The sequence below is a fragment of the Onychostoma macrolepis genome, chromosome 22 (genome assembly GCF_012432095.1).
Source record: "Onychostoma macrolepis isolate SWU-2019 chromosome 22, ASM1243209v1, whole genome shotgun sequence".
Lineage (NCBI taxonomy): Eukaryota > Metazoa > Chordata > Actinopteri > Cypriniformes > Cyprinidae > Onychostoma > Onychostoma macrolepis.
The window spans coordinates 27,169,786-27,230,733 of NC_081176.1; the positions used below are offsets into that span (position 1 = coordinate 27,169,786).

Sequence of the window (60,948 nt, forward strand, 5' to 3'; positions counted from 1 at the left end):
CTCAGTACACGGAAGATAAGAGTGCGCGGCCGATCGGAACCTCTCCCTCCGTCATACACGCGGTGCGCCCGGTCAATCTCAATGTCACGGCCCCTCAAGGAAGGAATCCACTTGGGAAGATGAACTCTGAGGAAACCAGCCGCGTCGGATCCCTCAGCCCCTCTGGCAGCCCCACCAGTCGTCGTTGTTCCTCCTGCACCTGTCCTCCATATCCGTCATCTTCTCGGTGAGTCGCTCCAGCTGATTTCTTCGTCCGTGACTGCCCTCCTATCCTCACGTGCATCTGCTTGCACAGAGTCAACGCGTCACGTGTCTGCTTCGCCGCTGTAGTTATGGCCTCAAACTCCTCTCTTAGCTTTTAACAGACTTGTTGGTCGCTTGTATGTCCTCACGCAGTTCGCGCAATGCTGGAATCAGTACAGAGTCCATCGCATCTCTTACTGCCGAATTCACAACCGAATTCAAAGTGTTTTGCTGTTGTTTAAATGCTAGTTCAATACGGCTAGCGATAGCATCGTCGAGGTCTTCTCTGGAGATGGCGGAATCTCTGAATTTTTTCTTCATTGGCGATTGCTCAATCTCTCTTTTCCGATCCCCTTTGTCTGCCTTAGCACTCATGATGGGTCCAATGCAGAGTGGTTCAAATTTTACTGACAGGATCTTACAATATGTGGCAAAGTGAGCAGAGCGAAAGACTAAGCTTGCATCGCCGTCGAAGGGTCACGTGATCCCCGCTCCTGAGGTATTTGGCAAAGGTGAGGAAGCTCCTGTGGTACTGGTAGCAGTAAAAGTACTGGGCTCAACAATCTCCTAGGAGAACCAGACAATACATACGAAATTAAAATCCGTAAATGGTTAAATGACATATGACCCCATTTACGGATTAATGGTTAATGGGGTCATATGCACATGACATATGACCCCATTAACCATTAATCCGTAAATGGTTAATGGGGTCATATGTCATGTGCAGTAATTTTCTTCTGAAAAAAAGAAAAAAGAAAAAAAAAATTACAATGATCAATACAGATTGCTGGATTACATGATAGGCATTGTATTTACAATTACCATGAGCATTGTTGTTGGTTCATCCTCAGTGAGTGATGAAACCACCACAGGAGGGTCCACAGAAGGCCTGGCACCCAACACCTTGTGCATATCTTCAAAGTACTGCCACGTAGCAGCTGTTACCTCTCCAGCATCGGTTCCTGAACCAGTTTTAGGTGTTCTTAGGTCCTGAAAGAATACACAAGCACAATACTCGTAATAATATAATACCCAGATGAGTGTGTGTGTATAACATGAATAATGTAAAACATGTATTAAATTGACTGCCTAGAACACTACATTGCTTACCTTATATTTTTTCTTTAAATTCTCCCACTTATTTGATACTTTTCCTTCCAACCCCAATTTTTTTATTAGTGTCCTGTAGCATATGTATAGTATGTATATGTATAATAATGAACAGAAACAAGGCACAAGCACAGTAACGTTTGACAGATGACTCACTCCCAAAGTTGTTTTGCTCTGTATTTGGACTTCAGAAAACCTACCTGGTCTCATGGCATTTACGTACCTGGGTGCACTTTTTAGCGTGACATGAAGTACGTACCAATAAGCACATATCACTGCAGTTTCCAAAATAAATGAACACTTTCACACAAATTTACAGAGTTGCGATTAATAAAGCGTAATTTTCGCACAATTACTTGAAGAATATCATGCTATGACTTCAAAACAATATTAATATGCTGGGAGATTTGAAAACTGATGCTTTTGAACGTTAGCATCGCACACATCCAGCTTCATATCTATGGGTTTTCATAGATAACAAGTTTGTTCGGTAGCTCACGGAGTACAGAGACGGACTTAGGAAACGAGAAGCACCGGTTTGAATCCCGTGTAACTACGGTTTGACAAAGCAGTTAAAATCTGCGTAAAAGGAAGTTCAAATGGCACAGTTGCATCAGCTAATATGTTTTTATATCAGTTTTGCATTTGTTAACACTATCGGGTAGGATTAGGGCTGGATTTGGTGTAGGGCATATTTCCAACACGAGCGACAGTCATTTGAATTCTGAACCGCCACAATATGTATCTGAAGCAACGTAATAAAAAAACAGCAATACGTACCAATATCTACGTAATAAAAATGTGCCAGGGTTCACAGTGGACACTCAGTGGACATTTCTATTTGAAACTGCGGCGAAACATGCAGCAAGGTACGTAAAACGGTGTCGTACATATTTTTATGAGACCAGGTTGCAGAAAATGTTGTTCATTTTCAGCTTAAAAACGTATGAGCCTTCAGGTTTCCTCAGGCGTCCCTGTTTGATACAGAACATACGACTGGTGGATCATGTTGCAATAAGCATGAAAATGTAAATACTGTTCGTTTACACAGTGCTCATATTTATGGATGTAACCACAAGAAAACAACATTAACGTTATACCAGACTTGCGGTAAAAAGCTAATTCCCTGTCACTACACTTTTATTTCTGACAGGGTATTATGTGAAGTCATCGGGTAACGTTTTTTTTAAACGTTTATTTGAAGAACATGACGGTAAAATATGAACACAGCATTGAATGTAATAAAACAGATGATTGTTTGTCGTTAAATTCCTTATTAATGCCAAAAAATACTTACATTTGTGGATCTCCTTGGTCGCTTGGGCAGCCATGTTGCCGCTGGAGCTGGTGTATACTGGGAAATTTCTCATACCCCTTCGTTTGAAGTGTGGTCCTGAAAAAAACCTTTGTTTGAAGGGCAATCTGGCCCTTCCCCTTACCCCTACCCCTCCAACCAAAAGAGAATCGAGACACCCCTACCCCTTCACGTGAATGTGCGAAATGGAGGGGTTGGGGAAAAGGGGTAGAAATGGGATTGGGCCTTAGTCACAGTGCTGTAAGAGAAATAGGTCAATTTAACTCAAAGGGAATAATTTATGATTTTCTAGGGAATTTGGACAGAATCACTGTTTTATGGCTGATCACTGAGTCGGCAAGTGATTCATAACATCAACTCTGCAGTGGATATTAAAATCCAAAATATAGTTAAAACACTATTTATTAGCACAGTAACAAGATCGGCAGTTTAAGACAGTAACTTGTAAGTACAAAACACAAGATACTTCTATTTTCAATATAAATAAGGCTTTATTGGATAAATCTAAGACATATGAACTAATCTAACACAAACACACACACATTCATACAAGTTGCAGGAAGAGAGAAAGTGAGGACAGAATGAGTTTGAGAGAGTGAAGATGTGAAATTCCAAGTTTAGACCTGCACCTCCCATTGCATAGACCTGAACAACCAACAATCACTTAATTAACCCTCGCATTGAGTTCCTCAATGAGGTTAAAATTTATATTTAATGCACCAGTTCAGATAGAATCTGAAGGTTGTACTTTCATTGCCTTTATGTTAAGGGATTCCCTTTGTTGTTGTCATTGCAGAAAGGGGTTTCCCAAGGTTGTTGATTGGTTGGAAGTCCAGTTGTCTTTCGAAGTGACGTCTTGGGAAGCCAATGGTTGGGCGTTGCCTGAAGATGTGAAGTTGTGGGCTGGTTGAAGTTCAAAGGAACTCTCAAAGGAAAGAAAATAAACTGAAGTATGAGCGTGTGAAACATGGTTGGAGCCTGCATGTGGAACCGAGAGAATGGAGTCCAGCGGTCTGAATTCATCACCATCATTACCTGTTCATTGGTACACCCGAAAGGCTCTACTGGAGATAAATACAAGGATGCCTTGAAGGATGACTACAAGTTACCTAAAAAACCTGGAGGTGGAAGTAATTATACCACAGGAGGTGGTTAGACCGAAGCGTAAGAAACGTGGGAGGAGGGGTGGTATACGGACTCGTCTTCGTTGGAGATTTAACCGGCCATGGATGTGGTGTCGTGCACACTCAGTCAAATGTAAGATCTGTGACCACAATGTAGAAATCTTTGGCATGACTTTAAGATCTTTTTACTTGCCAAGAGAATTTGGATGTGTTCTACTATTTGTAGTATATGTCCCACCCAGCGGTAAACCATCACAAGCGGCCAGTCTGATAGCAGACAAGGTACATGAACTGCAACTCTGCTACCCTGAAGCCCCTGTCATAGTGCTTGGAGATTTTAATCGGTGTAACCTGGAGCAAGTGCTGCCAGGATTTGAACAATATGTTAAGCAAGAAAAGACAACATTTTGGACAAGTGCTTTGTAAATGTCAAGAATGCCTATATGTCTAAATGCAGACCACCGGTACTGAATTCTGATCACAATGTGATGTACATGATTCCAGTAAAATTGGAAAATTGGAAAAGAAAGTAATCCGAGTATGGTCAAATAAAAGTAGAGATAACTTAAGAGCTTGTTTTGATTGTACAAACTGGGAAATTTTTCATGATGATGATGATGATCAATGACTACATTAACTTCTGTGTGCAACTGGTAATACCTACAAAGGATATTAAAGTCTATCCAAATAATAAATCTTATGTTACCAAGGATATTACGTAAATTATAAATAGAAGGAATGTAGCATTTAGAAATAAAGATCCCAAAGAACTGAAAGTGACTGAAAAAGAATTAAAAAGTACAACGAGGAAAGCAAAAGAAGCTCATAGTCAGAGCTTAGAAGAAGCCTTCAGGACCAAAAACAATAAGAAAGTCTGGGACACCATGAAAAAGATGACCGGTTTATCCTCACACAACAAATGTATTGTAACAGACAACAAAGTCAGTTTTGCTAATTAACTAAACAATTTTTTTTACAAGATTTGAACCCACAAGCAACAATGAACTAGTTAACATCGTACTGTCTTCTTCCCAAAAGATAGTTATCAATGTTGAGGAAGTTAAGAAGACATTTTGGTCTATTAATATCAGAAAAGCTGTTGGTCCGGATGGGTGCGATCCTAGCCTTATTAAGAGCTTTGCTTGTGAACTAGCTCCAGTGTGGCAACCAATCTTTCAGGCTTCCATTGATTTACATATGGTTCCGATAATATGGAAAACTTCAATCATAAAACCGATACCAAAAACATTCTGCCCAAAGGAATACAAAGACTATACACCCATATCTCTCACATCAGTAATTAGCAAATGTTTAGAAAGAATACTACTTAAACATTTGGTTAATAATGTCAAAGGGAAACTTGATCAGTGTCAGTCTGCATATAAACAGGGTAGCAGTACCGAGGATGCAGTGGCCGCCATGGTGCACATCATTACTAAACATCTAGATAAATGTAACTCTTATGTTAGAGTATTATTTCTTGACTTTTCATCTGCGTTTGATACAATTCAAGTTAACACCCTTGTGTCTAAACTAATGCAGTTAGACGTGAATCCATACTTAATTAAATGGTACATCTCTTTTCTTACCAATAGAACCCAAAGAGTTCAAGTGAACAATGTCTGGTCAACAGAAGTAAAAACAAATGTTGGTGTACCTCAGGGTTGTGTAAGCTCTGCTATGTTATTTACTCTGTATACAGATGATTGTCGATCAAACAAGACCGACGAATATATTCTAAAGTACTCCGATGATACTGTGTTAATATCATTTTTGAACAACCAAGAGTGTTCAGAACAGCATCAACTGGGCATAAACAGATTGGTTGAGTGGTGTGACTATAATGACCTCAGTATTAATATAAAAAAAACTGAGGAAATAGTATTTGGGCCTGCTCCTGACATTCATACAACACCTGTTGTTATACATGAAGAGAACATCAAACAAGTTGAAGCATACAGGCATCTAGGAGTATGGATAGATAACAAACTATCATGGAGAGATCATATAGATAGTATCTGTAAAAAAATCTATATAAAAAAAAAAAAAAAAAAAATCTACTTTCTCCGTAGATTGAGGTCATTTGGAACAAGAAAGCAGATTCTTTTATTATTTTTTTATGTCTGTAATCACAAGTGTCTTGCAGTACTGTAATTCAGTCTGGTATATGAGTTTATCTGTTAGTCTAAAAACAAAGCTAATGAACTTACTAAAAATGTGTTTCAAAATAGTGGGTCAGCCACTTCAAAAAGCATATGAACTACAGGAATTTGGCTTACCATAATAATCTTGTAAGATTAGCTAATGATATTGTCTCTGAACCTAATCATGTGTTGTATGATGAATTTGTACTGTTGCCATCCAATCGACTGTACAAGGTCCCAAGATACAGTCAAATTAAGTTAAAGAATTCATTTGTACATCAAGCTGTATTAGCGTTGAATAACTCATATAAAAAGTAAATCTGTTCCAATTTCCAATTTTTTATTTATTTTTTAGTTATGTGTGAGAAAGCCTTGTTAGTCTGGTTTGTTTATGTGATAAAGTATTGTAATTCTGAGAGAACGTCTGTCTGTAACGCAAGACAAATTTCAGACTCCGTCTGACAATAAAGTGTATCGTATCGTATCTTAAAAGTAAAAGAATAAAAGGATGTAACGAGACTAGATGGTTTTTCTTCTCATTGTGGCTAAGTAGCAGCGGGCGTGCAGGCCGAAGCATGCTGGAACGGCACTCAAAGAACGCAAAAAGTTGTCACAGGCCGGGGTGGCCTCCTCCTGTGTCTCACACCACCCCTATTGAACGTACCACCTCGAGGAGTTACCCAAAGACACCACGAGACCAGACAGGGTAATCAGTATTAAACGTTGTATTTTATTGAATTAAAATAGGCTAAATCTTAAACTAAAAAGCATAGGCTGATCCAATGCTCTTCTTCGTCAGGCTGCGTAGGAAGGCTGCTTTATCAGGAGATAAAGCAGCCCTCAAAACAGCAAGAGCCAATCTGTCCCGCAGCATCAAAAATGCAAAACGGTCATATGCTCAAAAAATCAACAATCACTTCACAGACAGCAGTGACACACGGAGCCTGTGGCAAGCTATTCAGACCATCACAGACTACAAGCCCCCGCCACAGGCCTGTGATGACGACACATCCCTCCCAGATACACTCAACCACTTTTACTCACGGTTTGAAATGCAGAATGACACACCTGCACAAAAACTGCCCACACCTCCCAACGACCAGGCGCTCTGTCTGTCTCCAGCCGACGTAAGGAAGTCCCTATCTAGGATCAACCCACGCAAGGCTGCGGGTCCCGACAACATACCTGGCCGTGTACTGTGCTGCTGCTGTAGACTGTGCTGCACAGCTGACAGATGTCCTAACAGATATCTTCAACACCTCGCTGAGCCAGGCAGTCGTCCCCACATGTCTCAAATCCACAACAATCATACCGGTACCAAAGAAATCACCTGTGTCCTGTCTAAATGACTACCGTCCCATAGCACTGACTCCAATCATAATGAAGTGCTTTGAGAGGTTAGTCATGCACAACATCAAAACCAGCCTCCCCAACACACTCGATCCGCTCCAGTTTGCATACCGTCCGAACCACTCTACGGACGATGCAATTTCCTCCACTCTCCACCTGGCTCTTACCCACCTAGAAAATAAAGACTCCTACGTTAGAATGCTGTTCATTGACTTCAGCTCAGCATTCAACACAATAATCCCACAACAGCTCATAAATAAACTCAACCTGCTGGGCCTTAACAATTCCCTCTGCAATTGGATCCTGGACTTTCTAACCGGAAGACCTCAGTCAGTCCGTGTCGGCCACAACACCTCGAGCACTACCACACTGAACACAGGTGCCCCACAAGGCTGTGTGCTCAGCCCGCTGCTCTTCACGCTGCTGACCCACGACTGCACTGCCAAGTCCAGCTCCAACCACATCATCAAGTTCGCTGATGACACAACAGTGGTAGGCCTCATCAGCAACAACGATGAAACGCACTACAGAGAGGAAGTGGCACAGCTGGCTGAATGGTGTGGCACTAACAACCTGTCCCTCAATGTGAGTAAGACAAAGGAGGTTGTGATGGACTTCAGGAGAAACTCCGGTGATCACCCCCCACTGACCATCGACAGCTCGCCTGTGGAGAGAGTCAGCAGCACTAAATTCCTGGGGGTGCACATCACAGAGGATCTCACCTGGTCCACCAACACCATGTCACTCTCCAAGAAGGCACAACAGCGCCTACACTTCCTCCGCCGGCTGAAAAGAGCAAGTCTCCCTCCACCCATCCTCACCACTTTCTACAGGGGCACCATTGAGAGTGTGCTGACCAGCTGCATCACTGTCTGGTACGGAACTGTACTGCAGCAGACCGCAAGACCCTACAACGGACAGTGAACACCGCTGCAAGGATCATCGGTGCCCCTCTCCCTCCATCCTGGATATTTTCCTCACGCGATGCTCCAGCAAAGCCAATAGTATCGTGAAGGACTCCACACACCCTCCCACAGTCTCTTCCAGCTCCTACCATCAGGAAGACGGTACCGAGCATCAGAGCCCACTCTGCCAGACTGCTCAACAGCTTTTTCCCCCAGGCTGTGAGAGCCCTGAACTCAAATCACCCCGCTCCTCTCTGAACCCCCATACAAACCCCCTACCTCCTGTAACATGTAACGTGCAATTCGAAGTGTGCTACACACAGGTGAGTGGGCCTGTACAAACCACCTGTAGTAGCACACTCTCCTCCTCTATGCGCACTAGTCACTTTTCACACACACTGCTGTGTGTACACAAATCCCACAAAAAGAACTCCGTAATATATGTATGTTTACATGCTCATGCACTACAAATCATCCTGCACTGTTCCCCAGCCAGCTGCTTGAACTCAATGTTTCTCCTTGCACATGTACATTACTTATCTGAAGCATTCGTATAGTTTGTATAGTTTGTATTGGTACTTTTTTACAGATAGTATATTTATATTTATAGTCAAAATCTATCAGTAGGATAGTTGTGTATAGGTTTATATTGTCTTACTCCATTGTTGTATGCCTGTATTTATGTAGCACCGTGGTCCTGTGAGGCACGACATTTCATTCCACTGTATGCCCCCGCATGTAGCGGAATGACAATAAAGCTCAACTTGACTTGACTTGAAGTTCCCACAGCGGTTCCTCTTCAGACAGCCTGAGGCAAGTAACGGAGCAAACATTAGTAAGGAATGCACCCAGCGGTTCCTCTTCGGCAGCCAGAGGTAGTAATGGAGCAGACACTGGAAAGGGGTTCGCACAGCGATTCCTCTTCAGACAGCCAGAGGCAGGTAACGGAGCAGACACTGGTAAGAAATACACACAGCGGTTCCTCTTCGGCAGCCAGAGGGAAGTATTGGAGCAGACACTGGAAAGGGATTCTCGCAGCTATTCCTCTTCGGACAGCCTGAGGTAAGTAATAGAGCAGATACTGGTAAGAAATGCACACAGCGATTCCTCTTCGGCAGCCAGAGGCAAGGGATTCTCACAGCGATTCCCAAGTAATGAAGCAGCTCAATAACCTGGTAGCAAATCTTGCCAGGAAATCAAACAACAGTGCATAAGTGTACAACAAATCCTCTTCAAGTCAGATAATAATCAGGTACTCACGCCAGGGATCTCCTTCAGTGTGAACAGCTCAAGAGACAGATAATGTTTCCTCTTCGAGTCAGGAAGTCAAACAGCAATACAGGAATATTCAACAAATCCTCTTCAAATCAGACAGGATGGAGCTGCACTCCTGTACAGCATACACTCAACACACAGCAGTTAGTTAGTTTCAATTCGGCACTCGAGACCAACGAGTATGCCAACTGGGGACACGGGCAGACACAAAAGTATAATATCCACACCTGTTCACTTCACACTAAGCACTGCAACTCACAACAACTCACAGTGAATAAGGTCTCCACTCGCGGTCCCAGCCGACTCCCTCCTCTCAATTGACGAAACTGTACATCCAAAACTGTGTGAGAAGTGTACTATGAACACACAACTGGCATTAGAGGCTTCAAACCAGCTTTCAATAACCTCCAGGACAGTTTCACCAAACTGTTGTGTACAGCGCGTACTGAAGGCATTAAGTTTCCTAATAAGAATTACAGATGACAATCAGCTGCTTGACGAAGTAACATAGATCCACTACCTCTCTTCCTCTGCTAGTATTATCTCCCTTTATGGATCCAGATACATCAAACCGCTGATTTAAGGCTCCTTCTTCCTAATGTGCAGTCTCTCTCCGCTCTGTGTGATCTCAGTGTTTCTCCCAGAGTGGCTCCCTCCCTCTCTCCATGCAAACATGTCCTTTTATAATCCCCCTCGCGAATACCTGTCTCTCTCGCGGCTCAATCTCCGCTCGTTACACAGCTGACGCTCATTTCTCATTTTCTAAGCCCGGCCGGACTGTTTACATGGCAGGACCCGGAACCGGCCTGGTGTTACATCGAAATCGCTCCCACAGGGAAACAACATTAGGCAAAAATAGTTCCGCTTCACGTCATCCCGTGACATCCTCCCCCACCAATCAGTTCTAGTCCCTAGAACGAGGCTCCGAAACCCAATCTCCATACCTCTCAGGGGGCTGTCCTCGGTTGTCCCGTTGGGAACGTTTCGGTGGAGAGGCGGGGTCTACCCCTCTTGGCTCGATGTTCGGGCCCTGCGGAACCACTGCCCAACCTACTAGGGGTGGCCTAGGTGCCACGGGGACTGCTGGAGCCTCCACCGTAGGCTTTGGATAGTTTGGTCAGGGGCGGATTAAATTTCGATGTATGACCCGCTCCGGGCCTGGCTTTCCCTCGGGGCGGATGGTGTAAACCGGCTGGTCGGGACGTTGCTGGCATTGTACCACATAAGGTAGGGCCTCCCACTGATCACTCAGTTTGCCCTTTCCTTGGCGCTGATTGTCCCGTACCAAAACTCTCTCCCCGGGCAATAGCGGGGCCTCTCGTGCCGTCCGGTCATACAACCGCTTATTCTTAACAGCGGCTATGTTTATTCGATCAGTAACCCGCTCATACACCGAGTGGAGTCGCTGATGATGCCTGCCTATCCAATCAGTCAGACTCGAACCCTCTCCAGCCACAGTCGTTCCAAGTAGTAAATCTATGGGCAGACGTACGTGTCTCCCAAACATCAGGTACGTCGGCGCATACCCAGTGGTGCTATGCACACTATTGTTGTAGGCCTGTACTAGGGCGGGAAGACTATCCCCCCAATTAGTCTGACGATCCATGTCCAGCGTCCCCAAAAGGCCCAGCAAAATCTGGTTAAACCGCTCACACCCCCCATTTCCCTGGGTGGTGGTATGGTGTGGTGTGAATCTTCTTACACCCATAGAGCTGACACAATTCCTGGACAAACCTTGGATTCGAAGTTTGGCCCTTGATCTGAATGAAGAGTCTCTGGACACCCAAACGGCTGGAATACTGTCTTCCACAGAGCATTTGCAGTGGTGACGGCGGTCTGGTCCAGGGTCGGAATGGCCCAAGCATCTTTTGTGAACAGGTCAGTTATCACTAGAATATTCTGGAAACGATCCGTCGGTCGACCCAACGTCAAGTAGTCCATGGCCACGATGTGCAAAGGGGCCTTGGCTCGTATGGGGACCAGTGGTGCTCGCACCTCCTTTCTCGTCTTAAAGAGTGTGCAGCGTGGACATTTCCGGATGAACGAATTCACAGACGTCTCCATCCCTGGCCAATGGAAATGTCTCCCCAACAAAGACACCGTCCTCTCTTGCCCTTGATGTCCTAACTGGGTGTGGTAGGCCTGTAAAAGGGCCTGAATCTGACCCTCAGGTACCACCACCTGGCACACAGTTTCGCCCAGCACTGGGTCTCGGATGGACCGACAGACCACCCCATCTCTCAGATAGAGCCTCTCCCACTGCCCGAGGAGTTTCCTCACTGCCCACGTCTGGGCCCAGCGTTCCGCCACCTCCGGCCGTAACCCCTGTGCCAACCAGGACCGTATTGCCATCAACCCAGCGTCTCCCTCTTGCCGTTCCATCCACCGCTGCGGGTCCCAGCCCCAACTAGTGGGGGCTTCCTCCTGCTGGAGCCCAGGTGCTTCCACAATTCCTACTATAAGCCCCTCTTCGGGCCCATCAGTCGACCCCAATGGAGGGCCCCAGCCCTCAGCCTCAGGGAGTCTGGACAGCACGTCGGCATTAGTGTGTTCCCAGCCCGGTCGATACTGGAGTTGGTAATCATAGTTAGACAGTTGCGCTACCCACCATTGTTCGACTGCCCCCAATTTAGCTGTCCGTAAGTGGACCAGAGGGTTGTTATCCGTTATCACGAGTACCTTGGCTCCCCACAGGTAATCCTTAAATTTCTCGCTCATAGCCCACTTCATGGCCAGCAATTCAAGTTTAAATGAGCTGTAATTGGAATCGTTTCGTTCGTCCTGCTGCCGCTGGGCCAGTACTGCTCCCAGGCCAAGATTACTAGCATCGGTGTACAGGACGAAAGGCTGGGTAAAGTCTGCGTATGCCAGGATTGGGGCCTGTAACAGCTCTTGCTTGAGCCTCTGGAAGGCCACGTCGCATGCAGAGTCCCAAGCGACGGGGGGAGACCCACGACCACAGGGACGGCCTGAACCCACGAGGAGCTGATTTAGTGGTTTGGCGATCTACGAGAAGTTTTTAATGAACCGCCGATAATACCCCACGAAGCCCAGGAAGGATCTCACTTGCCGCACTGTTTTAGGTGCACCCCAGCCTTGGACAACCGACACTTTTTCGGGATCTACAGAGACTCCAGAGGCACTTACGCAGTGGCCCAGAAATTTCACTTCTTTGCGGAACAGCTGACATTTGTCTGGCTGCAGCTTCAGTCCGTACTTCTCCATTGCCCGAAACACTTGCGTTACAAAGGCCGAACGGCATCCGGTCACACTCAAAGAGCCCGAAGGGGGTAGTGAACGCGGTCTTCTCTTGATCTCCCTCCTCTACCTGCACCTGCCAATACCCACTGGCCAGATCCAAGGTAGAATACCAGGTGGCTTGAGTCAGGCTGGTGAGAGAGTCCTCAATCCAGACGCCAATCTCAGTGGAAAGGCGTCCTTCTTGGTTACTTGGTTCAATCTATGGTAGTCCACACAGAACCTCCAAGCTCCGGTCTTCTTTCGCACCAGGACAATCGGGGCTGCCCAAGGGCTACTGCTCTCACGAATGATCCCCTTCTCCAGCATTCCCTGCAACAGAGTACGAACCTCGGAATAAAGAGTCGGCGGCACCGGACGATATCACTCCCTGCTTGGTGCAGCATCACCAGTAGGAATCTGGTGTTTAACAACGTCGGTACGGCCATAATCCTCGTCGTGTGCAGAGAATACGTGCTGCCACTTCGCCAGGAACGCCTGGAGCTGTTGTGTCTAACTCTCTTCCAGCCCTTCCCCTCGCAAGGATTCCCCCAGAAGATGAGTCAGCATCCCTTCTCCTGAAAAGTCCAAGGGCTGGTCCACCCGCGTCAGGGCCACCTCAACCACCGTAGAGCTCACTTGGCAGAAGCTAACTCCCCCACCTTCTCTCACTTGCTGGAGGCTCACCGAGGTAACTCGGGCCAGTCGTTGGTGGCGGTACAGGTTGACAGAATAGGTGTTTACATTCCGTACTCTCACAGCGACTCGGCCCCAACAAGCAGCAGCTAGACCTCGAGCCACCTCCACAATCTGACAGTCCAAATGGGGCTCGACGAGTACCCACTCTTCTGGCCCATACATCTGAGCGGGCAACCGAGCCCAGATAACAGCCTCAATCCGGGCCGGAATAGAAAGGTGCATATCGACAAGCAACCCGGCCGGTACCTTCACAGTCTCCTTGGGAACTGGCCGTGTGAACCCGGCGACAATCCGCAACGATGCGTTCCCATTCCCGTTTCTCAGCTGGCGGGGCAGTTCGAATAGGCCTAGCTTGGAACAATTCTTCCCAACAATCTGTAATGACATTCATGCCCAGAAGGGCTCGATGCGCCCCCAGACAACCACAACTCCCTTCTGTGGTACGGTGATCCCATGAATCTCCAAGTCCGTGACCAGGTATCCGATATAAGGAATGTCCAGAGCGTTTGCCCCTCGCAAGGTAAGCCAGGGGGCCTCCGCCTCCTGTAAACATTGAGCACTGAACAGTTCTTTAGACAGGCTTTCGGAGAATAGAGTGACTTGGGACCCGGTATCCACTAGGCACCGGACCTTGACGCCGTTCACCTGAATCTCCACAAGGGGGCAATGCCCGACTAAACGGTCTCCAGGGGCGGTGGGCAAAGAAGGGTCAATTAACCCTCTGGGGTCTGAGGTCATTTTGGGGCCCTTGAGATGTTTTGACATGCCCTGATATTTGTGCTCATTTCAGCTACTTAAAACATACTATTGACCAACATGTAATTTTTTTTGTATTCAGCACAAACTGTGCTACAATAATATGTGACCAAGATGGATTTACATGTTTGCATTTTTTAGAAAAAAAAAATATTATGCGTGGTTTGTAAGTTTTGGGAAAAAAAAATGTAGCTGAAATAAGGCCATAAAACCCACACTAAATAGTCCTGAACAAGACTTTTGAGTAATCAGTCTTGTAGGCTAGAATATTTACTTCAAAATTATGTGAAAATCATTCTGATTACTCATTCACAGAAATCAATATATTGATTTAAAATTTTCAAGACATGTTTTGTGATCGAGGGTCTATATACGAGGGAGTGGCAATGGCCATGAATATTAAGGGAGTCTAACCTGAGAGACAAAGGACCCTCCCCTAATGGCCCATCAGTGTGACTGTGACTCTGAGGCAGGTAAGAGAGAATGTGAGGAGATTGAAAAAAAGGTTTTTTTAAATAATTTGTATTTTATTTACAACACAGTATAATCAAAACATACATAATGAAGGTCAAAGACACATTATTGTGCACACTGATCTAACCAAAGAGATGTGAACAGACTTTGAGTCATTCCTGCAACAGATTCTGTTCAACAAGTGAAACAAGTAAATCATACCTGATATTTACGTGTGTTATTTAAGTGTTTCTACTTCTTTCCATGGATTCAAGAAGAAAAAAAAAAACATAATCAGAAGAAAAGGAGCTTGTTTTATCATAGAATATCAGTGTAGTTGAACATCTGATGTTGGTGCAGCGCTCTCAGAGGAAAACAGTTTGAAGAGACATCAGGATTCATCTGTGGTGCAGGTATCGGATTCAATAAAATACAAACAAAAAAATATTTGTGAGCATGTTAATATCAGGAACATCTGTATATATATCAAATATTATATATATCACTATCATAAAAAAAGAGAAAGAAATCTTATATCTGAGAAACTAATTATTGTTTAGCACGTTATTAAAATCTATTTCTGAACAGAGTAGGCTATTAACAATAAACATGTACTAAACATACTTAGACTCGTAGCATTCATCATGGTACAGTGTAAACTCATATTACTTTTATATAGAGCATGAAAAAAAATCATCGCGCTGTATGAAATTTAAATACAGTGAATTGCCCCTCATATTCAAAATGTTTTACACGATTTCAAACATTGTAGTCAGGAATTATAGTTTGGGAAAAACCCAACTATGATTTTGTAGTCATATAGTCTAGTATGTATGATTCTGTAGCCACAGACTCAAACATGCTTTGTACAATAAAAGGATGTACTTTGTACTATAAAAAAAATGATATTTTATATCTGAGAAACTAATTATTATTGTTTAGCACGCTATTAAAATCTATTTGTGAACAGAGTATTAATAATAAACATGGTCTAAACATTCTTAGACGCGTAGCATTAATCATGTTGTCGTTTGGGGAAAAACCCAGCTAACTGTTAGTAAATCTGTTCAAGTTTATGTCACAATAAAATGTTAACTAATGTAAAAAAGAAACATTACTTACTCATCTCCTCTGCTGGATGAAATCGTGTTCTTCTTTGAGGGAAATCCTGCTTTTACTCGGCGCATCTTCCAGAAACGAACAGTAGCCGCGATGCATCTCCTCACTCTTTGTTTGTGTTGGGCGTTTGCACGCGTACACGCCCCACGCGGCTATTTACATATGAACGGCGCGAGCCGCCTCGGGGGCGGGATCACATTAGAGATAGAGTCAGACGGGACAGACTGAACATCGTGTTGGTTTCATACAGATTACTTCATCACAGAATGTTTGTTTTTGATGATATGCTTAATTCCAAAGTAGACACTTCAAGCTGTCTATAGATATAACTCCCATGTCTCTGTGTTGAGTATTTGCTGAGTTACAGTTCATTTTAGTGACGCGTTTCTAAAAACAGTTCGCGGAGACGGAGAAGACCGAGAGCACACCCTGTTTGTTTTCTTTATTCTTCAGAAGCACAAAGTTTAGTTGTTATTATGAGTGTATACAAATAAAAGTAGACCCCTTACAGATTCGAATGGTGTATTGCTCTTATCTGTACGATCAAAAATGGCAGAGTAATTCAAGCTCATTTCGGCCTTATCAGGAAAATCTGCCTCAAAACACGTATACGCGTTTGTCGACCCCAGAGGGTTAAGGGGGTCCCGACCACTTGACCCACAGTGGCCGGTAACTCTAAAAACCCCCCTGTGAACCGCGGCGAGAGCCGCACTGGCGACTATAGTGCCCAGGCTCTCCACAGCCATTACAAATCGGGCGACCCTGCTCGTCCCACTGGAATCTAGGGCCGGCAGGCCGGAATGCACGTCTTCCTGGGTTTCGGCTGCCGTCCGAATAAGAACGTTCTCGAGGCAAGGGCAACGGATTTGGCCGCTCCCGGCAAAACTCCTCCAGGAGGGTCTTGGACAGCTCGGTCATTTGTTCCCGGACATCTTTCATGAGTTCGGCACGTAAGGTCTGCTTCCAATCGGACGGCCCAGAGGAAGTAGAATCGCTCGTCCCACTGGCGGCCATACAAACGGAGGGATCCGCCGTCTCCGCATGGTCCAACTCTAGAGCCAAGGCCTCCCTTCGCAAATCCTCGAACGTCAGCTCGGGATCTCGGCGAAGTTGTATATGCAAGCTCTGACGAACAGGGCCCTCCCGGAGCCCCAGGAGAAATTGATCCCGCAACAAGATCTCTTCACCTCCCAGACCATGATCGCACCTCCCCTTCAGCCTAATAAACTGCTCCCGTAATCGTAGAGCGAAGGCCCGTAGAGTTTGCCGGGGTCCCTGTTTGCAGTTAAAGAACTGAGTCCGGAGGACAGCTACTAGAGTGGCATCACCATACTGCTTGCTCAAAAAAAAAAAAAAAAGACAGCTCGTGCCGTAGCTCGAGTCCGGTGCGGCCTGTACCTCTCTCCTGGCCTCTCCTTCAAGTGAATTCAGAACGAGCTGTAACGTCTGTGGGGCGCTTGATACTGAAGGGCCCCTGAAGTCCCGCCAGATACTCAACCTGGGCCTTCCATTCCGATAAGCTCAATTCCGACCCTGGTCCTCCATACCTTTGGGCCCAAGGGGCTCCCATAAAAATGGGCATAACTTGAGGCCGGGCCACCGGCAAATCTTCGTCTGCCATCAGGGGTCTCTGGTCGCTCAACTCGAGGTGGAAAATCCTGCTGACTACGCCAATTTGTCACAGGTCGGGGTGGCCTCCTCCCGTGTCTCACACCACCCCTATTGAACGTACCACCTCGAGGAGTTACCCAAAGACACCACGAGACCAGACAGGGTAATCAGTATTAAACATTGTATTTTATTGAATTAAAATAGGTTAAATCTTAAACTAAAAAGCATAGGCTGATCCAACTCTCTTCTTCGTCAGGCTGCGTAGGAAGTTCCCACAGCGGTTCCTCTTCCAACAGCCGGAGGTAGGTAATGGAGCACACACTGGTAAGGGGGTTCGCACAGCGATTCCTCTTCAGACAGCCTGAGGCAAGTAACGGAGCAAACACTGGTAAGAAATACACACAGCGGTTCCTCTTCCAACAGCCGGAGGTAGGTAATGGAGCAGACACGGGTAAGGGGCTCACACAGCGATTCCTCTTCGGCAGCCAGAAGCAAATATTAGAGCAGACACTGGGAAGGGATTCTCACAGCGATTCCTTAGTAATGAAGCAGCTCAATAACCTGGTAGCAAATCTTGCCAGGAAATCAAACAACAGTGCATAAGTGTACAACAAATCCTCTTCAAGTCAGATAATAATCAGGTACACACGCCAGGGATCTCCTTCAGTGGGAACAGCTCAATGGACAGATAATGCTTACTCTTCGAGTCAGGGAGTCAAACAGCAATACAGGAATATTCAACAAATCCTCTTCAAATCAGACAGGATGGAGCTGCACTCCTGTACAGCATACACTCAACACACAGCAGTTAGTTAATTCGGCACTCGAGACCAACGAGTATGCCAACTGGGGACACGGGCAGACACAAAAGTATAATATCCACACCTGTGCATGCATCAATCACTTCAAATGGTCACACGTGTTCACTTCACACTAAGCACTGCAACTCACAACAACTCAGTGAATAAGGTCTCCATTCGCGGTCCCAGCCGACTCCCTCCTCTCAATTGACGAAACTGTACATCCAAAATGAACTATGAACACACAACTGGCATTAAAGGCTTCAAACCAGCTTTCAATAACCTCTAGGACAGTTTCACCAAACTGTTGTGTACAGCGCGTACTGAAGGCATTAAGTTTCCTAATAAGAATTACAGATGACAATCAGCTGCTTGACGAAGTAACATAGATCCACTACCTCTCTTCCTCTGTTAGTATTATCTCCCTTTATGGATCCAGATACATCAAACCGCTGATTTAAGGCTCCTTCTTCCTAATGTGCAGTCTCTCTCCGCTCTGTGTGATCTCAGTGTTTCTCCCAGAGTGGCTCCCTCCCTCTCTCCGTGCAAACATGTCCTTTTATAATCCCCCTCGCGAATACCTGTCTCTCTCGCGGCTCAATCTCCGCTCGTTACACAGCTGACGCTCATTTCTCATTTTCTAAGCCCGGCCGGACTGTTTACATGGCAGGACCCGGAACCTGGGTTACATCGAAATCGCTCCCACAGGGAAACAACATTAGGCAAAAATAGTTCCGCTTCACGTCACCCCGTGACAAAGTGATGACAAAAAGCATTGCTAAAAGCACAAAGCAAAAAGTGATGATTAAAAGCATAATTTGATGGTGTCCTGAATATTTAAACCGGGCTGTTGGACACATCCCAAATGGTGTCTTGACCAATTAGACATTGTCTTAGCTATGTTTCTCCTCCCAATACATAAATCAACATGTTATCTTATCACAAGGTCCGAATTTTCCTGCTCTTGCAGAGTATAATTTGGACATGATTTATATAACAAGAATATAATACATTTTACAAAGTATTGATTGATAGAAACATTTATAGCATGAATTTTCAAACTCATACATGAATTTTCAAACTCATACATAACCAACATGAATATAATCCTATAAACTATTCAATAGTTATTCAAAATACATACACAATGAGTAATTAGAACATGATAGTCAAATGTGTGGGTTACATACATGATATGGAGTTAAGCAATGGACTGATATTCATTTATATGTCCTTTTGAGATCATTTTGCTGCATCTACATCTGTAAAAGACAGTTTCTGTACCATTCTGTGAACGTGACGACATGTTCTGTGAAGACCAAAGGTCAAAAGAGTTTAGAAGGAATCTCAGTCTGGTCTTTGTCTTTTAGGTGGGGGGAAACCAATCCGAGGTCTTTAGCTCATGATTTCTATCACAGATTTACATGTGATAATGGTCTTTGACCATTATTCTTGGTTACTTGCCCCACATTTGACAAACTCCTTCCTGAGTTGGAGTAATCAATAAGTGTTCTTTTGTTTTAATGCTGCGAGCATGCTCAAAACTGTTAGTTGGTGGACTTGCTTCAGACTTGTGGCACCAGGGTAGCGTGTACAGATTTATGATGTTGTCTTGTTATCCTGGGCCTCTTTGTGGAATTTGGCTCTTTGGGTTGTTCAACACCAATCTGATCGAATCTTAAATTGTCTGATTCACTCTGATACCCCACAGTGCTCATGCATTACAGTGATGTATTTGTACTGTAACATTTTTACAAAGTAATACCTTTTTTTTTTTTTGACAGCTGCTTTAAAAAAGTGAATTAAAACCAGCAGTAGTGCTGTGGTATCTGGCTACAAGGATCCAATAAATCATGTTCACAACTTTTCATTTTTGGTTTTCATCTTCATGGATGTTGGGTTCATCATTGTGAAGTAGGGTCTCCTGAGACAAATGAAAAAAACAAAAAAACAAAAAAACAAAACAAAACAGCATATGCTGGTTAGGTGTTTTGAAGCATGGCAGCATGGCAGCAGGACCAGCTTAACCAGCTCAGGACCAGCTAAGGACCAACTAAGGTTCAAGGTCCAGAATACGAACATCAACAAAATAGTCCATGTGACATCAGTGGTTCATGACAATACTTTGTGCGCAAAAAAAAAAAAAAAATTATTCAAAAATTCTTCTCCCCCGAGTAACCACCTACCACCATTATCGAGAATACCACGTTGCATGCATGTGATGCTGCTGACGTAGAACACTCATGCTCTGCACCTTGTTTACATGCAGAGGAAAGCAAACGCATGCATTGTGGTACTCCCGATAATGACGGTAAATGGTTACTCGGGAGAGAAGAATTTTTGAATGAATTTTTTTTTTTTTGCACAAAAAGTAATTGTGTATGTAAAGTATTGACTTTAGCTGGAAAAATTACTCTTTGTCATTGTCCTCTTGCATTATTGACAAACTATTTCCCTGTTGACACTGTAAAAGCTGCTTTGACACAATCAGTATTTTATAAAGCGCTATATAAATAAAGGTGACTTGACTTGACTATTCTCGTAGCTTCATAAAATTACAGTTGAACCACTGATGTCACATGGACTGTTTTGACAATGTTCTTGTTAACTTTCTGGACCTTGAATGTGGTAGGACCCTTGCTGTCTATGGAGGGTCAGAAAGCTCTCTGATTTCATCAAAAATATCCTAATTTGTGATCCGAAGATGAACGCAGGCCTTACTGGTTGGGAAGTAAAGTTGGGAGTAATTAATGACAGAATTTAAATTTTTGGGTAAACTATCCCTTTAGCACTGTAGATTGGGACAGCTTGTACAGTGAGAAGTGTTGATTTGACTATGAGGGGTTTTCTGTGGTATTGAATTGCATTGTCATGTTGTATCAGAAGGGAGGCCCACTGTCTTTAACTTTGAAAACTGTTCTAGATTTTACAAACTCCTGGATATAGAGCTGAAGAATCAGGTGTTTGGACATCAGACTCATGTGTCTTATACTCTTAATATTTAGTACATCACTGTCATGTAAATGTACCTTAAGCTGGGGTAAAAGTTATCCATTTGTTGAATTTACAGTTGAGTAGCATAGCAAGTACAAGTATGCTTTGATATTAGGGGTAGGGGTGGGTCAGAACAGGTATAATCAGAGCATGTTCTTAGTCACAGTGCTCATGTATTACAGTGATGTCTTTTTAGTATATCATTTTTACAAAGTAATACCTTTTTTTTTTTAACAGCTGCTTTAAAAACAAGTGAATTAAAATCAGCAATAATGCTGTGGAATCTGGCTACAAGGATCCAGTAAATCATGTTCACAACTTAATTTCTTTACCATTTTTGACGGAGTGAGATTTACATACACGGTTTCAACAACCAGAACCATTTACAATTGCCCAGTTGCATCTGGAATGCTTCTCAAACCACCTCCTGAAGTACTTTGAGTGATCAGATTTAGATATGTTTTCTGATGAGAACTTGGATACTTATGTTTAGAAAAGCTCTGAGAATCAAGCTGTGTTTATGTCCACACTGGAATCAGTGTACTACGGAGGTCATGTGATCATATGTAATGGATTATTTAACTTTTTGACGTCTCACTTACATTGTATGTGCTGTACTGGATTTCCTCATAGAAATATCCATCACTCTGATGTAGAGTATCCTGAGCCAACTGAAAAAAAAATAAAACAAACAAACAAACAATTGCTGGTTAGGTGTTTTGAAGCATGGCAGCTAGTTTGAGCTGGTCCTTAGCTGGTCATGTGCTAGTCCTAAAATGGCTGAGCAACTAGCTCCGGTCACACTTTATATTAGGTGGCCTTAACTACTATGTACTTACATTAAAAAAAAAAAGAAAAAAAAAAAGTACAATGTACTTATTGTGTTCATATTGTATTGCAAAACACGTCTGCTGCTATTGAGGTTGGATACGGGTAAGGTTAGGGACAGATTTGAATGAATGAAGCATTTATATTTGAATGAAGCATTTATACGATTTGGTGATAAGGGCTAGCTTAAACCAGCACAGGACCAACTAAGGTTCAAGGTCTAGAATAAGAACATCTACAAAATAGTCTATGTGACATCAATGGTTCAACCATAATTTTATGAAGCTATGAAAATATTTTCTGTGCGCAACCCCAAATAACAACTTTATTCAACAATTCTTCTTTCCCAAGTAACCACCTACCGCCATTATCGAGAGTACCACGATGCATGCGTGTGATGCTGCTGACGTAGTACACTCATGCGCTGCACCTTGTTTACATGCAGAGGAAAGCAAACGCATGCATTGTGGTGCTCCCGATAATGACGATAGATGGTTACTCGGGGGAGAAGAATTGTTTAATAAAGTTGTAAGAATCCACCCGCCGGCCCAAAAAGCAGAGTCTAGCGGCCTGGTCGAAGGTTTAAATCGTGTTCGGACTTTTACTTGTGCCTCTGAATTTATCTGGATTTAGTTTCAATTTTAGTCTAGCTCCGTGCTTGATCTGACTCCAATTTCAAGTGATCATTAAATTTAGACAATATTTATAATTAAAAATTAATCACAGGCATCGATTGTATTAATTTAGATATTTGATTATTCTGAAAATCCCATACTTTCAATTCTTCATTCATTAGGGATCAGGTATCGCTTAGCAATTCACTCGGCCAAAAGTGAACGCATGGACACAAACTCGTCAGTTCTAAACTTACTCAGAGGGTGCAGAGTGGTTATAATACCTTTAAGTGAGCTGCGCCTGCATACTCATAACAAAAAGTGCATTTTTTCCTATGAAATGACTTTGACATCTCACTTACATTGTATGTGCTTTTCTTTTTTTCATTTTCATAGATGCTGGGTCCATCAGTGTGACGTAGGGTCTCCTGAGCCATCTGAAAAAAAGACAAACAAACAAACAACAACAACAACAAAAAAACGCATATGCTGGTTAGGTGTTTTGAAGCATGGCAGCTGGTTTGAGCTGGTTTAAGCTGGTCCCCTAGCTGGTCATGTGCTAGTCCTAAGCTGGCTGAGCAACTAGCTCCTGCTCAGGACCAGCTTAAACCAGCTCAGGACCAGCTAAGTTTCAAGGTCCAGAATAAGAACATCGACAAAATAGTCCAGGTGACATCAGTGATTCAACCGTAATTTTATGAAGCTATGACAATACTTTCTGTGCGCCAATATTTTCTTTACTTCTACTCCTGATAATAGCAGTAGATGGTTTGGGAGAGAAGAATTGTTGAATAAAATTGCTAATTTTTTTTTATTTTTTTTATTTTCTTAGCTTCATAAAATTACAGTTGAACCACTGATGTCACATGGACTTTTTTGACAATGTTCTTGCTAACTTTCTGGACCTTGAATGTGGTAGGACCCTTACTGTCTCTCTGATTTCATCAAAAATATCTTAATTTGTGATCCGAAGATGATTACTGGTTTGGAATAATATGATGGTGAGAAATTATTTACAGCATTTTAATTTTTGGGTAAACTATCCCTTTAGCACTGTAGATTGGGACAGCTTGTACAGTGAGCAATGCTGATTTGACTATGAGGGGTTTTCTGTGGTATTGAATTGTATTGTCATGTTGTATGAGGCCCACTGTCTTTAACTTTAAAAACAGTTCTAGATTTTACAACTCCTGGATCTAGAACTGAAGAATCAGGTGTTTGGACATCAGACTCATGTGTCTATATCTCTATACGGCTCATAGCGACAGTAGAAAACATCTCTGCATACAGGAAAACACTGTAAATAAGTGTTCATCTCACCGCATGCTCCCTCCTAAGAGATGATCTTCTTCTGTGCCTTTTATAAAGACTGTCAGAAAGAAGATGAATATACAGCACATTTAAGGAATTTCATTTTATATATATATATATATATATATATATATATATATATATATATATATACACACAGTTACATTTAGTTATTTAGCAGACACTTTTATCCAAAGTGACTTACAAATGAGTACAATGGAAGCAATCAAAACCAACAAAAGAGCAACAATATGCAAGCGCTATGACAAATATCGGTTAGCCTAACGCAGTACACGTAGCAGGTTTTTTTGGAATAAAAAAAAGCAAGCTAGTGTTAGAGGGTCAGATATATGCAATGAAGACTAATAGATACAAAGAAGACAGACAGATAAAACAGAATTAGAATAGAGAGTGCTAGAGTTAGAGGGTCAAATAAAGATGGAAGAAATGTGTTTTTAGCCGTTTCTTGAAGATGGCTAAGGACTCAGCTGCTTGGATTGAGTTGGGCAGGTGATTCTTAGACAGTTAACAGTTAACGAAAAAGTCAGTGAAAGTGATTTTGTGCCTCTTTGGGATGGCACAATAATGCGTCGTTCACTTGCAGAACGCAAGCTTCTGGAGAGCACATAGTACTGAATTTAGGTAAAGGGGTGCAGAGCCAGTGGTGGTTTTGTAGGAAAACATTAATGCCTTGAATTTTATGCGAGCAGGTATTGATAGCCAGTGCAAATTGATGAACAGAGGTGTAAAGTCCAGGTTCAGAAAGTTAAAGTCCTCCTCAATATTATATTTCAATCACCTGGAATTGCTAATTACATTTACATTTAGGCCCCGTTTACACTGTCTTTTAAATGTGACCCAATTCTGATTTTTTTGCTCATATATGACACAGGATCAGATCTTTTCGATGACAGTGCAAACAGGAAAAAAAATGCATGCATTCGGATATTTCAAGATTGGTTTCAGGCCTCATTCATATGTGGAAATAAATCAGATATAAATCAGATATGTGCCAATGCGACTGTCATGTAAACAGGCAGATTGGATTTTCTGAGGCATTGCGCACGTCATTAAAACTGTGACAATTTGGTACTTCTCCATGGTTTAATGACGTCATATGTGACCCATGCTGGCAAAATGAGTGTAAATGCACACAGGTTATTTTGAGCTTAATTTGATCATTAAGCCCTTGTCTAGCAATCCCTATGCTCCAAATAGTAATTATACATCTAAAAGTATCTTTAATTGTATATTTTCTGAGAGGATGACCTTTTCTCTGCTTGCTTCTCGCGCTGACTGTCATCCGAAGTGCGCACATAACGGCGCCTCTGACGGCGCGCGATCCCGATAAATAAGCTACACATTACAGTATTTCAGTATTCACGCAAACATAATCTGTTATGTCTTAAAGGGATAGTTCACCCAAAAATGAAAATTTGATGTTTATCTGCTTATCCCCAGGGCATCCAAGATGTAGGTGACTTTGTTTCTTCAGTAGAACACAAACAAAGATTTTTAATCCAAACCGTTGCAGTCTGTCAGTCCTATAATCCAAGTCAATGGGCACACAATCTTTGAGAGTGAAAAAAACATGCACAGACAAATCCAAATTAAACCCTGTGGCTCGTGACGATACATTGATGTCCAAAGACACGAAGCGATCGGTTTATGCGATAAAAACAGTATTTTAATCATTTTTTCCTCTAATACACCACTATGTCCAACTGTCCTGAGCGCATGCATGGCATCAGGTGCGTGACATCTGTATGTGCTCTGGCGTAGTTTACGCAAGCGCCGGAAGCAATCTGTTGTGCGTATATGTCACTCATTGTTTACACAGTGCACAGAGATTGTGGAAGTGTTCCCTGCCACTGTGAAGATCTAAAGATATTTAGAAGTACAGGGTCCGAAATTGTTAGGAGTACGGACGAGGACTTTTAAGGGGCTTAAGAGTTTCTTTAGCAGTGGAGAAAATGGACTAAACATGAAGGGAGAAGAAATGTGTTGCAAATAATAAGACGTTAAAAAGACGTTACATATTAGATCGTGCAGGAATCATGTTTGTGACCGATCTTATTTGAGACAAGCTAATATCTCCAACACTGCGCAGAAATGCCATAGCGCCAGAAATGGACGTAATTACTACGTTAACATATTTGGCAACTGGAAAAATGTAACTCTGCAGCAGCGGTGATTTGGGTCTGTTACAGCACTTTCAGAACCTCATTGTGTCGCTGTTCATTTCCTATAAAATACGTTAAGTATAACAGCATGGTTAATAAAAAACTAAAGAATATACATATATAATGTGTGTGTGTGTGAGAGTGAGAGAGAGAGAGAGAGAGAGAGAGAGAGAGTATGGTAAAACAGGAAAAATTACGCTTGTAATTTCAAAGTGAAGGCTTACAATAAACCCTACTCTTAAAAGCGCTCTTTTATTTCCTTCTTGGACAACCAACCAATCACAGTCTTCAAAAGACTGTGTCATAGATAGCAACGGGGTCAGCCCCGCCTCCTCACTAAGATAAAGGTTTTTGCGTTTTCCTCGCTCAGAGGTACTCTCAGATTGGTCCTGAATCACTTTTAAGCTAAGACTCCTAGTTAGAAATTTTTAAGCTAAATTAGGAGCTCTCTAAAAGGATTCTTAGAATCTTAAAGAATACGGGCCCAGGTCATCACAATGGAAGACGATTTTGATGTATCATCAGACAACGTGGAATTTTTTGCCCAACCGTATTTATTTGGCTGGTATGGTTTCTGTTGGTTGTCCCAAGAATGTACTGCTTGTCATTACAAATTCAACACTATTTAGAGCTATACTAACTTGAATACACACTGTGTATTATTATTATTATTAACATTTTATTTCACCCTTATGAAAATTAACCATGGTTTTACAATGGTTTAACTACAAATCCAACCGGAAAAAAAGGTGTTTTCGTAGTAAAACCATGGTTAACAAAATTCAACAATGGTTGTGCTTCCAAAACCATAGTTTAAACATGGTGCCTGTAGTAAAACAGTGGTTATACAAATGGAGGTCAAGCACTAAAAAACATTGTTTTACTACATCAAAACTTCATTTTATTAGTTCATTTTCATAAGATCTTGTTCACATACCTCAGTTCGATGTGAAAAAACCATAGGCACAGCTGATGATTTCAGCTGTACGTGATCCCCTCCTGGGTATGTAAAATCATCAGGGGAAAAATGATCGCTGCAGACCCTCCACAATTTTAATAAGTTTATGGGTGTATTGATATCCAGCCGAAGAGCAAGCAAGCAGAGCAGACTCAGAAGTTGGGAATATGTGAAAAGTGAATGCTCCCGGATGAGTTTGCACAAGCAAACCTAATCTTTTAGGTTTAAGTCGGTTTGAAAAATCAGGATAAAATGCAAGTAATTACCATTTTGATTAGCCGTCATACCCAAAATCTCTGTGCACTGTGTAAACAATAAGTGACATACAGTATGCGCGCGACAGATTGCTTCCGGTGCTTGCGTAAACTACGCCAGAGCACATACAGACGTCACGCACCGGATGCCGTGCATACGCTCAGGACAGTTGGACATAGTGGTGTATTAGAGGTAAAAAATTATAAAAATACTGTTCAATTTCTCACACAAACCGATCGTTTCGTGTCTTAGGACATCAATGTATCGTCACGAGCCACAGGGTTTAATTTGGATTTGTCTGTGCATGTTTTTTTTACTCTCAAAGATTGTGTGCCCATTGACTTGCATTATAGGATTGACAGACTGCAACAGTTTGAGTTAAAAATCTTTGTTTGTGTTCTACTGAAGAAACAAAGTCACCTACATCTTGGATGCCCTGGGGGTAAGCAGATAAACATAAAATTTTCATTTTTGGGTGATGCCTTTAAGTGAACGCTTGGGGAACTGATAGAGAAAAACATCTGGGCCCGTATTCTTAAAGATTCTAAGAATCCTCTCAGAGAGCTCCTAATTTAGCTCAAAAATTTCTAGCTAGGAGTCAGTGTTGTTGTGAATAGGGTCTTTAAAACAGCTATATTAATTTATACTGTTATCAGCACATGTTGAAGTAGATTCTTGTCTCTGAGATAATATGCGCTGTTAATGCTCCGTCAGTTTTTTTACTTTCACTTTCTGTATGACTGAAGTTAAGACGTTCACCGGCATAACTATTGCGCAAAGTTTGCACGTTGCTTGTGTGATAGCCATTGGCTCGCCTTCTACTGTATAAACTACATGAATACATGAAAGAGGAATCAATTCGGTATGCCGCACTGTCTGAAACACGTCTAGTGGCAGCCTGTAATTACTTAAGTGTTTTGTCATCAAAATGTAACACGTTCAGGGTCCTTCAAGAGTCTTTCTACCGTTAAACTTCTCCGTTTTTAATTTTCAATTATTAATAAATGTAATACCATCAGGGCCGTTTCTAGCCAATCTGACGCCCTAGGCGAAATATATATATATATTCTTTTCAGACACCAGTTTCTTGTTACATTCAAATTGGTTGTCATAGTAACGATACAAATTTGTGGAGATTGAGTTCCGCAAATCTGAATGCATTATTTGTAAATTGACTTAAGGTAAACATTGTGCACATTTTATTATCTGTTATATCATTGTGTTGCCACTAGATACCTGTATAGCCCTATGTAACAATCCCTAGTATTTAAGACATTGCACATAATTTACACATAAATCACACATAAATACATTTTATTACATTTGGATTTGGATACATGTTTAGATACTATCAATAGCTACTTTTTGTCTTTGTCTGTTTTTTTGTTCAATTGTTTTGTTGTTGTTGCTTGAAACATTGATTTAAAGTGTCAGTTATTGCATTATTATTTCAGTCAAACCTATAAAACCCTTTGTTGCCCCAAACTACATATAAAAGCCTGATCAGTGGCATAAAAGTAATCAATGCAGCTACTTAATCCTTTGCTACTCATTAACACATGAACTTCCCCTTTAAATAACGTGACGCTCTGCCCTCTATGTGTATGACACTTCTCCCATTAAGTGCTGTGTTAGAAGCGAATTAATTGATCAGCATTCTGACACCTCCATAAGGATGTATTAAACTCGACAAAGCAGTTTAATAAAGGATGTATTGATCTCATGAATTAGCGAATTTTACTATACCAATATTTTTTAATTGGCTGTTAAAATTTATATGGGAATATTACATGATCCTTTAACAATGGTGCAAAAATGCACACCTTTTGGACAAATCTCGCAACACAATTTATCAACTGCCACAAATACTGCCTAAACAAAATACTGATTTTGTGCACTTCATTTACTGTACCAATATTTTAAATTGGCCTTTGAACTTAGCTTTATTGCATGGCAAAAAAAGCGTTACCTTGCCAAAGCACTGACAGAGCCCATTGATCTAATGGCGTTGATGAGCGCTCCAAGTGCAAGCATGCAACGATCAGGCAGCAATTGACAGCGCTCTGATCCAATGGCATGCAGGTATCGTCAGATTGACAGTACTCTATCCCAATGATGTTAGGGATCCAGTGGGGGCGGCAGTCATATTTCAGGGTGACCGTGCCACTCTTTATCACAACACTGCTAAAATCTAGTACCAGTACGTGCGCTCATTGGCGCCCCTTCAGCTGGCGGTGCCCTAGGTGACCGCCTAGCTCGCCTATGCCTAGAAACGGTACTGAATACCATTGTTGGACAGTAGTTAAGATAGGATAACGCACTTAGGAAATGCTGTTCTGTAATAGCTTTTGTCCTAAATGTGGTCCTAACTGAAATTACCATGGTTACCAAACAGATAAGATGAGATTTTAAAATTTCTGTAATATGACCCCTGGACCACAAAACCAGTCTTAGGCCGTGTTCACACTTGGCGTCTTTTTTGACTAGAAAAAGTTGACGAGAGCGCATTTTTAATGAAAAAAAAAGCTGGCAGCGTCTGTTACAAATAGCAGCCGAGAGCGTCTTTTGTTTCCATAGCAACAGCGGCAACTGTAGCAAGCGCTGTGTGCTGCAGAAACGTCTGCTTTTGAAGTTAACGGGGAGGGTGTCGGTTCACAACGACGTTTGTGGGAGCGCGACATTATACGAAGAAGGAAACTGTATGCTGCTTCCAACAATTTAGTCCAGGAGCTCTGGTTGGATAATGCACGGTTTCATACTATAGGGGATGGGGGCGTGACGTCACTGCTCTAGCGCCGCGGTGGCTGATGGGAAAAATCGCCATTTTGTGAGGCCACTTGTTGCGACGCGCCGAGGAAGTTATATGAACCTGTTTTAAATAGGATACAGAAATTGAATAAAGTGTAAATCAACAAAACATTATTTAGTCAAGAGCAGTGAGGGATTTCTTCTGTCTTTTGTTGTTTGATTAACATTAATGACAGACGGCACAGCTTTATTAGGCTGCTGTCACAAGACCTGTTTCACGGATCCAATACTTATACATATGCGTTTTCTTTCGCAACTTAAGACAAAACTGACAATGCTTATGAGGATACTCGCCAGGACGACCATTTTGACATTATTTTGTGTGTATTTGGCCACTTAAGCGCAACAAGCTGTGTTTGTTTGTTCGCAGCGCGTGCTTTGGATGTGACTGCAGAGCACAGAAAAGCGCCTCTGGAGCGCACGAGTACCGAAAGACTTAAAAAGACGTGCAAATAATACATTTATGTGACGATGCAACAATGACCGATTAGGCAATTGACAATTCTGTCAGCTGTACCGAAACGCGAGCTAAAGTCTTGTATTGCCGATGTGAAGAGAAGGTCAAAGAGAGAGGACGCGGTGCAGCTGAATCACTCACGCTGTTTTCAAATGACTGGTTGTGTGAATTTATTTACTCATCTAACCTACATGCTATATTGAATAAATGTTTTGCAGGAATTTCCCTCATTTTAAAGTCGAAAGCTGCGGGAATATATGCGCAATCCCACACCGAAATTCAGGACCTGATTAAGCATAATTCTACTGTACATAGAATTGTGAAACATGACACTTCCAAAACTTTCTGGGTTTATTTATTTTTCCAAAAGTTTACAGGCCTGGAAATTGCTGTTTTAAAATTCCGTGACTTTTCCAGGTTTTTCATGACCGTATATGAACCCTGAATGTGACGATCGGGTGCGGTTATCTAAATCAAAATCAGGCAAAAATATAGGTGCGGGTGGTTGGCCATCTTTTCCAGGTACCGTTTTCTTGCGTCCGTTAGATGTTTGTCTCTGTATAGTACATTTTGTTCTTTTAATCGACTTTTCAACATTGTTTTTCATGTGGTTGTTTTAAGTCTCGCCCGATGTGGCCTCACAATATGGCGGCGCCCTCTTGTTTACATCCCAGAATGCACTGCGCAGTGACGTCGGTTGCCAAGCTCTATTCCTTGTGCTCCGAGACTAGTACGATCTGTCTACTACTGGCTATCTTCTCCTTTTTTCTTGTTGTTTTTGTTGTTATGAAAACGACTCACCACTCGCTTGTCATTGGTCAGCTGTCAAAAAGGTGCTTGACGTAGGGTGTTTTTTTCAGAAAAGTTAAACTTTTTTCAACTTGAAAAGACGCTCTGAGCTGCAGAAAAAGACGCCGGCGGTGGCGTTTTAAAAAGCGCTCAGGACTTTTTTGAAAACACGGTTTACTCCATAGGATTATAATGTAAAACAGACGCTGGCAGCTTCAAAAAAAGACGCCAAGTGTGAACACGGTCCGTGTATCATCTGGTCATTCAATTATTCCACTTTCTCTGGCAAACGAAAAATGGGCAAAACAGGTCAATATTTAGTTTTTCGGTTTTTCTGTACGAACCAAAAAATGTCAGCTGATGTCTTTTTTCCGTTTTTCCAGCTCGAAACCAAAAATCCAATAAACAGGAAAACCTAAACGACATAATATGGCTATTTTACGTTTTCATTTATTTTTCCAGTTTTCACGGTGTCTTACCGCTTTGCGCATGCGCAATGAATGCTTGCTACTCAACCGCGTGGTTACAGGTAGTCTAAGTTGGACTCGGAGGCAACATATTGCGACGAAATGGATCTGAATTTATCATTATCATTTGTGCTTTTTACTTCGGCTAAAAGAGTCACATTGAGGGAGGAGGACATGATGGTGGAAAATATTTCTAAAATATTCCAGGTATGTCGGCGAAAACACACACACAATAGCTGACGATTTTGAGATGATATCCTTTATACAAAAAAATGTGTGTGTGTATATATATATATATATATATATATATATATATATATTCTTGTTTATAATATTCAGATTGTGTTAAAACTGATTTAGAGATGTTTTGATGCGGTCATGTGGTTGCAGTTACTGGTGCTGTTGAACTATATCGTATTGTACTATTATTATTTTGTCTACCCCATTTAAATCAGTTCGGTTCAGCTCAATGACAGAAACACTCTTCTGTGCAATACAGTTCGATAACGCCACAAACTGCATCCTCCAAAACTATCATACACTTCTCTAAAACACAAAAAACTTACTATTATAATTTATTGAAGGACTGCTGTGTTTGTTTTTATTAGTTTTAGCTTAGTGAACCTAAAATCTGGCATCTGATTGTAGTGATTGCCTATATCTATCTAAAGAATAAAGGGTACAATGAATTGCATGATGGTTGTGCATCCTTAAGAAAACCTCTCTTGTTTTTTAGGTAAGCAGCCAGAGCCTGTATCTCACAGATGATGCAAATGTGGCAGTGTTTCCTAGAGCAGATGGCCACTTTAGCTCATTAGACCTCAGAGACAAGGCCCACTATGAGGTCCATGGGTCTGTTCCCAGCACAAGCGGCAATGCTGCTGCCTCTGGACCACCTCCATCCGCAAGCAGCCAGTTTCGTTTCTCCAGGCCTTGTACCTCTGCGAGTCCCTCACTGCCACCCAGAGCCCAATCTCTGAAATACTTCACAAAGTAAGCTAATTTTCTTTTTAAATTACTGTCCCTGGCAATAACATTTTTTCTTACATGTACACAATGTTCATCATTGTGCAAAACTCTAAATGAAGCTGTTATGAATCCCAGGACGGTCAGCCTGGGGGGAGTTTCAAAGTGGGAAACTTGTCACCAGCAGAATGGTGGTGATAAAATTCACAGAGCAAGAGGCCACTGTACCAGTTATGACTGCAAAAGTGAAAGATGCCCTTGGAACCAATGACCCAGTCATTTTGACAGACCACAATGCAGTTGAAATACTAGACTCTGAAGGAACAAGAGGTGCTTCAGTTGAAAACTTTTATTTACCTTTATTTACGTTATTTACTTTTATTTACCATGTAACCAAGTAAAGTTGTCAAACTTTTGTTGCTAAATTATTATGCATTCACATGTCGGACTCACAAATGAGCTCTTATTCAATCATTATATATTTTGTGTACTCGTTTAGGGTCCTTTTACTGGAAACAAAACTCACGAAAAATCATGGCTGTACTGGAGGCTGATTTCCAAGCTATGAGACAGAAGAGGCGGAGAATCTCGTAAGTCAGTTTGTCAGTGACTTGTTATGCTTCCTCAGTTTCCCTCCTGACATCAGTGCTGTAAAAGGCAAAGAATGGCCTTAAATGAGCAAAGCTGATCTGATTGAACATATGGAAAAAGTCATGTTTATAAGTGTTTTCTTTGCTATTACTATACCAAATGCAGTCCTAGTTACCTATGTATGCTTAAAAATATAATATTTATATTAAAAAAAAAGAATATATAAATTCAATATTTCTGTTTCATAGACGCAGAGATGATGAAGGGGGACTGGACAGTGTATTGGAGAAAGTCGAGGATGTTGTCCTGGCTGCTCAGGGTTTATCTGAGGTGACCACTGCCATCCAGGAACTGTCTGACCTGGTCCATCAAAACAGGAAGACAACATTGGTACTGACTGAAGAACAGTCCAGGAATGTGAAGGATTTCTTCACTTGTCTAGTTTGCAGAGGTCAGTCTCGTCTTTGTATGGAATTTAAAAATTCAGCCTTCATACACAGCACTATATAAAACATTATTAACATATAACATTGACATTTATGTTTGTGCTTGGAGAATCTGGAAACACAGAAAAAAATTCACTCCCACAGAGCTGGCTGTTGTCTTGTATTGCAGTTTTAAACCTGAAATATATATTTTCTCCACTGTCAGGATTCATGGAAGATCCGGTATTCGCAGCATGCTGTGAAAGCTTAGTTGGATGCAGATCCTGCACTACTTTGTGGCTTCAGAATTCTTCACTGTGTTTGAAGTGTCGAACAGATGATTTTTCCACCAACATTCACAGGGTTACTGGCTTTACTGAACTAGTGAATGTTGTTAGAGGATTGGCACACGAGTAAACGCTGCATGTGTTCTTGTCACTTAATCCATCTTTACACATGCTATGTTTGCTGTTGCATATTAGTGTCAACTCAGGAATTTTATAAGCATTAGAAAATAAGGCTAGATGTTTTATATTGCTTTGTTCTTATCTCACAGAAATTTCATAAGAGTAAAAATGTGGCAGTATGTTGTGTTATTGCTGCTTTGTTCTGAAATCACAGGGATATTATAATAGTGATAACATTTGGTGATGATTGTTTTACATTGCTTTGTTGTTCTGAGCTCACTCCACACTGACGTTAAGATTGTGTTATTGTTATCTTATGTTAAGATTTTCAAAGGTGGACGTAACTTGTTTACAACATTTTGTCTGTTTCATCTTTAAGCTCTCACTGTTCTTAAATATATTTTCCCCCCAAAAAAATCCTGTTTATACTGTGTAATTAATGCAATGACAATATCAAAGTGGATTTTTATTTTTTTTTAATGAATTGTTTTCATAGTAACAAGATACATTTAATACTTATACTTGTTCCCTGTTACAGAGTATGGAGTAGTGACTGCATAACATTGGAGTCCATATTTACAGTATGTATATTTAAACAGAACATAAGTGCTAAAATTTGCATTCCATCATAGCGAGGCTATCCCTCAATTTATGACAAGGTTCCACATGACCCAGGGTATATGAAATTAGGAAAATCTCTTTGTTACATTAATCAGGTAGATCAAAGCCTCTTTGAATGGGACATAGTTATAATTGGCAACACTGTCAAAAAGAACTGCAAAGTCAGGGTAATTATGTGAAAAGTGCTGTTCTGCTCTCACTTTGTCTATCTCGGACAGAAAGGGGTCACTTCCAAAAGAAGATATTCTGGTGAGAGATGATCCCATGTCACTGTCATACATGTCAGCTGCTACCGTGGCATCTGGTAGAGGATCTGCTGTAATTTTTCTTGGTGTTCCTGTCCCAGCCAGCTGATTTGGTATCCCTCTCCCTGTATCAATACAAACAAGTCTTTATGTTTAATGGTAGCTTCCAGAACCTATATAGTATATGTTTGTAGAATAGCCTGAAAGCATTATTAACAAATCCATCTGGGTCCATCTCACTATGAACATCCGATTCTGTGAGCATCTCTGACTCAAGCTGGGAGCATAGAATAACATACCTGGGATCCTGTGAGCATTCCATGAATGCACAAATCTATTCATTCCAATCTGGCACACCTGGACAGTCAGATTGGATGTGCAGAACCTCGTCAGGCTGTCCTCCATGTCAATTGCTTCCTGATCTTGTAGCTGTACCGGGGCCTGTTTTAGTGGGTAATTTATCCGGTTGTTGATTTCTGGCCACATCCTTTCCACAGTGTGATTCTGTAGTAATAATAATAAAAGGTTGGAACAGGGAAACTTACACATTTGGAAACTAGAGAAACAAACAATTAAAGAGAGTAATGGTGTGTGTGATGGAAGAAATACTCAGACCCATTCAGTAAAAGCACCAACATCGTGATGTTGAAATAAACCATCATAATTCATAAAACTGTACAGTAAGTATTTTCTGATAAATGTACTGGAAATTCAAAAATGTCACGTTGGCCAGTTTTCAAGAGCAGTTACATTTTCTGTTAGTTTGTCATTACTCATACTGTGGTGGAGTATCAAGTAGCAGAACATATAAGTACAGGAACCTCAAACTTTTACTTAAAAGCAATAATTTGCCTAATATATTACTTTTCATGACTGGTGTATGCATAAATTGATGGCTTGTAGACTAATAACCTTACCCTTGTTGACTGAGTTTGTAGGTACGGCGCTCTCTGCTGGTTGTGTCTATATTCTGACAGCCTCTCTTGCATGAACAGACAGAGGTAAAACTCTTTGCCATGATCCACACGAAGCTGATCCCACATTCCATAATGTGTTACTGCAGGTCTACATAAACATATGTGATATAATTTTTTCTATGACAATTAAAATATTTTATTTTAAACTTAATATGCAATACTGACCTGTAAACAGCATCATAGATGACCAGATTGTTTTTTGTAGACATAATTGCATTTGCAACAATTTTCTTGCTGTATCCATCCACAGCAATTATGAGTCACTCCAAACATGACCAATTTTTAATTTTGGTCCATGTGTAGCTTGTGTCCCATGTATTCTGCATTATATGGGTTTGGGTTAAAGTTACGGGTACCCTATACAAGGTAAGCAAGAAAATGTATGAATAACTTTGGTCCACATAGGAACATGTGCGGGCATACAAATTGTTACACTTATAAAATCTTGTAAAAGCATGAAACTTAACTACTTTATAACATACTTTACGCCGTTCTTCATGGTAAGGGGCATGGGCTGCTCTCAGAACACGTCCGATTCGGCATTCCCCTGCACGGACCCCAACTGTCATCATTTTACGGCCATAAGCTGTGCACACGCACACGCGCGCACACACACACACACACACACACAAGCTACAGCAAATAGTATAGCAGTTTTTTTCTATTACTTATTCATTATTCATACCTGATGTATTGCTCGAGAGACTGCAATTTCAAGGTCTGAATCAGAGGAGTGTCCTTTTCTCCGCAGATTATGACTGGCAAATTGTCTCCGGATACTGATCTCAGAGTTTCCCCGCTGGACACCCATTTCTCGCAGCCTTTCAGACATCTCTCGATATGTCACTCCATTCATAAACATATCATAAATTGCTGGCATGTATGACTCGAGTGAGGCCATTGTGGGTCTTTCGGTAGCGTACCAGAGATGATGACAGGCTTATTGCGCGGCTATTCATTACGCATGCGCAAAAGGCACCGCGAAAACTGGAAAAATAAATGAAAACGTAAAATAGCCGTATTATTTCGTTTAGGTTTTCCTGTTTATTGAATTTTTGGTTTCGAGCTGGAAAAACGGAAAAAAGATATCAGCTGACATTTTTTGGTTCGTACAGAAAAACCGAAAAACGAAATATCGACCTGTTTTGCCCATTTTATCGTTTGCCAGAGAAAGTGGAATAATTGAATGATCAGATGATACACGGTCCGTGTACGGTCCGTGTACCTTCGGATAATTCGTTTTTTGATTTAATATTGAAATCTGAAAATGAAAAAACGCCACCTTTTTCGTTTTCATTTGTTCAAACAAAACGAAAAATCAAGAATTCGCTTCATTTTTAGTTTTACTTTCAGGGACAGAAAAGGGATAAACTACTTGAATATTCGATCTCTACAAGTGGGCGGAGTGAAACGCCCCTCTCCGCTGATTGGTCTACCAAACATTACAACATAATAATAGTCATAAAAACATAATAAAAGTCCTCCGCTACTATGTATTCTTAAAGTGTTTATTTCTACTACATTTGATCTCTTTCTCTTCAACAAACAGCCAGATTAAGGAATGGCTTGACACAAACAATACCGAGGCAGAGCCTAGACAGAGATTTCTTTTGTGTAGGCTTAAATTCTGCAACCTACCCCTGAAATCTCATAAATATTAATTTAATTCGTACCTGCACACACAACTACCTACTAGCCTACATCTTTGGCACGGCCGCCTGATTTATTATAGCTAACCACCCTGCTGAAAAAAACAATAGAACCCTGCCCAAAACACAATAGAAAATGTAATGGATTTAATGGTTATGATGGGAATTGTATTGGTGTTAATGGAAACTATAGTGGTGTCTACTGGTATGTGATAGATTCTATTGGTGGGATGTTAAATCCTATTGAAAATGCCCAAAACACACTACAAAAGGAATTTTGTAATGGTTTTACTGGAAAAAGCTAATGGTTCATAATGGTATTTTAATGTAAACCACTGGAATTTCTGTGATGGTTTCTAATGGGCTTCTATTGTTTTTTTTTTTTTTTAGTAGGGCACCTATTAAAATCTGTGTGGCAAAACTGCGCAACGTATGGGAAGCCAAACAACCCAAAAGTGGGAGAAATAGTGCGATATTAAAGAGTTTGCGCCGCGCTGTCCTGTCATAGGCTCAATGGACCGAGCGGCAAGACCGACTCTACAGCGCAGGGAGGACGTGTTTGCTAGCGCCACCGAACTGACAGCGTAGCGCGAACATAAGAAGTTCGTATTTTTCCCTGCACGTTAACATAATGAAGATCAGTATTAAGTTAATAACCCTAAAATAAATGCAGTGCAAAATTCAAAATACATCATATTGAATTTACATACAATTTACAATTTTGAAAAGAGTTTGTTTTTAAATCAATTAATTAAATTTTATTTATTTATTTATTTAATATGTAGCGTAGAGAAAAGCCTGACAAACGTAGCCATTATATAAAATTGCACTGTTAAAGTTAAAGAACATTACCTTGGATGTTCCCTGGTCTTTAGAGACCAAAAAAATAAAATAAAATAAAAAAATTCCCTGGACCACAAAAAGCAAGGGTATGTTTGCAGCAATAGCCAACATTGTATGGGTCAAAATTGTCAATTTTTTCTTTTATTCCAAAAATCATTAGGATATTACTGTAAGTAAAGATCATCCATGAAGATATTTTGTAAATCCCCAAATAAATCAAAACTTAATTTTTGATTAGTAATATATGCTAAGAACTTCATTTGGACAAAAGCGATTTTCTCAATATTTAGATTTTTTTTTTTTTTTTTTGCACCATCAGATTCCAGATTTTCAAATTCAAATTTTTGGTTGTTTGGCTTCCCATACAACGACTGCAGCGCGGGAGATTGTATTAGCGCAGACCACTATAAATGTATTTATTCGTGTTAAAACCATGGCTAATTTTCGTAAGGGAACATGGAAACTCAGAGAGAATATTAGATGCGTTGATGGTGGTGAAATTATTACCGACATTAAAACACGTTATTAACATCAACAGCCGGAGTGCTGATGTCTTTTCAGGGCATAGCTGTCCGTCAATTATGATAATTTGCATTTAGCCGCAAACATGAGGCGTGAGCACCGAGTTCACCTTCAAATCATGACGTCAAATTCACATTTCACTAAAACAGCACCATGGAGGAACAAATAGTCCCATGCCAGTGGGATAACAATATGATTTGCTATAAAGTGCTCTGTGAATAAAACTCAAAATAGAAAAATAGCTAATAGATGTGATGTGAAGGTAAATTACACAAAGTCATATCTTGTCATATCTGTCATATTATTTAGGTTCCTCCATTGTCCAAAACGTAGCGTATTGTCTAAAACAAAAGTTATGACTCGTCGCGGCTTTGCCACACAAATTTTGATAGGTGGCTATATAATAAAACAGGCGGTGTGCCAGAGGACTGAAAGGTTCTGCCTCGCACGGTTTGTGTCAAGCCATTGGTTAATCTGGCTGTTTGATGAAGAGAAAGAGACCAAATGTAGCAGAAATAAACATGTTAAGAATCTGTAGAAGCAGAGGACTATTATTATTATTTTTAAGGACTATTATTATGTTGTAATGTTTGGTTGACCAATCAGCGGAGAGGGGCGTTTCACTCCGCCCACTTGTAGAGATCGAATATTCAAGTAGTTTATCCCTTTTCTGTCCCTGAACGTAAAAACGAAAACTGAAGCCGAATTCTTGATTTTTCGTTTTGTTTGAACAAATGAAAAACGAAAAATGTGGCGTTTTTTTTCATTTTTCAGATTTCAATATTAAATCAAAAAACGAATTATCCGAAGGTACACGGACCGTGTACGTTGCGTTCATTCGTTTTTTGATTAAATATTGAAAATAGAAACATGAGAACACGGCACCATTTTCATTTTTCGTTTTGTCAAAAAAATGAAAAAACAAGAAATCGCCTTGATTTTCCATTTTTACATTCAGGGGTTGAAAATGGATAAACAGCTCGAATGTTCGATTTTCACGTGTGGGAGGGAATGAAACGCCCCATTTCACTGATTGGTCAAGCAAAAATGAAGCGGTGCCGTCATCATGTTGTCTTCAGTACTGTGTAACAGAAGACGAGTCCTCCGCTGTTAAAGTGTTTATTGCAACTCCTGCATGTCATCTCTCTCTCATCAAACAACCAGACTAAGAAATGAACGGGGTTTACTTCTGTGTAGGCATAAACTCTATATGGCAATTATTAGGTGCTTATTGCAGAAATATGTATGTAGCTCGGATCTGCAGCTACATTACCCTTTTAGTCTATTTCTTTGGCGCACCGCACATTTTATTTAGCTGTCCAGTTATCAAAATCTGTGTGGCAAGGCTGCGTGACGCACTGGACAACACTGGACGAATGCATTTACTTTATAGTGAAGCGCAGAGCAGTATTGATTTTAGTATATCCAGCAGTCATAACTTTTATTTTAGACAGTACAGTTTCATTAATAATAAGTATAAATTGATTTAATTTTAGACACAAAACAGTCTGTTTTATTTGACTTAAAACACAGGCGTTTCGTTCTTGAATGAATCCGAGTCTTTGAATGAATCGTTTGAGTGAGTGGTTCAATGACCCATTTGCTTTGCTCCTGAATCGGTTGAATTAATGACTCTATGACTCATTCATCAACACAATGACTTGCCGCCACCTACTGGCGATCTAACCTTCATAATTCAAGTAGCCTATCCAGTTGTTTCATTTTGTCACTCATTTCATATTTCTGTAGGCTACTCAAAATGTTTTTGTTTAAAACAATCTCATTCCATAATGAAATTGTTGTGTTAATGCATTTACTACTGTCTGAGCAGCACTAATTCTGTAAATACATTAACTTAAGATGCAGCTTCTGTGCCACAGTGCAAAGATGGCTTTGCCTGGTACTGATTTAATTGGTAACACCTATAATGTCATATTTTTCAAATATTGACTAAATTCAGGAATTTAATATTAAAGGTGACAGACATATTTTATAAAGTTAGAAAAATGCCCTTTTCTATAAAAATAGCATGCATTATATACATGTGTAACATGCCATTAGATAATGACAGTATCATATAAACTTCTCAATGAAAAAAAAACTCACGCTAAAATCAATACTGGTCTGCACTTCACTATAATGTAAATGTTCACTATAATGTAAATGTCACGCAGCTTTGCCACACAGATTTTGATAACTGGACAGCTAAATAAAATGGGCTGTGAGCCAAAGAAATAGACTAAAAGGGTAACGTGGCGGCAGATCTGAGATACATACATATTTCTGCAATAAGCACCTAATATTTGCCATAGAGAATCTATGCCTACACAGGAGTAAAGCCCTTGTCTAGGCGCTGCCCCATGGTTTGTGTCAAGCCACTTGTTAGTCTGGTTGTTTGATGAGAGGGAGATGAACGCAGGAGTTGCAATAAATGCTTTTATTCTGTTGCACAAAACTGAAGACAACATGATGACGGCACCGCTTCATTTTTGCTTGACCAATCAGTGAAATGGGGCGTTTCATTCCCTCCCACACGTGAAAATCGAACATTCGAGCTGTTTATCCATTTTCAACCCCTGAATGTAAAAATGGAAAATCAAGGCGATTTCTTGTTTTTTCATTTTTTTGACAAAACGAAAAATGAAAATGGTGCCGTGTTCTCATGTTTCTATTTTCAATATTTAATCAAAAAACGAATGAACGCAACGTACACGGACCATACACGGACCGAACACGGCCTTAAGTGTCAATTTTTCGAAATTGAGATTTATACATCATATGAAAGCTGAATAAATAAGCTTTCAATTGATGTATGGTTTGTTAGGATCGGACAATATTTGGCCGAGATACAACTATTTGAAAATCTGTAATCTGAGGGTGCAAAAAAATCAAAACATTGAGAAAATCACCTTTTTTTATATTTGTCCAAATGAAGTTCTTAGCAATGCATATTACTAATCAAAAATGAAGTTTTGATATATTTACGGTAAGAAATGTACAAAATATCTTCATGGAACATGATCTTTACTTAATATCCTAATGATTTTTGGCATAAAAGAAAAATTTATCATTTTGACCCATACGATGTATTTTTGGCTATTGCTACAAATATACCCCAGCGACTTAAGACTGGTTTTGTGGTCCAGGGTCACATATGTATTTTGAGAGAATTTCATGGTACTACTTAATATTTATGCAATAATTACTCAGTCTACCCTACCCACCCTAACAAAATTATAGCTGAAATGGGGTACTTTATTCACTAAAATAAGTTTAATCTTACCATATCCAAAAACTCGCTCACTCTGCTGTTATTTATGCACTCGAATTTTATTGAATAGTACGTGGAGACACGTTTTTAATTAAAATATTTATATTAATCAAGGATTTATTTACTTTATTTCACCTTATTTCGAAATGTACAGAAATATGTGCTTTAAATGTCCTTTAGTTATGATTACTTCATTTATTCACTATACTATGTATTACTGTCTCATTTCAGTTTTAGTTTGGTTCTAGTTTTGTATTTATCCCAGTTTATATAAAAAGGTTCATGTAGCGTGGATTAAAATTCATATACAGAGTAAATACTTTTCACTGAACATGTTAAAAATAAGTTTGAGAAAGTTGTCGGTATCGTGGTGACGCTGAAAGCTAGCGACCGTGGGTGTAGTTTGTTTATAGCATAAGTTTAGCTTTTAAGTTCTGGCGCTTTTATTTAGGCTTCAAAATTCCTCAAAGTTATATTATTTTGTGAAGATTATCTTGATGGACAAAACGTGCAAGTTTGGTTTACAGAGATCAAAGCTTGGTCTAGCTCAGGACTGTTTTGTTTATCATAACCCTATATGGTATTTTAAGACATTATGTTATAAATAAAATAGTTTATCCAAAGCGTCTTATCACATATCTTTATTTTGTTTCTTATCAGTATGATTCACAAAAGGAGATGTTAGGCAGAATGATGTGTCATTCAGTTACTTTTTCATGTAGCTAATCAAATGGTGAGAGAGTGTCATCTCATTTTGTGTGCCAAATACTATTTGTATAATGAATTGGTAACACTTTACAATAAGGTATCATTTGTTAACATTAGTTAATGTAGTGATTAACATGAATGAACAATACATTTATTACATTTATGTATTAATCTTTGTTAATGTTGGTTGATAAAAATACAGTTGTTCATTGTTTGTTCATGTTAGTTCACAGTGCATTTACCAATGTTAACAAACACAACTTGTGGTTTTTATAAATGCATTAGTAAATGCTGAAATTAACATTAACTAAGATTAATAAATGCTGTAGAAGTATTGTTCATTCTTAGTTCATGTTGACTGATGTTAACTAATGAACCTTATTGTAAAGTGTTACCAATTATTTGTATAATAATTGTAATTATAATATGCTTTTCTAAAGCTGGTGACCCTTATTTATGTTAGAATATGTATAACTTAATATTTTAAATAATTGCAAAAGCTGAATAAATCAAAGTCGATTATAATCGTTCTAATGATCATTCGATTAATCGATTATCAAACTAATCGTTTGTTGCAGCCCTACTTACCAAAACCCAGAAACGTGTTCTATTGGTCACATGACAGCCAACAGGATCACTCACTTTTGTCTCGTGTGGAGGTAGGCTTTAACCTTTATACATTTTTACATCTATGTATCGTTTCTCACATCTAAACCTCAGATGGAAACAGCAGCATTGCAGTTTGTCTGCTTTGTCTCTGGGTCTGCACATGAGTGCCAAAGACTGTTGTACTGCAAAGAAATCATTAATTAAATGTATATCATGTCTTATTTAATTCATCATTATGCTAAATTTAAAAGGTTTTTATTCTAAAGAGACATATTTTTAGTCCAAAAGTGGAAAACAAGGAAAGACCCAAATGATGTTCAGTTCAAAACATTCAAGTGAACAATTCAGGCTTTCACATTTCTTTGTTTTCTGTTGTTATTCATGCCTCACATCTTTATTGAATATATCCCATGTTTATCAGTCTTGATCTGGCTTTCAAATGATAAATGAAATTACATTTAAATTGTTTTTTAAGTGAGTAATTTGTTTCTGAAGATGCTGTTTTCATAGACTTTTCATACGTGCAATCATTAGATCAACACTGGCGGATCCTGTGATTTTTGTCTGTTCCAGTAAATCTCCTTTATATCAAGAAGATCACAGTTTATATTCACATCAGCTCCTAAAGCTACTGGTATGTTTGTTAGACTCTCTGTGGCTTGAGACCACATCAACAGATCTATGAGAGAGACAAAACACATTTATTAAGATCAAGATTTATTAAGATACTTTATTTAGAAAATCATAAGACACCCCATTTATTTACTCTACTATAACCAAGAATTGTGAAAAGGGTCTCATACAACAGCTATGCTGCCCTCTGCAGACCGTTCATAATAGTCAAGAAGACTGGTTTCTAAGGCCTGTTTACTTTTATATAGGCCATTCATTATGCTGACCATTTATTCATTTTTAACATAACATAATATTAAATACAATTATATTATAATTATTATATTTTTCATTCATTCATAAAATAATGTTTTTAAACTAAAAAAACAAAAAAAACATTTAGAATTTAATCTGTCATTAGTGGCTAACAGAACTCTAGATTAATGATTAAACTTAAAGTGCCATGAAACAATTTCAGCACACCACATCAAGACATTTGAAGAATGTTAATAAATTAGGTAAGGAAAGCTGTGAGTTTAAGTGGTAGAGAGCAAACAATTATGTAATGTATACAGTATATAACACTCATATATGTAATTTATAGATAAAAAATCCTCAATTTCACACTTCAACTTGTTTCAAACTGTGGTCTATGAATCAAAGACCTACATGTGAGTCATTTTCATTTTCCATTAGATGTATTCATCCAAACTCTCAATAGCTTGCTCTTTTGAGTATTGGCTCCATTCATATGAAATCACATCCCACAGGTGGATTTTTTTCTCAAAGTGTTTTTCCAGATTTTCCTGAAATCTGCACACAAACCACTTCCAGTACGGCAACTCAGAGAAGTCAGGAGTGATGCTCCACTCTGCATAAACATTTCCTGCTTTTCTGTATTCTCTGCATGGAAACCACTGACCTGTATAGAACATTTTACTAGTTCTCACTAAATTTGTGCAAAAATCTGCACCAAGACACTCTGTTTCATCATAACAGCTACCAGTGAGTCCATCAACTCGATGAAAAGGAACACTATGATCTCCAGAATGGTTTTCTATTGTGTTGGTGCAGGTGGCTGCACAGAATGGACACTGAACCCAGCAGCACTGACAGAGATGATCAATCAGAATCTCATATGGTCTGTCCTTCTCTTCCAGATTTATAGGAAATGTCTCTGTGCTGAATTTATGCTGTATTTCAGATGATACTGAACCAAGTAATTTGCTTATTACATCTTCTAGGAGGTTGAAGTCATCCACACCTTCATGACTCACTCCACTGAAGTCCTTTACAGAGAATATCAGCAAATCTGAGAGCTGCAGTGTGAAATTATCCAGCCACTTCTGAACATCTCCGCTGGTCGTGTTGACGAGTGTAGTTGCTCTTTGAGCCGCTTCCATGATCTTCTGCTGCAGGAGTTCAATGTTCTCCTTCATCTTGGGGCGAACACTGACTTCAAACTTATCAGTGATGTACTGACTGACTTCATCTCTGATGAAATTCTTTAAATGGTCTCTAGGAGTGTTAAAGTATGTAATGTACTTGTAAAAATCTTCCTGTTCTGCCAGAGTCTTGAGGACGTGTTTCTCTAGGTTAGATCTGTTTCCATTTAGTGATTCACAGTTTGTTTTAATTTCATTAGTCAAATCTCTGGCAGTATCTTTGTAGACACTCTTTTGAATGGGCTCTTTCAGTTTCTGACAGATGATCTCCCCAAAAATGGCAGCTGTTGTTGCACCTTGACAGTATTTCTGGAAAATACTATAGTACTCTTCGCTCTTCTGTTCAAAGTAGAAAACAGGATCATTAGCTTCCCTGAATCTTTTGTGTTGTTCAGTAATAACCTTGTTTTCTCTCTTACAGATGGAAATGACCAAATCCATGTAAAATTGCTTCTTGAACACATAGTTCCTGGAGCCTTGCTCATAATCTACTACTCTGCCTTTGATATAATCTGCGAGTTCCTGAATGTAGGTTTTGTTGTAGCCCATCTTTGCAATATTATATGACATGATTATTTTGTCTGCATGTTGAGCAATGTCATTGACTAAGGCTCTAATTTGGGGTTCAGCCTCGATGTAACCAAATGTCTGTTTAGCTGACCTGAAGGCATTTTTAGCATGTTCTGTAATTCCTCTGGGTTTCCTTATCTGTACATAATCTGAAAAATTTGGCACAGAAAAAATATCCTTGCTCTTCTTCAAGTCATTTAGACTGACACTTTCATAATTACAAAGAAGTTGTTTCATGTCATTTAATACATCAATGTTTTTGATTTGAGGAGTTTCTCTGATAATCTTATTAACACAATCTTTCCAAAAGGAATCAAACTCTTTTTTCAGGATTGCTTCATCATTTGCTTTGTCTTTGAGTTTTACTGCAAGTTCTTTGCTCTTTTCCAAGAGAGTATTTTCATAACGTGTCCTCTGAGCATCAATCCTTTTCCTCATATCTCGCTGCTGTAAAATCTCATTTAATTTCCTTGTTGTTTCTCTCACAATGTTTTCCTGAAGATCACTGATTTTTATATAAAATGATACTTTCCACTCTATCAATATATCTTTATCTTTGTCTTTCTCAAAGAATTCTGACATTGACTCCTCTACTTCTTCACGTTTCAAATTTAGTTTTCTTTGAAGATCACTTTCTGAAACTTCAGCAATTGTTTCATTTTCTATGTTGTTGTAGAGTTTGTTCTCTATATCCAGCATGGCTCTGCGGAGACTCCAGGACCACTTGCTGTATTCGGTCTCCAGTTTTCGGTATGTTGTGATTTCCAGAGAATTTCTGAAGCTGAACACAAATCGTTCATTCAGTAAAGCTTCCCAAAGATCTTTAATACGATCTTTTAGGCATGTTAGCTCTAAGCCATCTGAATTTGAGGCATGGCTAAAAAAAGTTGTCTTTAGCTCTTGGATGTTTTCACAGTATGATGGGTTTGGTGGTGCCATTGGTGGGCTGCCCTCCCACAGCTGTGCAAAATATTTCACATCTTTCTGCACATCAAAAGTAATAATGTCATTGAAACATTCTGCATCAAAGACTTCCTCTTTAGCAGCAAGTTTTGTCATTTTATCCAGTGTCTGCTGTAGCCGTCTCCTTCCATCCATGTTTTTCTCTCCGGCTGTGACTTCTGAAACGTTCTGATGAACAAACATGCAGCTGGGATTCAGTCTGACCTTCTTCATCCTCATGAACGCCTGGACAACGATCTGAAGAATTTCCTGCAGCTCTGATGGGCTTTCTCCAAGAATGTTGACTAATGTTAAATTACCAAGACCAACAACAAATGTGGCCATTTCATTGTCCTGATGTCTTGTTAACCTTCCTGACAGTTCTAGAGCACGAAGCCCCTCAGTATCAACAACCAGAATAAAGTCAAACTTCAGTTGTCCTTTCATCTCATCTGAAACTCTGACCAGCTGCATGAAAGCTCCTCTGGTGCACCTGCCAGCACTGACAGCAAACTGGAGTCCAAACATGGCGTTCAGCATAGTGGATTTCCCTGAGCTCTGGATCCCTAAAACTGAAAGCACAAACACTCTCTTGTCTCCCAGTTTCTGGATGAGTTCATGTAGAACAGCAGTAACCCAGACCACAGGAACATGAGCAGCGTCTCCATCCATCAGCTCCAGTGGAAATCCAGAGATCATCATCTCTGCTGCAAGACTCGGGAGAGAAGAAAAATCACACGGCAGACCTTCCTTGTTCTTATTCACTGATTTACATGATTCATAGATCTGACCGATCTCCCTCATGATGTGCTCCAGGCCAAAGGTTGCAGCTTGAAGTGCTTTTGATATCCTTTCAAGTTCTGCATATTCACTGGTCATCTGTTGCACAGCTCTAACTTTTGACCACTTTTCATTGTACTTGTGATGTAGAGCAGAAAGGTCAGCTGATGTATATTCATCCAGGAGAATTGTGAGCCATTTTAGAAAAAATGTCTTCTCATTTGGAGTTTGTGAATTCATTTCTGTAATAAACAACTTCATGAAGTCACCAATGTCCAACACATGCTGCTCTTCACGGATTTTCTTCATGTTTTGTTTCTGTTTTATTTCCATGTCTGTTTCATTTCCCTGAGATCTATGTAGTTCTTTGTTCTTTTCACACCACTGATGCCACAGTTTCCCCTGACAGGGCAGAAATGACTTTTTGATCTCCGTCAGATCTTTATCCTTCACTAAACTCAATATCTTCTGGGCTGATTCTTTTCCTCTTCTGCAGTCATCATCTTGTTCCTCATCTACTCTGATACCTGTGTGTTTGGACACATCTTCTAGACTGAAAATAGAAGTTGATTCTGGCGATGAGAACAAGAGACATTCATTTATAACCTGTACGAGTTCTTCAGATACATCTGCTTGATTTCTGTCATTTAATCCAATTTTGTATTTTCCTTTTCTCATTACAGTTACTCTAGATTCATCCTCAGTAAGAAGACAAATAAGTGGCTTTCTGCCCCTGTACAGGTTTTGAATTTGTTTTGCGTTCTTGTCATTCTGGTCAAGTTGTGGTAGAATAACAACATTGACTGAGGCCATTTCAGTGAGGATCTGCAGCTGTTTCTCATGGTCTCCTGCATCACCATGAAGGTTACAGAAAGCAATACACTGAGTAAATTTATCTCTGTCTTTCCTGGAGGGGCAGTACCAGGCGATCTCCACCACTCCATCCATCAGTAGTCTGGTTTTGCTGCTGCCTGGGCAGTTCCTGTGGAAGAACGTGTTGTGTCTCTCATTGATCAGACTGTTCATCAGCTGAGATTTGGATGAGGACAATGAGTCAAACCTAAAGAAAAACACCATTGGTGTTTCTGCCTTCCAGACAGGCTGGATTATACTGATGATTTCATTGTTGGTATCTTTCATCTTCCAGCTCTTGTTGATTTGTCTGAATGTCCAGAGAGGAAACTCAATCTCTTGTGTGAAGGGATCAGGAACAAGCAGAGGCAGAGCGTACTGACACTGAGACAGTTTAGTCACCATCAGCTGTTTTAAGAAACTATCAGCAGAATGAAACACTGCCATCTGAACATCCATCGGGTGAATAGCATCACTCCCGTTTGTTTCTTCAAGAGTCAAAGATGCATCTTGGAAAATATCAGCATCACTCTCATATTCTAAAAAGTCATTGTTTCTTTGATGCCTGTCTTGCTGCATGTCTATTGTTTTAATGTATCTTGCTCTGTAGTTCATCATCAGTATTTTTTGTAGGAAAGTTTGTATGAGGTCCTCATCAGCACAAGACTCATGGGACCGTAATGAATGTGTAGTTAGTTGAAGAACATCTGCAGCTCTTAGTTTAGAGACGTGCTGGTTGTCAAGATGAAGTCTGTGAAATAGTCGCTCCATTTCTTTCCTCCTTCCATTTTGGTTTTGATTTAATCGTGACCCATCTAATGAACACTTCTCTACGTTTCCCTGTGAAATATACAGCATATTTAAAGGCAGTTAGCTTAAAACATAATTTACAAAAGATATTTTTTTTACAAAAATATAATTTGCAAATGTGACAAAAAATAACCAAGAAGACTCTTTGAAGAACATTTACCAGTGAGTAAATAAAAAATGTCAAGTGAAACTATAGGATAAGGAACCACCAAAAAAATATTCCTATAAGCTGAATGTCTACATTCATTTCATTCTTTCTAACTTACTTTTCATGTTCTATTTTTACTCTACACTGATCACTTACCCTATGTGTTTGTCTTGTCTCTGTCATCAAGGTACAGTCCATAGTCTTTCCAATAATTGTGGGTTGGTCTTGTGACAGAACAGAAAAAGAGAGAGTAATATTATACTCCCATAAAATATATAAACAGACAAAAACAAACAATAACATAAAATCCCTTTTTTGTCGAAGACGGATAATGTAACCATTTATTAGTCAATGGCTAATGATATACATTATTTAGTTGCCTAGCATAAAAACTTAGTCGCATATGCAAGTGATTTACTTGCATTGTAGAGGGTTTTCTCATTAAAAGCTGAATTTGGATTCTGAATCTTGGCTTAACTGGATATCTGTTACAAGTATTGGTGGAAGTGTTAGGGTCAGGACAATAAACATGTCAGAGACCAACATAACAAAAATTAAACCAAATCTGTTTTCTTACCACTTTGAGATGTCCTGTTTTGCAGGTCTCCTCTCTCTCTTAATGCTGTGTTGTACATTTCACCAGTGTAAAACTGCTGTTTGTTATCAGTAAACAGATGCTCAATCCTGTTCATCAGGTCTCTCATCTCTGATTGGTTGTTCATGTTCTTGCTGCAGGTGTGATATCTTCCACCACATTTCTTAATCAGCCGCTCCAGAGAAGAGTTTTTCTTCAGATCATCTATTATAGAGTCAGACTCTTCCTCGCTCTCATAGGTGAAGAGAATCATCACAAACTGAAGAACTCTGTCCCCAAACACGCTCTGAAGCCACTCAAGACCCATCTTATCAGCATCCGTTAACTGGCCCAGTCGCACAACAAAGATGAAGGCAATGATTTCATTTTCATTCACTAGTTGATCAGTGAGAGAATCCAGATCAAGTGCAGTCTCGTGTAAGCCAATCAGACTGATCACGGAGACACGATGTCCTGATTTCTTCATCTGCAAAAGAACAGTCCTGGATACTGCAACATTTTCAATATTTGGTTGTATTTCTCCAAGAAGATAATTGTCATGTTGAAACTGGACTGCAGCAGAGTTTCCAAAAAACACAATGGTCAGAGGGTGATCTAGAATAAATAGAGAAGAACCGTTCTCAGATTCATCAATATACTGCAACATAAGAGTAAGACTCAATAAGCAATGTGAACAATCTTATATTTTTCTTTGTTTTCTTACCCATAGTTCTGAGCACCAGACAGCTCTGGTGACTCACTCATCAGATTTAGAGACACACTTTTATTCTAGAAGCTGTTCATTATTCTGAAAAAAAAGATTAATTTTCATGTTTTAAAGTGTGCAAGAACATGTATATAACATAATATAAAGTCTAGATTTCACATCTGAAAGAGACACACGCGCATGTACGTTTTCTGTATGTACTTTCATTTTATGAATCAGCCGTACGCATTTTTAGAGATGATTGTAAAATCAATTTTAAGATGGTTTCTGCGGAACATTTTACAAATGAGGCCCCTGAACTCTTCCTGCTTATATAGGTGAAGATCCAGTCTAACAGGATTTACATTTTACATAAACATATTCTCTTTAAGAGCACCTGACCAACCACATAAGTTATTTGAATGCATGTCCATTTCAACTTCCTGTTTGTTAAAACAAACGATTCATTATATTGTGTTGATAATTATTTAATCAGTATAATGTGCTATAAAACCTAAATCTAAACCTACAGTCAACTTTCAGAACTTCTTTCACCGAAACTAGACATTACTACACCATTACTGTGCACAGTGACTAGTACTTTTCTAACCCATCACAATGACAGCTTCTTTACCGAGGCCATCCATCTCCCTCACTGGATATAGTAATTACCCATTACTTTACTTCTGACTAACTCATTATTTCTAGGGGTGCACCGATCTGATATTCAGTATTGGTTCTGATACTGCCATTTTTCCTGGACAGGGTATCGGTCAGACAGGACCGACCCAAATTCAACACTGCATATACTCACAGTTATTACTGTAATAAAACCTAACAGTGATCCAAAAAAATAATTATCCGCATCATATGATTTTGAAAAATGTGGTATAGGTGCATCCCTAGTTATTTCCACAGCCTAAAGACTTTTGATATTAATACCAATTGTGTCATGTAATGCTCTGTTAGACCCCCATTATTGTGTATTTAACCAGCTGTGCATCGTGAAATTCTGTTCAACTGTATCTTTACAGTAATATTCTTGTAATAGTAAAATTCTACTTTTTTGTTGTGGTAAATAAAATGCTTCTCATTCTGACTTATATTTAAAAAAAAAAAATTAGGACACTAAAGTTAAGGGATAATGGGCAACCTGCTGGTTGTTATCACAGAATAAACCTTGACAGGATGAAGGTTGACAACCTGAAGGTTGTTTTTATTTATTTATTTTTATTAAATGTTTTATTTTTTGATAACAACTGTCTGGGTGAACATTATCCCACTTGTTACATGGCTATATGCCACATAATTTTGCACACAAAATATTGTTTAATATTTTATTAGCTCAGCAAACACAAAGCTTCCACAAAGAAAAAAAGTTCCTAGCAAGCGTATAGCGCCGACTTCAGTTACCTGGATAAGCCTTTGTTATCAGCTTTAACCAGTTGTTATCAGGGGATAACAAACCACTGGATTGCAATTAAAAATCAAGCATTTCAGATAGCAATATGTAATAAAAACTAATAAAGTGAGTTATAAAGCCATTAAGAACCTGACACCTCTGTCCTGAATTCCATGCATATTCTCGGCTAGTTCTTATTTCCTTATTATGTGTCTTGACATAACAGAAAGTGAAAATGTTTTTATTTTTTAGTGTGTGATCGTTCACAATCACCAAATACCTGAAAGGCTTTTTAAACAAATCACTAACTTTTCTGAGATCACCTAAAGACTAATAAAGTTCACCAAGTGTTGGAACTTTACTAACTGAGGAAAGTTATGCAGTAATTCACCTGACACGAAATTTACTTCTTCTAACAGTGGTTAAATAACTTGAAAACAGTTCTAAAATATAATTTAATGTTTTAAGTATTATATCAAAACACACTAATAAGAGATATTTTATTTTTACCGTGTCCTCCTCGGTGGTTTCTGAACGTAAATGAATCAACAGCTGTTTCTCGATATGCGTTCTTCTCTGTACTTGTTGTGCTCTTGTGGACTTGTGAACTATTATCAGTCGCTGCTCAAGTACTGTTGCAATACAAAGTTCAGCACAGTACAGATGTATTTTTTCGTTTGGCCTCTTTTTCGAGGATGCACCAGGAGGGAGACAGCTGCATGTCAGAGAAATGGGTGTGTCGAAAGGTAGGGGTAGGGGACCTGGGGTGTGACAAAAAGGGGCGTGTCGAAAGGTCTTCGCGAAAGCTATCTGTTATACAAGCTTAAACACTATTGGTTTACAGATTAACAGGACGTTATTTTTACCTTGTAGTTATCCCTAACCCGAAATTATTATTATTATTTATTTTTTTTTTTTTTGGAAAAATTGTGAAAATGATATTAAAAATATCTTTGTAACTAACATGTACCATGTAATAACCCAGATTTTACGCTTCTAGGCACCAAATAACAATGACTTCAACAAAATATTGGGTTTTAAAAGTGTGAATTGTATTTTTCCAGACATTAAAAATTAATAATTTGACTTTAAGTAGGATACATTCATTTCTTTCCACTGAATTAACGATGATGTGCTTCTGTCTTTTGATCAGTAAAAAAAAAAAAAAAATAATAAAATAAAATAACCTCTCGGTTAACATGTTCACATCTCTCTCTGAACGAAATAACCGTTAATTTTTAAATTATGCGTGTGCGCGCCTGCGCGGCTTTATATGGAACACCGGAGAAAAGCGCCTGCTATAAAGTTTGAATTATATTATCATTATAATGCGATTTGATGTCTACATTTTATTTTTTTTTTTGTTATCAACATTTTTATTTATTTTTTATACACAACATCCAAAATAAAAAAAAAAAAAAATAAAAAATGTCTACATTTTATTAAAAGCTTATTTCAGACATGAAATTCTGCAAAAATAGTTTATGATTTAAAAAAATACACATTTCAGCATTAGAATAATCAGAAACATCTGCAAAGTTTTAATTAGTTTACATGGTTATGACAACTAAAGATAACCTGCAGGGAACGTTCTCAGAACGTTCCCTTTAGGTTATAAAAATAACGCTATGAAAGTAAACACAGCTATTTCAAAAGGTCACGTAAAAACTTCAAAAATGTGACCAAGTTCCTAGCTCATAGGCATCAGTTGTTTCAAGCATATCAGGGTTGTGGCAGTTTATTTAGCCCACAGGTTCAAGTTTCGGGCTCCACTAGCTTTTATCCTGAGCTCTGGGAATAAGAGAAGCAGTTGCAGACTTTGGACTTACCCCCTTTAACTCTGTTGTCACAGATAAAGTCCAAGTTAAAGGCACTTCATACACAAATGGTATGTATGTCTTACTGAAGTACACCAAAAGACAGCTACAGTTAGGGCAAATAGCTAGCATTTTTATCAAGAGTGAAGCTATTGTCCTACTTTTGCTGCGGTGAAAAACTGCCAACTGGGTGCCTGAGCTTGGAATGTACGAAATGGATAGAAATAGTTCTGATACGCTCACCTGTAAAAATCTTGACAAGCTCAATGACTACACTTCACTTGCTTTTTACCACAGAGGCGCAAGGTTACTTCTCCCACTTAAACACATGCCACTATGGAGTTTGTGAAAGAAATAGTTCAGAAAGCTATGCCTTCACTCAGTAATGACCGAATGGACTCACTCATGGCAAGACTGGCGTTGATTGGAGTAAATGGTGTAGATGACCTTAGCTTTGAAACGATTGAAGACGTCGATGGAATTCTGCCACCCATTCAGTGTAGAAGGCTGATTCAAGCTTTCCGTTTAGGTAGGTTTTACATTTCTAACCCTAATCTAGATTTGTTAGCAAATGTTATAAAATGTTTTATTCAATAAAGTGTAGTAAGTGATATTCAAATTGATTGAAGACTTTTTTTCATGTAATCTTTTATTGTTTATGACAGCACTAACCCTAATCTTTTTGCACAGCTTCAGTATCCTATACTGCATGGGTTTTTAAACTTTTAGATGTCAGGGACCCCCATACTAAAATGTGAAAGGCATTTATACAGTTTTTTGTTTGTTTGTTTAAAAAAAAACAAATATTTATATTGTTCAGCCCTAATTTTTTTTTTTTTTTTTAAGCTTTTTCTTCAAACAGTTCCATGGACCCCATAGCATTCCTTGCAGCCCCCGGTGGGTCCCCAGACCCTAATATGAAAAATATTGGCTCCAATTCTACACCACCACATCAGGATATTCATTTTGCCCCAAACACCATCTCTGGCATCTAGCTCTATAGCGTGTTCCCCATTCCATGAGGTATATGTTATACCATGGCACAAAATTCCCTCAAAACTCATGCTTGCCTTAAGTGAAAAGAAAGGTCAAAGCCCAGTGAGAGAAGAGAACTAGTTCGCATCGTCATTGACGATGTACTCGATTAAGGTCATGGAAGGCCTGGAAGAGCAAAGTTGCGGGACATTGCAAAGCAGATTGTAGATAAATATCCCTGCTCTTTCCAAGACAGAAAGCTCAATGGAACAAAAGTCATTGGAACAGGATATGATGCTCTCTTTATACAGCTAGAAAACAGAGTTGAAAATGTTCAGAGGTCCTTAACTTTCAGCTCAAAGCGTCCATCAGAGGATGAAGATGCGGTGAGGAGAAAATCCACACATTCTGTTCATTATGGATGTGTGGAATGGCAGCCTGATATTGAGGGCACAGATGAACTAAAGTCTTAACAAGATGAATTGAAAAGTGCCTTCATAACCCATGATCTTCAGGTGTCCTGCGTTCGAAACTTGGTGGCTGAAACGTATAGAATCCAGCATGCAACCATTAACAAAGGAAGCACTGTAAATACAGTAATGGAAGAGTGGCCTTTCCTTTTTGAAGCTGATCACCTGTTTGATCACATATGTACGCTCCTTGGCTTTCCGGTGCAAAAGAAGCTGGCAGAAGAATTATCAAAAAAAAAAGGAAAAACATATTTAATTTAATTACCTTTAAGTTACTATAAAAATATAAAGGGATAATTCATCCAAAAATAAAAATTTGCTGTTGATTTACTCACCCTCGGGCCATCCGAGGTGTAAGTGATTTATTTATTTTTTTCAGTAGATCAGCTGAAACACCTTTTTTTTTCTCATAATGCAAGTCAGGGGGTGTGGTCTTTTCAAGAGTCAAAAAACATATACAGACAAAACAAAATTAATAACTGGATAAATAAATGAACATTTTGGGTGAACTTATGTTTAAGTTACTAGTCATTTATCATAAAAGTATGTGAATGTAAAACTCATGATATTCATAGTGTTTTCCTCCCCGCACCAATGACAGGACTTAATTGCTGCTGGACGAAGCATCCCAAGCACCCCCTGCATTCTTATCATGGGTTTGTATTCTGTTGTATATTATTATTTTTAATTAATCATTTATGTTTGATATTGGCAAAAAATATATCTGTCATTCAATTTGTTTAAACATCTGGACTTTGAGTATGTAAGCTGCATACAAAGGACTGACAAAGTGGACAAAGTGTTTTTTTGAAGTGGTCTTTTAATGTTGTGTTTTTTTTTTATTATTATTATTATTATTAAATACCTGTATGCTATTTGTTTAAGGTGATGGACGATTCAAGATTGCTATGGATCAGGGAATTAATGATCACATCATCTCCCCCATTGTGGCACCTTCTCTTTGTTTTATGTTTTACACATCAAATACCCCAAAGAGATCCACTTTCCCTGGAATTTATCCAAAGGTAAGCCACACATTATGAAATGTCGAGTATAGATTATACTGTTTTGTTGCTATTTTTAATTTGAAAAATATTGAATCTTGCTTTTCCCAGGGTTAAATCTTAAGCATTATTATTAAGCATGGCAATTGATCATTTAATCAGTGCTCGACATTACAGTGATGGTTCACCCAAAAATTAAAAGTTTGTCATTCATGTTGTTCCAAACCTGTACAAGTTTCTATCTTCTGAGCACAAAATATAATATTTTGAAGAGTGCTAATAACCCAACAGCTGATGGCAGCTATTGACTTCCATCCAACTGTTTGGTTACACACGTTCTTCAAAATATATTTCATTTTCAAGAGAAGAATGAAATTCAGGTTTGGAATAACATAAGAGAGAATAAATTATTGCAGAATTTAGATTTTTGAGTGAACTAACCCTAAGTCTTATAACAGTATTTCTCAACTGGTGGTTCATGACCCATAAGTGGGTCGCAAGACCGTTCTTAGTGAGTCAGAGTGTACAAAGAAATAACAAGTATTTGTCATTGTGAGACATTTATTTTGAAAGACATCCATGAAAGCTGTTGACACTTCTGTCAGATGCAGTTTAAGTAAAGAGTGCCTAAGAAAAACATGCTGTTCTGATTCAGTATCTGCAGTCATATGAGATGTTGTCAGGTTTAATGTCAGTGTCATTATTCAGTCGCGAATAAAAAGTCTCTCACATAAAATTAGAACTGGACTAAATGTTTGCTGTTTACACTGAATGTAATATCAAAATCATTTGCACATTTTGATGCTTCCTTTTTTTATATCCATTTAAGTTAATTAGGCTACTTGTCCAATTGGGCAAGTAAAAATTGCACTTTTGCCTTTTAATAAAAATAAAAATCTTAACCTTGTCTGCGTGTTACTCCATTTCAGTTTCATTCATTTCTTGTGAAGGTAAATGAGTGTTCATTTCTTTCAGATTTTTCCTGGGAATAAACCTGGTCGAGGGTCAAAGACTGAGATGAAGGGAACAAAACATCATCACATTCTTCCAAGACTGCTGACATTCAAACAACTTTGAAAATCCATGGAAAGTATGAGCTTTTTCCAAAGAAATGTGCTTGAACTGGACAGCTGATTGCTCAAACTGGCACATGGAGAGAGGTAGTGAGCACACACAGACACATGGAGTTTTTTTTTGTTTTGTTTTTTGGCCAAGCATTTCAGAATGGTTGTGAATCTCTAAAATTCACGTTGTGTAGTTCAACTTTGTTACCTCTGTGTAACATACTGTTACATTGTTTTAATTCTGTCATTTGCTCTTAAAAAGCAAATAATATAAGCACTTTTTAATAGTGTTCTGTACATTATTATATGAATTTTACTGATTTAAAAAGCTACAGACCTGTTTTTGTATTCCATTTATTTAAAAATGGTTTTGACTTTGGTTCTCAACTATTTCACTTATGAAGTTTATCTTTTTGAGAGTGCAGCACTAATATTGTACACATAAATGCTCTTTATTGTATTTTGCTGTTCAAAGAAAAAACACACACACACACACAAAAGCACTTTGTGCATATTGTTAAATTCATTCATTTTTTATCCGTGTGCATGTGATTTTAAAAATCTGCAGCCCAGTTTTTACATTCCATATATTTAAAAATTTATTTGAAAATTGACTTTTGAATGGTTCTCAACTATTTTACTTCTGAAGCTTATTGACAGTACAATGCTAATATTGTACACATACATGCTCTTTATTGTCTCTTGCTGTTCAAAGCAAAAAAAAAACAAACAAACAAAAAAAACAACTAAACACACAAGCACTTTCTGCACGTTGTTAAAATAATCTTGTCGTTTTTAAATTTATTTTAAAATGGTTTTGACTTTTGATTGGTTTCTTTACTATTTTACTTATGAATCTTAACTTTTAGACAGTACAACACTAATAATGTACACATACATGCTATTAAAAAAAAAAAAAAAAAGCCTTTAACACAAGCATTTTCTGCTCATCGTTCAATAAATTGCTACCATTTTGATGTTTAATTGGAAAAAAGCTGAAGCCATATTTTTGTATTCCGGGTTTGGTGCTTGTATTTAACTCTTTCACCGCCAGCATTTTTTTTAAGTTGCCAGCCACCGCCAGCATTTTTGATGATTTTCACCTAACTTTGACGGCCCTCAGAATATTTTCTGCTATGAATATAAGAACATATTATATATCAAAATAAAGAACCAAGTCTGCTTTTAAACAGAGCATTTTATTTTATTTTATTCTATCTTCATGTGTTCATGTTTTATGACCATTTGAATGCAGGTGGGTACCATCAAAAATACAACATTTTGGACAAAAAACTGAGAAAAATGCATTTTTATCAAAGTAGTGCATTTTCAGATGCAATACATTCAGATGTCATATTCTTTCACCTGTAAATAATTATATGAATAATTTAAATTGCATTCAATAAACAGAACAAACAGACACACACACACACACACAAACAAACATATACATACATATGATTATACACACACACACACACACACACACACACACACACAGGCTACATACATACATATGCATACATATACTGTACATGCACACGCGCACACACACACACACAAACATATACATACATATGATTATACACACACACACAGGCTACATACATACATATGCATACATATACTGTACATGCACGCGCACACACACACACACACACACCCCTATTCAGATCGACGGATCGGTTATAACTACAGATGTTTCTGTGTCTGTAAATACATCTCTCTCACTGATTACATCGTCCCGATCAGATTCAAAATGGTCAAAGCATGATCTACATAGGCTATGATCTATATATGATCTACATTTTCTCTGATCCTTCCATTTATGCCAATCGTCTTCTATTCGCACCCTAAAGACCCGGAAGTCCCGTAACTCATTCAGGACATGCGCTAGTGCTTTCCTTACCGTAATACACCTAGAACACGGATTGCCGTAAAAACTCGTCAATGGCGGGGAAGCGTTGTCTCTTAATTGACGAGATATCTCGTCAATGGCGTTGAAAGAGTTAACATTGTTTAATGAGTTGCTACCATTTTGTTGTTTTAATATGAAAAAAAAAAAAAACTGCTCTGCTGAAGCCATGTTTTGTGTTCCAATTTTGGTGCTTCTCTTTTCTTATGTACTACAAAAGCTATTGAATAGACTCACTGTTTACCTGAGGTAAAAATAAAACATGTTTGGTTTGTGCACATGTCCTTCATATATTGGACCATGTTTATTGCTTTAGAAGACTGCTTTGGTGTAGTAATGGATAATGATGCTTTAATATATTTTATCATAACTAGTGATTATCAATACAGATCAATACAAATTTTAAGTGGTAACATTTTCAGTCAATGCTACCAGTGTTGGGCACGTTACTTTAAAAAAGTAATTAGTTATAGTTACTAGTTACTTCTCACAAATAGTAACTGAGTTAGTAACTGAGTTACATCATTATAAAAGTAACTAATTACCAGGGAAAGTAACTACTGCGTTACTTTAAAAAAAAAAAATTCAAATGTCAAATAACTTTGGATGCCCCCAATATTAAATATGTTAAATGGACACTAAAAAGAATAAATTCTTATTATGAAACATTGTGCATTAACCTACACTATTTATCTACTGACACTTAGTATCAGTCAGTCAACCATTATAATATAATATTATGATAATTTAATATTATATGATGATAGAACTTTAGTAATTAGAATAACCAAGTATGAATGCATATTTGTCATCAATATAAAACGCACTAAGGATTATTGAGCTGCTGGGTGCATGAATATTAATCACGTTGTCTGCGTTCGCTTGAATTGATTTGCTGTAATCAAAACAGGGACGATAATAGGTGAGCGCCAGCCAATGAGATTGTCGTTTGCGCATAAGTTCCGCACACTACCAGAGAAACCGGCAGTTCTTAAAAGCTAAAGGATTCCAAAGGAACTCCGTTATTTTGACAGGAAAATACAACAAAGAATATCGTTTACATGTAGCGCTCAATTCTGCATGTTATGAAAGACTCTCTTACTCTGTATCTTTCTTTGCGTGCGTGTTTGTGAGAGAAAGCGAGGCGAGTCGTGCGCCTTCACACTAGAGTTTATGATACGTCAAATACAGCTACACTGCGCATCCATTCAGATGAACTG

At 39.3% G+C, this 60,948-nt stretch overlaps 2 protein-coding genes across 3 annotated transcripts; both read right to left on the reverse strand.

Moving 5' to 3' along the window:
- Positions 1–34,772: 34,772 nt before the first annotated feature.
- On the reverse strand, positions 34,773–37,069 carry LOC131531141 (uncharacterized). The gene is made up of 6 exons (XM_058761705.1): positions 36,726–37,069; positions 36,523–36,626; positions 36,206–36,397; positions 35,981–36,128; positions 35,363–35,567; positions 34,773–35,188 (listed from the first exon to the last, which is right to left on the reverse strand). Exons 3-6 carry the CDS (start codon positions 36,247–36,249, stop codon positions 34,884–34,886), a joined length of 702 nt encoding a protein of 233 aa, XP_058617688.1. The 5' UTR covers positions 36,250–36,397; positions 36,523–36,626; positions 36,726–37,069; the 3' UTR covers positions 34,773–34,883.
- A 7,335-nt stretch (positions 37,070–44,404) lies between these two features.
- On the reverse strand, positions 44,405–53,114 carry LOC131529612 (interferon-induced very large GTPase 1-like). Of its 2 annotated transcripts, XM_058759385.1 has the most exons (5): positions 52,994–53,114; positions 51,100–51,183; positions 50,379–50,990; positions 49,958–50,025; positions 44,405–49,683 (listed from the first exon to the last, which is right to left on the reverse strand). In XM_058759385.1, the coding sequence occupies exons 2-5, from the start codon at positions 51,101–51,103 to the stop codon at positions 44,947–44,949; spliced, it is 5,421 nt and encodes a 1,806-aa protein (XP_058615368.1). In that variant the 5' UTR covers positions 51,104–51,183; positions 52,994–53,114; the 3' UTR covers positions 44,405–44,946. The 2 variants fall into 2 exon arrangements, with proteins under 2 accessions (XP_058615368.1, XP_058615369.1); XM_058759386.1 differs by lacking the exon at positions 52,994–53,114 and having other exon boundaries at positions 51,100–51,268.
- Positions 53,115–60,948: the final 7,834 nt, after the last annotated feature.

Excerpts from the sequence above, each read along its gene's own strand:
- LOC131529612 (XM_058759385.1), bottom strand. Across the intron at positions 50,026-50,378 it reads AAACAGGACATCTCAAAGTG|ACCAACCCACAATTATTGGA; the intron begins GTAAGAAAACAG and ends TTCTGTCACAAG. Across the intron at positions 49,684-49,957 it reads AGACAAGACAAACACATAGG|GGAAACGTAGAGAAGTGTTC; the intron begins GTAAGTGATCAG and ends TATATTTCACAG.
- LOC131531141 (XM_058761705.1), bottom strand. The coding sequence starts at position 36,249 with ATGTCTACAAAAAACAATCTGGTCATCTATGATGCTGTTTACAG. Across the intron at positions 35,568-35,980 it reads TACAAACTCAGTCAACAAGG|AATCACACTGTGGAAAGGAT; the intron begins GTAAGGTTATTA and ends TTATTACTACAG. Across the intron at positions 35,189-35,362 it reads GAATGCTCACAGGATCCCAG|GGAGAGGGATACCAAATCAG; the intron begins GTATGTTATTCT and ends GTATTGATACAG.